The sequence below is a fragment of the Lithobates pipiens genome, unplaced genomic scaffold (genome assembly GCF_037356315.1).
Source record: "Lithobates pipiens isolate NorthernLeopardFrog02 unplaced genomic scaffold, aLitPip1_a1.2 Scaffold_25, whole genome shotgun sequence".
NCBI classification, from domain to species: domain Eukaryota; kingdom Metazoa; phylum Chordata; class Amphibia; order Anura; family Ranidae; genus Lithobates; species Lithobates pipiens.
Window position 1 is genome coordinate 169,032,601 of NW_027507787.1, and position 72,089 is coordinate 169,104,689.

The 72,089-nt window shown below is 44.6% G+C and overlaps 2 protein-coding genes across 2 annotated transcripts; both read right to left on the reverse strand.

The window, feature by feature from the left end:
- Positions 1-21,581: 21,581 nt before the first annotated feature.
- On the reverse strand, positions 21,582-29,549 carry LOC143930651 (olfactory receptor 5AP2-like). The gene is made up of 2 exons (XM_077455147.1): positions 29,517-29,549; positions 21,582-24,551 (listed from the first exon to the last, which is right to left on the reverse strand). The coding sequence occupies exon 2, from the start codon at positions 24,523-24,525 to the stop codon at positions 23,620-23,622; it is 906 nt and encodes a 301-aa protein (XP_077311273.1). The 5' UTR covers positions 24,526-24,551; positions 29,517-29,549; the 3' UTR covers positions 21,582-23,619.
- A 29,275-nt stretch (positions 29,550-58,824) lies between these two features.
- Positions 58,825-65,067, reverse strand: LOC143930652 (olfactory receptor 5AP2-like). The gene is made up of 2 exons (XM_077455148.1): positions 65,003-65,067; positions 58,825-59,768 (listed from the first exon to the last, which is right to left on the reverse strand). Exon 2 carries the CDS (start codon positions 59,740-59,742, stop codon positions 58,825-58,827), a length of 918 nt encoding a protein of 305 aa, XP_077311274.1. The 5' UTR covers positions 59,743-59,768; positions 65,003-65,067.
- Positions 65,068-72,089: the final 7,022 nt, after the last annotated feature.

Consider the following 72,089-nt stretch of genomic DNA (forward strand, 5'->3'; position numbering starts at 1 on the left):
ATTTAATGTTGTACAGTTTAAAATGGCCACTTTCAAGTTCATGTGTTCAATCGTTCGTAAGAAACATCGTTCGTTAGCCCCCTCCCAAAACAATGTTTTCCCAAATTACACTTCACTACATTTCTTCACACTGCAGGTAAGTATTCCAGCTTTAGAAAGTGTCCAAAATAATGTTCTCACCTTTGAACTCGGCCAAAAAACACAATTGGACCACACTTCCAAGCAATGTTTCATATTCCTATTTCTGCCCTCTGTGTGCTAAGTATTCCTTTTTTACATTCTCATAGGGGAGAGAAGACTCGGGAAGTCTGAGGACACCAGGGACCCCACACCTCCCAATGAAGGTGAAATTCCAGCAACAGAAGCAGAGGAGGAGGAGGAAGGAGAGATCGTTGAAGTTGGACAAATTGTCACCACAACAGGTGAGTGTCGGAGACCACAGCTTCCGGTAAGCTAATCAATGTATGTCGTCATATTTATAATACATAGTGTTTTTTTTTTTTGCTTTTTTTTAGGTGATGTGGAAGAAGAATCACATTTTACCAGTGAAAGTGCCCAGATCCTGATTGGGGAGATAATGGGGTGCAATCACGATTTAGAAAATATACAGAAAAACATCAATGATGTTCAAAATAAAATGAAGAACATCATTGATGTTTTGGGGAGAGTCTGAAACACCCCAAACTAGCTAGGGTTTTATTTTTGTGTTTTTAAAAAACAACTTTTGTATTTTACAAAAAGCCAAAATTGGAAGATGCACACAGTATGTCAACATGCCCTATCTTCCATCATGTGGGATCAATGTACGTGTTTTGTGGAAAGTGGCTGAGATGAAGGGGTTGCACCCCCAAAACATGTACATTGATCCCCCATGATGGGAGATTGCACATGTTGACACACTGTGTACATCTTCCAATTTTGGCTTTTCCAGGGGTGACACCCCATCTGATGAAGGCAATATCAGCCCAGTTTGTACATACTCATGTCTGATATTGTCTTCACTTTTCAAAGTTGAACTTTGTAAGTTCCTGTGTTCTGTATGTTACACTTTGATGCATGCCTGTTTACACAAAAACGCCAAGTTACAAAAAAGTTACCTAAAATAATGTTTTTGATACACCCAATATGTTGGTTTGTTGTAAAACCCTTTTCTAAACGCACATGTGAATGTGCTTTGATTAAAAAGTTAAATTATCAACAATGTGTGGCTTCCCTTTTCAATGTGCAAAAGCAGTATTTGGAGTAAAATTGTTGTTTTTGGTGACAATGGGTGTTATTTACTAAAGGCAACTCCACTTTGCACTCCAAGTGCAGTTTCAGGTGCACTTTTGCAGTGCACTTGTAGTGCATAGTGGATGTGCCTTTAGTAAATAACACCCACAGTGATGTGTACATTTTCCCAATCACGCCATTTTCCTGACCCCACATATTTCTGCCATGGTGCTGAAAATGAGCAAGATTTTTGTCAGTAATGCACTACATACATTAGTAACAAAAACAAGGTGTGTGTGTAGCAGACCCACAACATAATAAGATTATCTGAAGAAGAGACTGTCCCCTCATCTTGCTCAGAACTTGGGTTTGCACTGTTTGTAAAAATATACTTGTAATGAATAAATATTTCAAAGTCTTAAGTATATATGTTGAGATCGATTAATCTTGTGAGACGAATTTCCTTAATTAGTTCTGAGTCAGCGTAATTCAAAAATGTGTATTTATTTGTACACATTTAAATAGAAAAGAATACTTACAAAAAATAGTACAATAATATCTTTAAAAATTGTCTTATGAAAAATATGAGGTTATGCCATGTGGCTAAAATGGCGGAATAACCCTTTGTATGCTGTGTAAAAGAGATGTGTCTGCTAGCCTGCTGGGTCTTCAAGAGCACATCTGCCTAGTTGTGTGTGTAGGATTCAACAGCCAGACTCCCATTACAGTCTTACCATTATATTAACCAGGCTCTAATCTCCCGCCCGAAAGATAACTCCTCCTTTACAAAAGTGTGGGCTAATGAGTGGTTACTTATAATCAATGTAACATGTGTTACCACTTAAAACAGTTAAAACACAGCTCCACAGCCTAAAATGACCGGACGTAAGGATAAAATTTCAGACTCTAATCAAAATATCTTCTCCATTACATAGGAAAGACCTTCTAAAAACATATATATAATGAACTGGAGAAATTAACATAAACAACATTTATCAAAATCCTGACAGGTTTTAAATATTTACTTTTCCAGCTATGCAAGTCATAACATAGAATTTATTGTCTCAAAGTCTCTTTCACACAATATGGAGAATTATATTCTGAATAAATTATAATAAAGCCAATTAAAATTTAGATATTAAGAATATAACACTGTTGTAGAAAAAGGCCCAACAAAAAAAAGCAAAAATACCTAGGAGACACCTAAAACCAAGCCAAGCAGTAAATGAAAACAAAGATTATTGTAGTTTCCAAGAAAAATGTATTACAAAAATGCCTCTCAGACATTGTTTGGCATATCAATGGCCCCCTACCCACAAAGTACTCCATGTATTGGGTTCTGACCTTGTGGCACTTTGGGGGGGCAAGCTAGGATGAGCAGCTTCAAGGGCCATGAGATTGTAATTTTCAGCCAAGTCTGCATCTGGGCCAACTGAGACCACATAGTTAGCTGAATGTCTTTTCAAGAAATTGTGCAGAACACAGCAGGCAAGCACTATGTGATTGAGTTTATATTCAGCCATGTGGATTGGCGTTACAAAAAGACGGAACCAACTGGCCAGTATTCCAAAAGTGTTCTCCACGACTCTTTTGGCTCTGGCCAGCCGGAAATTAAAGATCCTCTGATCTGGGGTGAGGGTCCTCATCGGGAAAAAGGCCGCATCAGATGGTTTGCCAGGGCAAACGCCTCATCCACGACAAATACAAACGGGAGTCCCAATGGCTAGCAAAGTGGGAGGCCACAGTCTGCCATTCCTGTGGCGTTGAAGGAAACTGTGGAGTGAAACAAGACAAAAAATTTGTAATTTTGCACATCAACATTGCAAGCAGATTAGACATCAACATTTTTGGCCAAGATCAGTATAACATTTTGTGAAATGAATATTTAAAGCCTAAAGTATAAGGTCCCCTTATCAGAGTCATCACCCCCCCATCACCCCCATCTGATGGGCCCTTGCAAAAAATGAGGGGGGGATGTTTTGGACAGGTAACCCTCTCCACTTGATTGAGAGCTGAATGCCTAAATAATGTGTGATACTTTGGGCAGCCCCTCCTTACTTACACTATTGGCAGCCCACCGGACAGGTTAGAAGTGTCATAATACCAAAAAAAAAAAAATGGAAGCACATTTTGATATTCTGCTATTACCTATTAAGATAATAATAGGAGAAAAAAAATATAGCATTTGAAAGTATTGAGGCAGGCCCTTGCACTACATGCTTTGGTGAAATTGTCCATAAATGTGACCAGAAAAAAGGTAGGTAGAGCGTGTATTGGGTTTGGTAAAGTCAGCAGATAGAGGATTGCTATCAGCTGACCTAGCAGTTGGGGGGAGGGGGGTTCCTAATGAGTTTGGCCCAACCAAAAAAAAAAATGTCACTCTGCATGAATTGAAGCACACACATAACATTTGTAGACATTTTAGGGGGTGTTTAGGGGAAAGCAATACTATGGAGCTGACAAATAGTGATGGACAAACTTCCGACGGGACGTTTCGCGAACGCGGACCGCGAACGCGGCCGATAGTTCGCGAACCGTAACGTTCGCGGCGGGCCCCATTGACTTCAATGGGAGGCGTACTTTGCAAACCTACAAGTCAAATTTGCAGCCACAAAATAATTACTAGCTGTGCAAACATAGTCCCACCACATGGCCAATGACATAACACATGTATGACGTGAATCTGGGATCGACAACTACAAGCATTCTTTTTTTATATGTGAAAATGTTGTGACAATTCAGGACTGTGGAGCGCATGAAGGCAATGGAGGAGAGGGAAGGTCAGGGTAGGCAAAGAAGAGGGTGCAGGAGATGATCACCAGCAGCATGACATACAGCAATGACACCTGCACCGTGATAGAGTGATCTGACACCAGCACCGTGATAGAGAGCACTGACATCAGCAGCGTGACATACAGCAATGACACCTGCACCGTGATAGAGTGATCTGACACCAGCACCGTGATAGAGAGCGCTGACATCAGCAGCGTGACATAAAGCACTGACACCAGCACCGTGATATACAGCACTGACACCAGCACTGTGATAGAGAGCACTGACATCAGCAGCGTGACATACAGTAATGACAACTGCACCGTGATAGAGTGATCTGACACCAGCACCGTGAGAGAGAGCACTGACATCAGCAGCGTGACATAAAGCACTGACACCAGCACCGTGATATACAGCACTGACACCAGCACCGTGATAGAGAGCACTGACATCAGCAGCGTGACATACAGCAATGACACCTGCACTGTGATAGAGTGATCTGACACCAGCACCATGATAGAGAGCACTGACATCAGCAGCGTGACATAAAGCACTGACACCAGCACCGTGATATACAGCACTGACACCAGCACCGTGATAGAGAGCACTGACATCAGCAGCGTGACATACAGCAATGACACCTGCACCGTGATAGAGTCATCTGACACCAGCACCGTGATAGAGAGCACTGACATCAGCAGCATGATATACAGCAATGACACCTCCACCGTGATAGAGTGATCTGACACCAGCACCGTGATAGAGAGCACTGACACCAGCACCGTGATATACAGCACTGACACCAGCACCGTGATATACAGCACTGACACCTGCCCCATAAGCAACCCCAGGAGGAAGTCAGCATAGCACAGGGATGGTGGGAGCCCCTCATAATGAGCATAGCACAGGTATGGTGGGAGCCCCTCATAATATGCACAGCAGAGGTACATTCCCAGGAGGAAGTCAGCACAGCACAGGGATGGTGGGAGCCCCTCACAATAAGCAGCCACAGGAGGATGTCAGCATAGCACAGGGATGGTGGGAGCCCCTCATAATAAGCAGCCCCAGGAGGAAGTCAGCACAGCACAGGGATGGTGGGAGCCCCTCATAATAAGCAGCCCCAGGAGGAAGTCAGCACAGCACAGGGATGGTGGGAGCCCCTCATAATAAGCAGCCCCAGGAGGATGTCAGCATAGCACAGGGATGGTGGGAGCCCCTCATAATAAGCAGCCCCAGGAGGAAGTCAGCAAAGCACAGGGATGGTGGGAGCCCCTCATAATGAGCATAGCACAGGGATGGTGGGAGCCCCTTATAATATGCACAGCAGAGGTACAGCCCCAGGAGGAAGTCAGCACAGCACAGGGATGGTGGGAGCTCCTCATAATAAGCAGCCCCAGGAGGATGTCAGCACAGCACAGGGATGGTGGGAGCCCCTCATAATAAGCAGCCCCAGTAGAAATATGACACAGCTCAACCTCTTCAAACAGGAGGGTACGGGCATATAGTACGGTGTGCTTTTTATGGACAAGGAAGTGAGCCAAATGAAGAAAGAAGGTCTGTGTGCTCGAATAAAAAAATTTTTTATAGACATATACATGGTCTACTGGTCACATGTGTTGAATTCCTCCGAGATCCATGCCTCATTCATTTTTAGAAATGTGAGGTAGTTAACACTGTCGTGAGCTAGGCGAGTACGCTTATTGGTCACGATCCCCCCTGCTGCGCTGAACGTCCTTTTGGACAGGACACTGGACGAGGGGCAAGCCAACAGTTCGATTGCAAATTGGGCAAGCTCTGCTCAGAGGTCAAGCCTGCCCACCCAGTAGTCCAGGGGTTCATCACTCCTCAGAGCGTCCACATCGGCCGTTAACCCGATGTAGTCGGACACCTGACGGTCTAGGCGTTCCCTGATGCTGGATCCGGATGACACCTGTCGATGGGTCGGCTGAAAGAATGACCTCATATCAGAAGTCACCAACACATCTTCAAACCGGCCTCTTCTTGCAGGCGCTGTTGGATTGGTACCCACAACTCCTTCTCTGGGAGTGGGAATTGCTCCTCTGCCAGCGCACGCAAAAGCAGAATGCAGCATTTCTGGAAGCAAGGCCTGGAAGTGCTCCATTCTGACAGCCCTCTGTGACGGCGGTAACATTTCCACCATTTTGTGTTTGTACCGGGGGTCTAAGTACGTTGCCACCCAGTACTGGTCCTTGACCCTTATGCTTTTTATACGGGGGTCCCTATTAAAACACTGGAGCATGAAGGCCCCCATTTGCACTAAAGTGGAAGCGGTGTGGTGGCCTGGCTCCTGCTCATCATCCAGGATAATATTGTCCTCTTCATTCTCCTCTCCCCATCCATGCACAACAACAGGGATCCCAGAAAGGTTTAAAGCATGCTCTTCTTGCTCCTCCTCATCCGCCCCGGCACCATCCTCCTCTGACTCCTCTTCAGACTCCTTTTGTTGACTTGTCTCAGATAGAGTAGCCCCCCCTGGGAATTCATCCAGCATTGCGACTTCTTCATCTTCCCGCTCCTGCTCCTCCACAGCTTGATCAATGACACGACGCAATGCATGCTCAATAAAGAAGGCATAAGGTACCATGTCACTGATGGCGCCATGGCTGCGACTGACCAGTTTGGTGATCTCCTCAAATGGGCGCAGAAGTCTGCATGCGTCGCGCATGAGCAGCCACTGGCGCGGTGAAAAAACCCCCAGCTCCCCAGAACCTGTTCTACCGCAGAGTTCATACAGGTAGACGTTAACTGCACGTTTCTGCTGGAGCAGTCTATCAAGCATATAGAAGGTTGAGTTCCATCGCGTCTGGCAATCGCAAATAAGATGTCAGCAAGGCGAGCCATGGCCGTGTAAGATCTTCTGAAATGGGCCGAGATTTTCCTTGCCTGCCGCAAGATGTCCTGGACCCCAGGGTATTTGACAAGGAATCGCTGCACGACCAAGTTTAAGACGTGTGCCATGCATGGCACGTGCGTAATTTTGCCCAGTTTCAATGCGCTAAGCAGATTGGCACCGTTTTCACACACCACTTTACCAACTGTCAAATTGAGCGGTGTTAGCCACTGATCTGCCTGTGAACGCAAAGCTGAAAGGAGTGCCGGGCCAGTGTGGCTCTTGGCTTCCAGGCACAACAGACGCAGTACGGCATGGCAATGTCTCACCTGGCATGTCGAATAGGTTCTGGGGAGCTTGGGCGGCACAGCGGAAGAGACGCTAGCAGCGGAAAAGGAGGAGTCAGCCGAGGAGGAGAGGGAGGAGGATGGAGTAGGAGGAGGAGGAGGAGGAGAAGAAGAGCCAGGCCTGCATGCAATCCGTGGCGGTAAAACCAAATCTACACGAGTGCCACGGGTTACATGCTTGACGGCCGTCAGAAGGTTCACCCAGTGGGCAGTAAAAGTGATATACCTTCCCTGCCCGTGTTTGCTAGACCACGTGTCTGTGGTCAGATGTATCTTGGCACCGACACTGTGTGCCAGAGATACATTCACTGGCCGCTGAACATGGCCATATAGCTCTGGGATGCCCTTCTGTGAGAAATACTTCCTTCCTGGGACCTTCCATTGTGATGTTCCAATGGCCACAAATTTTCTAAAGGCCTCCGGGTCCACCAGTTTATATGGCAGTAGTTGGCGGGCTATCAGTTCTGACAAGCCAGCCATCAACCATTGGGCAAGAGGGTTATCCGGCGCCATCATTTTTTTATGCTCGAACATTAGGCCCACGGAAGCCTGCCTTTTTGCAGAAAAACGTGAGCTTGGCGTGATGGAAGGTGGAGTGGAGGACAATTGTGAGAAGAGAGGAGAAGGAGAAGAAGAAGACGAGGCTGGACGGTGAGAGCCTGGAGTGTGGCTTTGTGTGTTCCGTTGCTCCCACTGGGCTCGGTGATGCTGCTCATGTGCCTTCTTAAGGCGGTCGTCCCTAGGTGAGTGTTGGGCTTACCGCGACTAATGCGTTGACTGCAAAGATTGCAGATGGCAATGCTATTGTCAGCAGCGGACGCGTTAAAAAAAGCCCACACTGCGGAGCCATGTGCCGGTGTCCTGGGAGCGCCAGATGTGACCGTACATGGTCGATGACTCCCTCCTGATACATTAGCAGTCTGCTTTGTCCCTCCTGTGCAATGTAAGTTATTCCTGCTTCTCCTCCCTATCTGCTGGTCCATATCTCCCTCTGAACTCCTCTCCTCTTCCTCTCTTGTGGGCACCCACGTGACATCACTAGACACGTCATCATCGACGTCACCTTCTCCACCGCTATAAGTAGAGATCTTGGAGTAGGCAGCAACACCGGGGACCAACCTCCTCCTTGGGCTGATCTGGGTACTGTCGTCAGACTGCTGAGTGGCGGTTGTTGCTACCTCCTCTTCCTGATCCAATGCCAAGAGTGGCTGCGCATCAGAAATGTCTTGATATGGATCGGAAAATAATTCCTGTGACTCAAGCGGAAGGTATGTGGTGGGTGGTGGTGGTGGTGTTGTTAGTGGTAGTGTCTTTGGGGGTGCACATAGCAGAGAGTGAAGAAGAGGGTGCAGATCGAGAGGATGAGGAGGGTGCAGAAGAGTAAGGCTGAGTGAGCCACTCAACCAAGTCTGGTGCGTCCTTTAAAGTAATTGAACGCACCTTCTGCAACTTCCCACTTTGGCTCAAGCCTGTTGCTCCTGCCCTACCCCTACCACCCCTGCGGAAGGGCCTGCCTCTTCCTCTGCCTGTCATTTTTTAAATGATCCTGTGACAAAACTCTCAGTCCCTATACGGATAAAGGACTGCTGCAGAATAGGACTGGTAAGGTATAGGGTACTACAGTACATAGGGTTGAGTGAGGTACAGTCTGCTATTCCTTAAGGACTGGTATAGGTCCACAATATATAGGGTTGAGGTGCACTACTGCTGACTGCTGCCTGCCCTTCTGCTGCAGCAGTCCTTTATCAGTATAGGGACTGAGGTACAGTCTGCTAATCATTCACAACCTACTAGTTCCACAAAGGTCCTTATAAGGACTGGTAAGGTATAGGGTACTACAGTACATAGGGTTGAGTGAGGTACAGTCTGCTAATCCTTTTTTTTGTAATTCTTTTATTTAATGCCGGAAGAAATAACAGGCACATGGACAACAACAATAGAACATACAGAATTTCAAAACATACAGCTTACAGTATCACCCAGGTGGGATGTACATAGAGACCACCTCCAATATAGGCTTAAACTAAACAAGATAATATTCCCGAACCGGGGGCTAGAGTCCCTTCTCAAGACCTCCAACACCAAGTAGGCAAACCAATCCCACCCAGGTGGGCAGTAATCATGGCATGGCCATGCATTACAGCGAGATGCCCAAATTTTTGTTGTTTTATAAAGAAAGGGAAAATGAGGGAATTGGGCGATGAGCCGGGCCCCAGGCGGCAGTCTGCTAATCCTTAAGGACTGGTAAAGGGTCCACAATTTATATAGGGTTGAGGTGCACTACTGCTGACTGCTGCCCTTCTGCTGCAGCAGTCAATGCTCTGTCTAATTGGGCGACTATGTGGCAAATGAGGTTTAATGTTGAGGAATGTAAAGTTATGCACTTGGGGGCTAAGAATATAAATGCATCATACATTTTAGGGGGAGTACAACTGGGGGAATCCATAGTGCAAAAAGGATCTGGGGTTTTTTTTTAGATCAGGGATCCTCAAACTACGGCCCTCCAGCTGTTGTGAAACTACACATCCCATGAGGCATTGTAAAACTCTGACATTCACAGACATGACTAGGCATGATGGGAATTGTAGTTCCTGAACAACTGGGGGGCCATAGTTTGAAGACCCATGTTTTAGATCATAAGCTCAATAATAGCATGCAATGCCAAGCTGCGGTTTCCAAAGCGAGCAAAGTCCTTTCCTGTATTAAGAGAGGTATGGACCCCAGAGAGAGAGATATCATTGTGCCCCTGTTCAAATCATTAGTAAGACCTCATCTGGAATATGCAGTTCAGTTTTGGGCACCAGCTCTCAAAAAGGATATTGGGGAACTGGAGAAAGTGCAGAGAAGGGCAACCAAACTGATAAGAGGCACGGAGGAACTCAGCTATGAGGAAAGATTAGAGGAACTGAATTTATTCACTCTTGATAAGAGAAGATTAAGGGGGGATATGATCAACATGTACAAATATATAAGGGGTCCATATAGTGAACTTGGTGTTGAGTTATTCACTTTACAGTCAACAAAGAGGACAAGGTGGCACTCTTTACATCTAGAGGAAAAGATACGGAAAAATACGGAAAGGTTTCTTCACAGTAAGAGCTGTGAAAATGTGGAATAGACTCCCTGCAAAGGAAATTCTGGCCAGCTCAGTAGATTGCTTTAAGAAAGGCCTGGATTTTTTCCTAAGTGTACATAATATAACTGGGTACTAACATTTATAGGTAAAGTTGATCCGGGGAAAATCCGATTACCTCTTCGGAGATCAGGAAGGAATTTTTTCCCCTGCTTTAGCAAATTGGATCATGCTTTGCTGGGGGTTTTTGCCTTCCTCTGGATCAACTGTGGGTATAGAATTGGGTATATGGGATTGTATGATTTTTTTTTTGTGGTTGAACTAGATGGACTTGTGTCTTTTTTAAACCTGACTAACTATGTAACTATGTAACTTAGGGTCGGATTTGTCTGCCGCAATGTCGCAGTCCCGATAAAAATCACAGATCGCCGCCATTATCAGTAAAAACAATAAAAAATAATTAAAAGTTCCTAAATCTATCCTGTATTTTGTAGACGCTTTAACTTTTATGCAAACCAATCAATATATGTTTATTGGGATTTTTGTTACAAAAATACGTAGAAGGATACATATTGGCCTAAACTGGTGAATACAATTTTTTTTTACATTTTTGGGGGGGGTATTTATTAAAATTTTTTAAATGACATTTTTTTAAATGTCCCTCTATTTATGTTTATAGAGCAAAAAAAATGCAGAGGTGATCAAATATCACCAAAAGAAAGCTTTATTTGTGGGGGGAAAAAAGGACATCCACCTTGTTTGGGTACAGCGCCGCACGATCACACAATTAACAGTTAATTTGACGCAGTGCTGTATCTCAGAAAATTGCCTGGTCATTAAGGGGGTAAAACCTTCTGGGGCTGAAGTGGTTCAAAGAATCATTCCCCACTGAAAGGAAATGAAAAAAAAAAATGTGTGAGTACTTGTTACCCTGGACATAGCTCAGCATTGCCTGCCCTTTATTTGATAATCTCTTGCCTATTACCCTTGAAGATGTCACTGGCAGGGATGGAGTTAACACTAGGGGGCGATCAAGGGGTTAAATGTGTGTTCCCTCATCATGTTCTAACTGTATGGGGATATAACTGACTAGGGGAGGAGACCGATCATGAGACCGATCAAGGAACACACAATGCCATTACTCAAAATGAAGCCTATATATTACCTTCTGTAGATCTGCTCTTTCATTAGGATAGAATAGGCTGGCTAGAGTACATCTTTCTAAAAGTATCAACATAAGTAGATAACTAAAACATCCGCTAGGATGTGACTTTGGATCTAAATATAGAGTACATGTATATGTATATAATATTGTTCGCTGCTAAACCATTGTTTGTTTCATTGGGAGGAATTTGTTTGCTGAGTTGGCACTATTATCCCAGCTCAGCAGGTTTATTACCTCTTTCTGTGAAATAACTTTCTCCTATTCGGTTCAAGTAAACTATTTCAAAACCTAATATTACTGAGTTGTTTGATTCTTGCTGCATAGTGTTACAAGGATGTCTGAACCCAGAGTATCAGGTGGGTTGGAAGGTTCACTTGGTTATGGCCGTGCAGATGAGCAGGTAATTCTCAGCAATCCCCAAGGGGGCCGTGCTACACTTACATTTGACCAATCTTTCATCCCTCAACTGGTACTCAGTTTTACCCCTTAGTACAGACTTCTTCAGAAAGTCACTGTAGATAAGGGACACATACACTTTACTTCATGCTGAGGAACATTTACAGGAACTTTTCAACCACAGAGCATAACATCATCTTGGTCAGCAGATCAGGTACTCAGGAACAGAAACGGTGGGTTACTCAATTCAGATTGATGCCATTTAGCAGTTCCTTTCCATAAGAATCCCAAAGTTCAGGAAATCCAGAGGGGAGCATGATCCCACCCTGTGTTCCCTCCAGGATGAGAGTAACTCCATTAAGTGTATACTTATGTAGAGGATGACATTTTGGACAAAGTGTCATTCATGTGTAAATTTAGTTTTTGCCTCAGAACAGTAGTGGGATTCTGAGGGTTAATTATATAGGTTAACTTTGACATCAGTTTGGCTGGGCTGTGTTCGAGTTCTGCCTGGTCATGTGTACAGTGAGGTGCACATGACAAGCCAGAACCAGGCCTGGTTGGACGTTTTGGGTATCAGCTTTCTCTGAACCAATCAGTGGGTGTGACGAGACCCGCTGAGGAGTCTGGGAAAGGGTACTTAAGATGTTGAAGTCACGTGTTCAGTAGGAGTTTGTGAGGCCCGAGTGGTCTGTTCTTGTTTCCAGGACCGGGATAGCCCCGCGAGGGGTCCCGGTCACAGGGTGTTCGACATCCTGCAACATGCTTCTGTCGGTTACCCCCTATAGATCCGCCTGGTCTGGGTTAAGGATCCGTCTGTTCCAGAGTCTCGGAAGCGGCTGGTCCGAGGTGCAGTAACTGAGGGAGGATTCAAGGTGTCCGGGTGTGCTCTCGGCTTGGAGGGGCACCACAGCTCGTGAAAGTGACCGGGAGAAGACTCTTCGAAGGAGGGCCGACAAGTGGCCTCCTGAGAAGTGCCTGGTTACTGAGTTGGGAAGGACATTGACGAATCCATGTTTTTTCCAGTACTATCAAGGAGACAGAGAACATTTCAGGTACTGAGGAAAAAGGTTCCTGTTCACTTTCAGTTACAACTTGTCCATGTTCAGAGATTTTGCAAGTTCTGAATCAACATGCTGATTGCCATGATCTCTGACTAGAGATCTGTTCAGCCTTGAAGTGCCCAGTTGCGAGTGGCTACTCTCTGGGTGATAACTTTGTTATGTCTGCAGTTGAAGGTGCCTGAGTTCTTCACCCTTGCCCTCTGTTCCTATATGACACTGTCTTGTTGGATGTTACCCCCTGCAAAATAAAACCTTTCAAAAGGACTTTATTGGTGTCCACGTCCAAGTTGTTGGGTATCAACCCTGGGAACTCCTAGACGTGGAAGAACAAGCCAAGCAGAGGTAACCAGTAATAGTGATGGACGAACTTCCGACGGGACGTTTCGCGAACGCGAAACGCGAACGGACACAAACGTTCGCGAAAACGACCGTTCGCCGCGGGCTCCATTGACTTCAATGGGAGGCGAATTTCGCAAACCTTTAGGTCGAATTTGCGGCCACGGGGTAATTATTAGGGGGTAGCACGTAGTCCCACCACCTGGACAATAGCATAATACATGTATGAGGTGAATTTGGGATCGATAACTACAAGCATTTTTTTTTTATTTGGGAAATTGTTCTGACAATTCAGGACTATGGAGCTAATGAAGGCAATGGAGGAGAGGGAAGGTCAGGGACCAGGGTAGGCAAACAAGAGGGTGCAGGAGATACAGAGCACTGACAGCAGCACCGTAATACAGAGCACTGACATCAGCACCGTGACATACAGCGCTGACAGCAGCTCCGTGACATACAGCGCTGACAGCAGCTCCGTGACATACAGCGCTGACAGCAGCTCCGTGACATACAGCGCTGACAGCAGCTCCGTGACATACAGCGCTGACAGCAGCTCCGTGACATACAGCGCTGACAGCAGCACCGTGACATACAGCGCTGACAGCAGCTCCGTGACATACAGCGCTGACAGCAGCTCCGTGACATACAGCGCTGACAGCAGCTCCGTGACATACAGCACTGACAGCAGCTCCGTGACATACAGCGCTGACAGCAGCTCCGTGACATACAGCGCTGACAGCAGCACCGTGACATACAGCGCTGACAGCAGCTCCGTGACATACAGCGCTGACAGCAGCTCCGTGACATACAGCGCTGACAGCAGCTCCGTGACATACAGCGCTGACAGCAGCTCCGTGACATACAGCGCTGACAGCAGCTCCGTGACATACAGCGCTGACAGCAGCTCCGTGACATACAGCGCTGACAGCAGCTCCGTGACATACAGCGCTGACAGCAGCTCCGTGACATACAGCGCTGACAGCAGCTCCGTGACATACAGCGCTGACAGCAGCTCCGTGACATACAGCGCTGACAGCAGCACCGTAAGCAGCCCCAGGAGGAAGTCAGCACAGCACAGGGATGGTGTGATCCCCTCATAATAAGAACCCCCAGGAGGAAGTCAGCACAGCACAGGGATGGTGGGAGCCCCTCATAATAAGAACACCCAGGAGGAAGTCAGCACAGCACAGGGATGGTGGGAACCCCTCATAATAAGCAGCCCCAGTAGAAATATGACACCGCTCAACCTCTTCAAAGAGGAGGGTAGGGGCATATAGTACGGTGTGCTTTTTTGGGTCAGGGAAGTGAGCCAAATGAATTAAGAAGGTCTGTGTGCTTGATTCCAAAAATTGTTTATAGACATATACATGGTCTACTGATCACATGTGTTGAATTCCTCCGAGATCCATGCCTCATTCATTTTTAGAAATGTGAGGTAGTTAACACTGTGGTGAGCTAGGCGAGTACGCTTATCGGTCACAATCCCCCCTGCTGCGCTGAACGTCCTTTCGGACAGGACACTGGATGAGGGGCAAGCCAACAGTTCGATTGCAAATTGGGCAAGCTCTGGCCAGAGGTCAAGCCTGCCCACCCAGTAGTCTAGGGGTTCATCACTCCTCAGAGCGTCCACATCGGCCGTTAACCCAATGTAGTCGGACACCTGACGGTCTAGGCGTTCCCTGATGCTGGATCCGGATGACACCTGTCGATGGGTCGGCTGAAAGAATGACCTCATATCCGAAGTCACCAACACATCTTCAAACCGGCCTCTTCTTGCAGGCGCTGTTGGATTGGTACCCGCAAATCCTTCTCTGGGAGTGGGAATTGCTCCTCTGCCAGCGCACGCAAAAGCAGAATGCAGCATTTCTCGAAGCAAGGCCTGGAAGTGCTGCATTCTGACAGCCCTCTGCGACGGCGGTAACATTTCCGCCATTTTGTGTTTGTACCGGGGGTCTAAGTACGTTGCCACCCAGTACTGGTCCTTGACCCTCATGCTTTTTATACGGGGGTCCCTATTAAAACACTGGAGCATGAAGGCCCCCATTTGCACTAAAGTGGAAGCGGTGTGGTGGCCTGGCTCCTGCTCATCATCCAGGATAATGTCGTCCTCTTCATTCTCCTCTCCCCATCCTCGCACAACAGGGATCCCAGAAAGGTTTAAAGCATGCTCTTCTTGCTCCTGCTCATCCGCCCCGGCACCATCCTCCTCTGACTCCTCATCAGACTCCTGTTGTTGACTTGTCTCAGATAGAGTAGCCCCCCCTGGGAATTCATCCAGCATTGCGACTTCCTCATCTTCCCGCTCCTGCTCCTCCACAGCCTGATCAATGACACGACGCAATGCACGCTCCAGAAAGAAGGCATAAGGTACCATGTCACTGATGGCGCCATGGCTGCGACTGACCAGTTTGGTGATCTCCTCAAATGGCCGCAGAAGTCTGCATGTGTCGCGCATGAGCAGCCACTGGCGCGGTGAAAAAAAACCCAGCTCCCCAGAACCGTTTCTTTCGCAGAGTTCATACAGGTAGACGTTAACTGCACGTTTCTGCTGGAGCAGCCTATCAAGCATATAGAAGGTTGAGTTCCATCGCGTCGGGCAATCGCAAATAAGACGTCTGACCGGCAGATGGTGTCGCCGCTGAATGTCAGCAAGGCGAGCCATGGCCGTGTAAGATCTTCTGAAATGGGCCGAGATTTTCCTTGCCTGCCGCAAGATGTCCTGGACCCCAGGGTATTTGACAAGGAATCGCTGCACGACCAAGTTTAAGACGTGTGCCATGCACGGCACGTGCGTGATTTTGCCCTGTTTCAATGCGCTAAGCAGATTGGCACCGTTGTCACACACCACTTTACCAACTGTCAAATTGAGCGGTGTTAGCCACTCATCTGCCTGTGAACGCAAAGCTGAAAGGAGTGCCGGGCCAGTGTGGCTCTTTGCTTCCAGGCACAACAGACGCAGCACGGCATGGCAACGTCTCACCTGGCATGTGGAATAGGTTCTGGGGAGCTTGGGCGGTGCAGTGGAAGAGACGCTAGCAGCGGAAAAGGAGGAGGCAGCTGAGGAGGAGAGGGAGGAGGATGGAGTAGGAGGAGGAGAAGAAGAGTCAGGCCTGCATGCAATCCGTGGCGGTAAAACCAAATCTACACGGGTGCCACGGGTTACATGCTTGACGGCCGTCAGAAGGTTCACCCAGTGGGCAGTAAAACTGATATACCTTCCCTGCCCGTGTTTGCTAGACCACGTGTCTGTGGTCAGATGTATCTTGGCACCGACACTGTGTGCCAGAGATACATTCACTTGCCGCTGAACATGGCCATATAGCTCTGGGATGCCCTTCTCTGAGAAATACTTCCTTCCTGGGACCTTCCATTGTGGTGTTCCAATGGCCACAAATTTGCGAAAGGCCTCCGAGTCCACCAGTTTATATGGCAGTAGTTGGCGGGCTATGAGTTCTGACAAGCCAGCCGCCAACCGTTGGGCAAGAGGGTTATCCGGCGTCATCATTTTTTTACGCTCAAACATTAGGCCCACGGAAGCCTGCCTTTTTGCAGAAAAATGTGAGCTTGGCGTGATGGAAGGTGGAGTGGAGGACAATTGTGAGGAGAGAGGAGAAGGAGAAGTAGAAGACGAGGCTGGACGGTGAGAGCCTGCAGTGTGGCTTTGTGTGTTCCGTTGCTCCCACTGGGCTCGGTGATGGCTGCTCATGTGCCTTCTTAAGGCGGTCGTCCCTAGGTGAGTATTGGGCTTACCGCGACTAACGCGTTGACTGCAAAGATTGCAGATGGCAACGCTATTGTCAGCAGCGGACACGTTAAAAAAAGCCCACACTGCGGAGCCATGTGCCGGTGTCCTGGGAGCGCCAGATGTGACCGTACATGGTCGATGACTCGCTCCTGATACATTTGCAGTCTGCTTTGTCCCTGCTGTGCAATGTAAGTCATTGCTGCTTCTCCTCCCTATCTGCTGGTCCATATCTCCCTCTGAACTCCCCTCCTCTTCCTCTCTTGTGGGCACCCACGTGACATCACTAGACACGTCATCATCAACGTCACCTTCCCCACCGCTATAAGTAGAGTAGGCAGCAACACCGGGGACCAACCTCCTCCTTGGGCTGATCTGGGTACTGGCGTCAGACTGCTGAGTAGCGCTTGTTGCTACCTCCTCTTCCTGATCCAATACCAAGAGTGGCTGCGCATCAGAAATGTCCTCTTGATATGGATCGGAAAATAATTCCAGTGACTCAAGCGGAAGGTATGTGGTGGTGGTGGTGGTGGTCGTGTTGTTGGTGGTAGTGTCTTTGGGGGTGCACATAGCAGAGAGTGAAGAAGAGGGTGCAGATCGAGAGGATGAGGAGGGTGCAGAAGAGTAAGGCTGAGCGAGCCACTCAACCAAGTCTGGTGCATCCTTTAAAGTAATTGAACGCACCTTCTGCAACTTCCCACTTTGGCTCAAGCCTGTTGCTCCTGCCCTACCCCTACCACCCCTGCGGAAGGGCCTGCCTCTTCCTCTGCATGTCATTTTTTAAATGACCCTGTGACAAAACTCTTAGTCCCTATACCGCTGAAGGACTGCTGCAGTATAGGTGAGCGGTCAGCAGTGGTGCACGTCAACCCTATCTATTGTGGACCTATAGCGGTCCTTACAGAACAGCAGACTGTACCGCACTCAAGCCTATGTACCGTAGCACCCTATACCAAGTTACCAGTCCTTATAAGAACTTTTGTGGACCAAGCAGGTTGTGTATTAGTGTTTAGCAGACTGTACGTCAGTCCCTATACCGCTGAAGGACTGCTGCAGTATAGGGCAGCGGTCAGCAGTGGTGCACGTCAACCCTATCTATTGTGGACCGATAGCGGTCCTTACAGAACAGCAGACTGTACCGCACTCAAGCCTATGTACCGTAGCACCCTATACCAAGTTACCAGTCCTTATAAGAACTTTTGTGGACCAAGCAGGTTGTGTGTTAGTGTTTAGCAGACTGTGCGTCAGTCCCTATACCGCTGAAGGACTGCTGCAGTATAGGGCAGCGGTCAGCAGTAGTGCACGGCAACCCTATGTATTGTGGACCGATAGCGGTCCTTACAGAACAGCAGACTGTAACGCACTCAGGCCTATGTACCGTAGCACCCTATACCAAGTTACCAGTCCTTATAAGAACTTTTGTGGACCAAGCAGGTTGTGTGTTAGTGATTAGCAGACTGTACGTCAGTCCCTATACCAATGAAGGACTGCTGCAGTATAGGGCAGCGGTCAGCAGTAGTGCACGGCAACCCTATGTATTGTGGACCGATAGCGGTCCTTACAGAACAGCAGACTGTAACGCACTCAGGCCTATGTACCGTAGCACCCTATACCAAGTTACCAGTCCTTATAAAAACTTTTGTGGACCAAGCAGGTTGTGTGTTAGTGTTTAGCAGACTGTGCGTCAGTCCCTATACCGCTGAAGGACTGCTGCAGTATAGGGCAGCGGTCAGCAGTGGTGCACGTCAACCCTATCTATTGTGGACCGATAGCGGTCCTTACAGAACAGCAGACTGTACCGCACTCAAGCCTATGTACCGTAGCACCCTATACCAAGTTACCAGTCCTTATAAGAACTTTTGTGGAACAAGCAGGTTGTGTGTTAGTGATTAGCAGACTGTACGTCAGTCCCTATACCAATGAAGGACTGCTGCAGTATAGGGCAGCGGTCAGCAGTAGTGCACGGCAACCCTATGTATTGTGGACCGATAGCGGTCCTTACAGAACAGCAGACTGTACTGCACTCAGGCCTATGTACCGTAGCACCCTATACCAAGTTACCAGTCCTTATAAAAACTTTTGTGGACCAAGCAGGTTGTGTGTTAGTGTTTAGCAGACTGTGCGTCAGTCCCTATACCGCTGAAGGACTGCTGCAGTATAGGGCAGCGGTCAGCAGTAGTGCACGGCAACCCTATGTATTGTGGACCGATAGCGGTCCTTACAGAACAGCAGACTGTACTGCACTCAGGCCTATGTACCGTAGCACCCTATACCAAGTTACCAGTCCTTATAAGAACTTTTGTGGACCAAGCAGGTTGTGTGTTAGTGATTAGCAGACTGTACGTCAGTCCCTATACCAATGAAGGACTGCTGCAGTATAGGGCAGCGGTCAGCAGTAGTGCACGGCAACCCTATGTATTGTGGACCGATAGCGGTCCTTACAGAACAGCAGACTGTAACGCACTCAGGCCTATGTACCGTAGCACCCTATACCAAGTTACCAGTCCTTATAAAAACTTTTGTGGACCAAGCAGGTTGTGTGTTAGTGTTTAGCAGACTGTGCGTCAGTCCCTATACCGCTGAAGGACTGCTGCAGTATAGGGCAGCGGTCAGCAGTAGTGCACGGCAACCCTATGTATTGTGGACCGATAGCGGTCCTTACAGAACAGCAGACTGTAACGCACTCAGGCCTATGTACCGTAGCACCCTATACCAAGTTACCAGTCCTTATAAGAACTTTTGTGGACCAAGCAGGTTGTGTGTTAGTGATTAGCAGACTGTACGTCAGTCCCTATACCAATGAAGGACTGCTGCAGTATAGGGCAGCGGTCAGCAGTAGTGCACGGCAACCCTATGTATTGTGGACCGATAGCGGTCCTTACAGAACAGCAGACTGTAACGCACTCAGGCCTATGTACCGTAGCACCCTATACCAAGTTACCAGTCCTTATAAGAACTTTTGTGGAACAAGCAGGTTGTGTGTTAGTGATTAGCAGACTGTACGTCAGTCCCTATACCAATGAAGGACTGCTGCAGTATAGGGCAGCGGTCAGCAGTAGTGCACGGCAACCCTATGTATTGTGGACCGATAGCGGTCCTTACAGAACAGCAGACTGTAACGCACTCAGGCCTATGTACCGTAGCACCCTATACCAAGTTACCAGTCCTTATAAGAACTTTTGTGGACCAAGCAGGTTGTGTGTTAGTGATTAGCAGACTGTACGTCAGTCCCTATACCAATGAAGGACTGCTGCAGTATAGGGCAGCGGTCAGCAGTAGTGCACGGCAACCCTATGTATTGTGGACCGATAGCGGTCCTTACAGAACAGCAGACTGTACTGCACTCAGGCCTATGTACCGTAGCACCCTATACCAAGTTACCAGTCCTTATAAAAACTTTTGTGGACCAAGCAGGTTGTGTGTTAGTGTTTAGCAGACTGTGCGTCAGTCCCTATACCGCTGAAGGACTGCTGCAGTATAGGGCAGCGGTCAGCAGTAGTGCACGGCAACCCTATGTATTGTGGACCGATAGCGGTCCTTACAGAACAGCAGACTGTAACGCACTCAGGCCTATGTACCGTAGCACCCTATACCAAGTTACCAGTCCTTATAAGAACTTTTGTGGACCAAGCAGGTTGTGTGTTAGTGATTAGCAGACTGTACGTCAGTCCCTATACCAATGAAGGACTGCTGCAGTATAGGGCAGCGGTCAGCAGTAGTGCACGGCAACCCTATGTATTGTGGACCGATAGCGGTCCTTACAGAACAGCAGACTGTACCGCACCCAAGCCTATGTACCGTAGCACCCTAGACAGACCAAGTTACCAGTCCTGATAAAGAGCTTTGTGGAACAAGTGAGTTGTGAATGATTAGCAGACTGCAGCAGAAGGGCAGCAGTCAAGTATAATATTCTTTCTATATTTGGAAGAAAGAATATTATACGTGTACAAGCCTATTACCGTACCACTGATACCAGTCCTGAAAAGAACCTTTGTGGAACTAATAGTAACAGCAAGTCTTTAAAATTATCCTCACTGCCTGACACACTGCTTCCTGCCTGTCCCTATACAAATTGGCAAAAAAGAGTAGGCTGGAACGATTAGCTGGAACAGCTCTTTTGTGGACCTGATAGTAACAGCTAATGATGATGATGATGATGATGATGAAGAAAGACTAATCTGGCTGAGCTGTCCCTAAAATAGCAGCATACAGCGCTCTGTCCCTTTATCTAAACTGACAAAAGAAACTCAGGCTGCTGACCTAACACCTATACCAGTCCTGAAAAGAACTTTTGTGTACCAAATAGCTAGCGTTTTCTCTGTCCCTACTCCACACAGGATCCTTTCCCTACAGTGACAGAAGAAAGAATGTAAAATGGCCACCGGATCGGGTGTATTTATAGGTTAGGGGGAATGTCCAAGTGTCCATGAGCTGTCATGTCTCAATTGGTTGTCCTGTAACACATGATAAACGTGTCACGAAAGGTTAAAGTTCTTGTATACATTAAACACGTAAGTCCGCCGGGGCGAACGACGGAAAAAGGCGTTCGAACCCGCGGACGGCGAAAGTCGGAAATTCGCCGCGAAACGACCGCCGGGCGAACCGTTCGGCCATCACTAACCAGTAAGCCCAATCAGTCAAGGTTATGGCTGGTACACTTAATACTAATAATGAATACTAATATTTATACGTAAAGCTGATCCAGAGAATATCTAATTGCCTGTTGGAGGATCGGGAAGTGTTTGTTTCTCCCTGCTGGAGCAAATTGGATCATTCTTTATTGAGGTTTATTTTGCCTTCCTCTGGATCAACTGTGGGTTTAGGATAGAGTATATAGAGGTTTTCTATTTGTGTGAGTTGTGTGTGTTTTTTTTTTCTGTTGGTTGAATTGGATGGACTTTTGGAATCTTTTTTTTTCAACCAGATTAACCATGTAAGTGACTTTGCTTGTCTCACACATTGAAAGGTCTAATGCCCTGTACACACAGTTGGACATTCCGATGACAAAATCCGTCTGATTTTTTTCAGACGTATTTTGGCCCAAACTTGTCTTGCATACATACGGTCGCACAAAGTTATCAGAAAATCTGATCGTTCAGAATGAGGTGACGTGAACTACATATGACAGAACTATAAAGAGGCCAGTAGCCAATAGCTTTCGTCTCGTAATTTATTCTGAGCATGTGTGGCACTTTGTGCGTCGGAATTGTTTACATACGATTGGAATTTAAATGAGCTGATTTTGTTGTCGGAAAATTTTAGATCCAGATCTCAAACTTTGTGTGTCGGAAATTCCAGAATTAGGTGAATAGCCTCAGATGATACACAGGGATAAAACAAATCCTCCTACATAGGTTGTGCTTGGTTTACCAGCAGTCTTCTCTTCCCTACACCCCTTCAAAAGGGCAGAATTGTATTAAAATCTTTCTTCATCTGTCACAGTGTTTCTCAACTCCAGTCCTTAAGGCTCCCAAACAGGTCATGTTTTCAGACTTTACGTTACTTTGCACAGGTGATTTGATCAGTTTCACTGCCTTAGTAATAGTAATTACCACAGCTGTTTTATCTGAGGGAAATCCTGAAAACATGACCTGTTGGGGTGCCTTGAGGACTGGAGTTGAGAAATGCTGATCTGTCAGGAGGGGAGTGACTGCAGTTACAGTGTGAGAGCTGATTGGAGGATAGGAACACACCCCCTCCACACAGCAGAAGAACTGTGTTGTGAATAGATACGCTGTGTGCTGAGCTTTCCTTCTGATACAAATTTATCTCATGTGTCAGGAAAACTTCTCAGAAGTGACTCATGTTGATAACAGAAGAACGAAGCACCAGAGAGAAACGATACTTAGAGCTTTGGTGAGAGATAAGTAAACATTACATATATATGTGCTTTGCTCAGATTCCTGAGGTTTACAACTATTTTAAGTATAATGTCCAGCAATCGGCACACTTTCCACGATTGGAGGAAGCTTTCCTTCAATTATAAAAGAAAGTCTCTCTTGTTTTAATACAGTGGACAAAATGTGGCAAAAATTTAATTACCCCTTACAGATTTATAGCTTCATTATTATTTAAATCAGTCTGCGTCCATAGGCTTGCCTTTAGCCAGTCCTTGGGGCACTATTCCTCCCACCTATAAATGCCAATTGTTTGCCCCACTGATACCAAAAGTGGGACATTATTCTTCCCACTGACAATTATTGATGGGGCACTGTTCCACCCACTGACACCAACAATGGTGCATTATTCCTTCCGCTGACACCAATGATGGGGCAGTAGTCCTCTCACTGATACCAATTTTGTGGCACTATTGCTCCCACTAACACCAAGATAAAAATAGTGACATGGGAAGGACCTCCAACAGATTGACAGCCTCAGCTCTGTTCCTGTGTGCTGTGTGTGTGTGTGGGGAGAGTGTCCCTTCCCTCCAATCAGCACTCAGAGCTCTCCTCACCGATGTAACTTCAGCTCTCTGCCCCCTGCTTTTCAGAGCTGAAAGATCCTGTGTAAATTCTGCACTCTGAATGGCTGTAGGGGGACAGATGTATGTAGATAAACTGGTACAACTTATGTTGGAGCATTTGTTTCATCTCTGTGTATCATCTGAGGCCAGTCACTTCACTGGGTATATGTGAGGGTTTACAACCACTTTAAGTTAGTTTTAAACTTTTTTTAGAGCTTCTATAACCTCAGCATTCCTAAGACTATAGATCAAGGGGTTTAACATAGGAATAATTATACTGTAGAAGACGGAAGCCACCCGGTCTTGCTGGAGGGCATAGCTTGTAGATGGTCGAAAATACATAAAGAGACCGGTCCCATAGAAGATACTGACAGCTGTCATATGAGAAGCACAAGTGTTAAAAGCCTTGTATCTACCCTGGGCTGACCGGATCTTCATAATGGCCAGGACAATGTTGGTGTATGAGACAAAGATGAGTAGGAGGCAGCTCAGGGAGATTGCAGCACCACACACAAGTAGTACAGCTAGGTTTATGGATAAATCAGAACAAGAGAGCTTGTAGAGTGGTGGAATGTCACAAAAGAAATGATCTATAATGTTGGATCTGCAGAAGTTTAGATGGAACACAGAGGTTGTTTGCACAAGAGAGTTCCCAAATCCTCCAGAATAGACAGCAACCAACATGCGAAGACATAAGATGCTGCTCATGAGAACTCTGTACAACAATGGGTTACAGATGGCCACATAGCGATCGTAGGCCATGACTCCTAGAAGAAGACATTCACTGGATCCAAAACAAACAAAAACGTACATCTGTATGGCACAGCCAAGAAAAGAGATGGTCTTGGTTTTACTTAAAAAGTCCCTCAGCATTTTCGGAGTGACCGCTGAAGAATACGTGAGGTCCACAAAGGAAAGATGGCTCAGAAACCAGTACATTGGCTTGTGAAGATGTTTGTTGGTAACGCTTATAGCAATAATGCCAAGGTTACCCACCACTGTTATCATGTAAATGTGCATAAATAGGATAAACAGTGAAATATTAAGTTTAGGGTTGTCGGTGAGCCCCGCAAAGATAAATTCCACCACAGAACTCTTGTTCATCGTCAACAAATTCAAATGATTGCTATCTGTTAAAAATAGGAAGAAGATTGTAAATCAATATCAATGATCCAAGTACAGAAAAACACACATTGGCAGGCAGCTATAACCACTTGCCATATATACTGCGATAGGGCCAGTTTCAGGTTTTATGGCACGAGCATGCTCTCGCCCTCTCACGTCAGAAAATAACACAGGGCTCTGAACAGAGGGAACGATCACTTTGTTTCTTTTCCCTGCAAAGCAGGGAAAAGAAACAAATCGATTTGTAGTAAAAGTCAGCACACATTACACATTGTTAGGCACACAATTAACCCATTGATTACCCTTAGATGCTAACCCCTTCCCAGCCACTGTCATTAGTACAGTTACAGTGCCTATTATTAGCACTGATCACTGTATTAGTGCCACTGGAGATGTCAGTGGCAGTTAGTCAGTTCCCACAAAGTGTCAGTTAGAGTCAGATTGTCTGCCGTAAAATCACAGTCCCACTATAAATCACTGATCACCACCATTACTAGTATAGAAAAAAAAATTCCAGTATATACTGCATACCATAGTTTGTAGACCCAAACCAATTCATATACACATATTGGATTTTTTTTTTTGCAAAGACATTTTGGCCTTAATTTATGAAGACATTTTTTTTTTATTGTATCGTATGTTTTCTAGCCATTTTTTATATCAGTCTTTTTTGGTTTATGATATATATATATATATATATATATATATATATATATATATATATATATATATATATATACAGGTCCTTCTCAAAAAATTAGCATATTGTGATAAAGTTCATTATTTTCTGTAATGTACTGATAAACATTAGACTTTCATATATTTTAGATTCATTACACACAACTGAAGTAGTTCAAGCCTTTTCTTGTTTTAATATTGATGATTTTGGCATACAGCTCATGAAAACCCAAAATTCCTATCTCAAAAAATTAGCATATCATGAAAAGGTTCTCTAAGAAGCTATTAACCTAATCATCTGAATCAACTAATTAACTCGAAACACCTGCAAAAGATTCCTGAGGCTTTTAAAAACTCCCAGCCTGGTTCATTACTCAAAACCGCAATCATGGGTAAGACTGCCGACCTGACTGCTGTCCAGAAGGCAATCATTGACACCCTCAAGCAAGAGGGTAAGACACAGAAAGAAATTTCTGAACGAATAGGCTGTTCCCAGAGTGCTGTATCAAGGCACCTCAGTGGAAAGTCTGTGGGAAGGAAAAAGTGTGGCAGAAAACGCTGCACAACGAGAAGAGGTGACCGGACCCTGAAGAAGATTGTGGAGAAGGACCGATTCCAGACCTTGGAGGACCTGCGGAAGCAGTGGACTGAGTCTAGAGTAGAAACATCCAGAGCCACCGTGAACAGGCATGTGCAGGAAATGGGCTACAGGTGCCGCATTCCCCAGGTCAAGCCACTTTTGAACCAGAAACAGCAGCAGAAGCGCCTGACCTGGGCTACAGAGAAGCAGCACTGGACTGTTGCTCAGTGGTCCAAAGTACTTTTTTCGGATGAAAGCAAATTTTGCATGTCATTCGGAAATCAAGGTGCCAGAGTCTGGAGGAAGACTGGGGAGAGGGAAATGCCAAAATGCCTGAGGTCCAGTGTCAAGTACCCACAGTCAGTGATGGTCTGGGGTGCCATGTCAGCTGTTGGTGTTGGTCCTCTGTGTTTTATCAAGGGCAGGGTCAATGCAGCTAGCTATCAGGAGATTTTGGAGCACTTCATGCTTCCATCTGCTGAAAAGCTTTATGGAGATGAAGATTTCATTTTTCAGCACGACCTGGCACCTGCTCACAGTGCCAAAACCACTGGTAAATAGTTTACTGACCATGGTATTACTGTGCTCAATTGGCCTGCCAACTCTCCTGACCTAAACCCCATAGAGAATCTGTGGGATATTGGGAAGAGAAAGTTGAGAGACGCAAGACCCAACACTCTGGATGAGCTTAAGGCCGCTATCGAAGCATCCTGGGCCTCCATAACACCTCAGCAGTGCCACAGGCTGGTTGCCTCCATGCCACGCCGCATTGAAGCAGTCATTTCTGCAAAAGGATTCCCGACCAAGTATTGAGTGCATAACTGAACATAATTATTTGAAGGTTGACTTTTTTTGTATTAAAAACACTTTTCTTTTATTGGGCGGATGAAATATGCTAATTTTTTGAGATAGGATTTTTGGGTTTTCAGGAGCTGTATGCCAAAATCATCAATATTAAAACAAGAAAAGGCTTGAACTACTTCAGTTGTGTGTAATGAATCTAAAATATATGAAAGTCTAATGTTTATCAGTACATTACAGAAAATAATGAACTTTATCACAATATGCAAATTTTTTGAGAAGGACCTGTATACAGTGGTGTGAAAAAGTGTTTGCCCCCTTCCTCATTTCCTGTTCCTTTGCATGTTTGTCACACTTAAGTGTTTCGGAACATCAAACCAATTTAAACAATAGTCAAGGACAACACAAGTAAACACAAAATGCAATTTGTAAATAAAGGTGTTTATTATTAAAGGTGAAAAAAAATCCAAACCATCATGGCCCTGTGTGAAAAAGTGATTGCCCCCCTTGTTAAAACATACTATAACTGTGGTTGTCCACACCTGAGTTCAATTTCTCTAGCCACACCCAGGCCTGATTATTGCCACACCTGTTCACAATCAAGGCATCACTTAAATAGGAGCTGCTTGACACAGTAAGGTCCACCAGAAGATCCTTAAAAGCTACACATCATGCCGACACCCAAAGAAATTCAGGAACAATTGAGAAAGAAAGTAATTGAGATCTATCAGTCTGGAAAGGGTTATAAAGCCATTTCCAAAGCTTTGGGAATCCAGCGAACCACAGTGAGAGCCATTATCCACAAATGGCGAAGACATGGGACAGTGGTGAACCTTCCCAGGAGTGGCCGGCCGCCCAAAATTACCCCAAGAGCGCAGCGACGACTCATCCAAGAGGTCACAAAAGACCCCACAACAACGTCCAAGGAACTGCAGGCCTCACTTGCCTCAGTTAAGGTCAGCGTTCATGCCTCCACCATCAGGAAAAGACTGGGCAAAAATGGCCTGCATGGCAGAGTTCCAAGGAGAAAACCACTGCTGAGCAAAAAGAACATCAAAGCTCATCTCAATTTCTCCACAACACATCTTGATGATCCCCAAGACTTTTGGGACAACATTCTGTGGACCGATGAGACAAAAGTGGAACTCTTTGGAAGGTGTGTGTCCAAGTATATCTGGCGTAGAAGGAACACTGCATTTCATAAAAAGAACATTATACCAACAGTAAAATATGGTGGTGGTAGTGTGATGGTCTGGGGCTGTTTTGCTGCTTCAGGACCTGGAAGACTTGCCGTGATAAAAGGAACTATGAATTCTGCTGTCTACCAAGAGATCCTGAAGGAGAATGTCCGACCATCTGTTCGTGTACTCAAGCTGAAACGAACTTGGGTTCTGCAGCAGGACAATGATCCTAAACACACCAGCAAGTCCACCACCGAATGGCTGAAGAAAAACAAAATGAAGACTTTGGAGTGGCCTAGCCAAAGTCCTGACCTGAATCCTATTGAGATGTTGTGGTATGACCTTAAAAAGGCCGTTCATGCTCGAAAACCCTCTAATGTAACTGAATTAGGACAATTCTGCAAAGATGAGTGGGCCAAAATTCCTCCAGGACGCTGTAAAAGCCTCATTGCACGTTATCGCAAACGCTTGGTTGCAGTTGTTGCTGCTAAGGGTGGCCCAACCAGTTATTAGGTTTAGGGGGCAATCACTTTTTCACACAGGGCCATGATGGTTTGGATTTTTTTTCACCTTTAATAATGAACACCTTCATTTACAAATTGCATTTTGTGTTTACTTGTGTTGTCCTTGACTATTGTTTAAATTGGTTTGATGTTCCGAAACACTTAAGTGTGACAAACATGCAAAGGAACAGGAAATGAGGAAGGGGGCAAACACTTTTTCACACCACTGTATATAGATATAGATATAGATATATAAAGATAACACAGCCCAATGATGATCAAACACCACCAAAAGAACCCTCTATTTGTGTAAAAAAAAAAAAAATTATTAAATTTAATTTGTGTACAACGTTGCATGACCGCGCAATTGCGAGCCACAATGACATCACTCCCATGCTGTTCATGGCACAGGGCTCTAGAGGAACAGCACAGGTGCCTTTCCTTCAGAGAATATGCACCTGTAATGCCACCAGCACCTTCACAAGCAAATATTAGACATGTGCACTGCCGAAAAATTCATTTATTTTCATTTTGGTTTTATTCATTTTTCGGATCATTCGGTATAATCAAAATTCATTAATTCAAATTTGGTATCTTCCATTCATATAGACACGGTATTCATTATTTTGAAAATTCATAAATTCGGATAAATTCTTATTCGTTACGTTCACTGACAGGCAGCCAAATTTGAAAAGAAAAATCCAATAACTATAATTTAATAGTTTATAGTTTATAACTATTATTATAGTTTTTATTATTATTAATAAATAATAATAATAATCTTTTTTTTTTTAAATATAATAATGGTTAACAATTTATTACGTTCACTAACAGCCACATTTGAAAGGAAATTCCAATACCTAACATTTAATAGTTTATAACTATTATATTCAATTATATAACTATTATACACAATTGGTGTGAACCCAGCCTGAGAAGCAGAATATACTAGTTAACTGTAGATCTTACTGCCTTCATTTTTACAGTATTGCAAAAAAAATAATGTAAAGAAACAAAAAATAATAAAATAAAAAATAAATCTTATGGATTGGATGGATGGAAAAATGGAAGCTAAAAATTTGGAAGCAAGCACAGCAAAGAGCACACAGCATCGGACCTCTCTGACTTGTTGCTCAGCATTTGTTTTCCTTAAAAACTTGATATAGGATAATATTCACTTTTTATATTACATTATATCTTCTTCAACAGATACAGGAATAAACCTACTGTCATAAATCACAATCCATCAGAAATTCTTGGCGGAAAGCCCTGTGTGCAGGCTGTGGATCATTTTTGTATACTTATTCCCCTCTGGGGGCCATGGGTTGTTTTTCACGTTCGTTGTACAGTCACATCTGGTCTCTGAGGTTTTCTTGAGACTTAACAAGCATTAATTAAATGATAGATTCAGTAATTACCAAACATGCTGCAATAGCACAAAGGAAAATCAGTAAATATATACTTTCATTAAACTAGGAAAGAAAAAGAGAATGGACATTTAGCGATGACCTCCTGGGATATCCAGTCTTATCAAAATGTACACAACTTATTTATATGTTAAAAGGAGATTTTTAGCCCAAAAATTTAAAAAAGACATATTACATCAGGTGGACAATCACAGGCCCCCTGAAGGAAATAAGCTGGGGATTCGGACCCTCGGGAGACCCAGGCACATGCCCGGACACCTGTAACCTCTTGGACTATATGGAAGGGAGGCTCTGTGGGTTATATGGACCTATCATGCTGGAATTCTACTCCACCTGTTGTTTTTTGATTCATACACAGCTCTTGCTTGAATTAGACATACCGTCTCCCCCAGTGGTTAAAGGATACTCTTAAAATGACCATTCCTGTATATTTTAGAATCAAAGTCATCTACACTTACTTACTGCCAGTGTTTCAGGTTTTAATTACTGTGTCTTCTCTTGCTACAGTGTATGTGACTATTGGTTAACCCTTTCATGACTAATGCCTTGTACACATGGTCCGATCAGATTTTTTCCGATCGTTTGTAGAGAATTCCGATCAGACAAAGTGCCACGCATGCTCAGATCAAACTACGAGACCAAAGCTATTGGCTACTAGCCTCAACGTAGTCCCGTCGTAACAAACGAACGTCATCACGTTCCGAATGATCAGATTTTCCGACAACTTTGTCCGACTGTGTGTATGCAACACCAGTTTAGGACAAAATCCGTCGGAAAAAATCCAATGGATTTTGTGGTCAGAATGTCCAACCGTGTGTACAAGGCATAAGACTATTTCTGACATTTGGTGTTTACAAGTTAAAATCCCTATTTTTTGCTAGAAAATTACTTAGAACCCCCAAACATTTATATATATATATATATATATATATATATATATATATTTATTTATTTATTTATTTAGCAGAGAATCTAGAGAATAAAATGGTGATTGTTGCAATATTTCCGGGCCCCCTCCGCCCCCCCAGGGTTACTGTGCACTTAAACCCCCCTCCTGTCCAGACCAATTTTCAGCTATCAGCGCTGATGCACATTGAATGACAATTGCGCGGCCATACAACACTGTACCCAAATGAAATTTTTATCATTTTTTCCCCAACAAATAGAGCTTTCTTTTGGTGGTATTTAGTTACAGCTGGGAGTTTTATTTTTTGCTAAACAAACAAAAAAAGATGCAAAATAAAAAAAAATAAAAAAATCATGTTTCATAGTTTGTTATAAAATTTTGCAAACAGGTCATTTTTCTCCTTCATTGAAATGGGCTGATGAGGCGGCACTGGTGGGCACTGATAGGCGGCACTGGTGGGCACTGATAGGCTGCACTGCTGGGCACTGATAGGCACAGATAAGGTGGCACCGATAGGCACAGATAAGGCAGTACTGATGGGCACAGATAAGGCGGCACTGATGGGCAAAGATGGGCACAGATAAGATGGCACTGATGGGTGGCACGGATGGGTGGCACGGATGGGTGGCACTAAGGGGCACTGATAGGTACCACTGATAGATGGGACTGATGGGCACTGATAGGTGGCACTGATAGGTGGCTCTAATAGGTGCCACTGCTGGGCACTTATGGGCGGCACTGATGGGCACTGGTAGATGGCACTGATGGGCACGGATATGTGGCACTGGGGTGCAGCACTGTTGTTGAGGCAGATTGTGGGCACTGATAGGTGGCACTGTGGGCACTGATAGGTGGCACTGTGGGTACTGATGGGTGGCACTGTGGGCACTGATGGGTGGCACTGATGGGGGACGCTTTTTTATTAAATAGGTGACACTGTCAGGGGGCAGGTGGGCACTGATACGCTGGCCGTGATTAGTACTGATGTCCCGATCACGGCCGCAGGTGATCTGCTTTTTTTTTCTCCTCGCGCTGACAGCGCGAGGAGGAAAAATAGCCGATTGCCGACTCTGTTGTCTCACATGATCAGCTGTCATTGGCTGACAGCTGATCACGGGGTAAGGGGTCGGGATCGACCCCTTGCTCCGATCCAGATCTCATAGACTCACTGATCACAGAGAGTGGCGTGCATGCCTCTCAGCAGGTGCGCAGGCCGCTCGTGCACGGGACGACGTCAATAGACGTAGTCCCGGCAAAGCAGGTCCATGCTGTAGCCGTCATTCGGCTATAGCGCGGATCTCTAGAGGTTAAACGCCATTTTGGGGAAAAGGGACATTTTCATTAATTAAAAAAAAAAAAACAGTATAGTTATCCCAATTTTTTTGTATAATGTGAAAGATGATGTTACGCCGAGTAAATAGATACCAAACATGTCACTCTTTATAATTGCATGCATTTGGCGACAATCTTTGGTACCTAAAGATCTCCATAGTCGACGCTTTAATTTATTTTTATTTTTTTACGGTTACCAGGTTAGAGTTACAGAGGAGATCTAATGCTATAATTATTGCTCTCGCTCTGACGATCATGGTGATACCTCACATGTGGGATTTGAACACCATTTACATATGCGGGCGCGACTTCCGTATGTGTTTTCTTTGCTGCGCGAGCTCGCGGTGACGGGGTGGTTTAAGCTTTTTTTTTCTTATTTATTTTATTTATTTTTTATATTATTAAATTGTGTTTTTTTTTTGTTTTGTTTTTAATTTGATCACTTTTATTGCTTCCCTTGTGCCATCCCCCTGCCCGTCCCAATGTGGAATTCAGGGCCAAAGTAAGCAATTATTTTTCTTTAAAAAAAAAAAAAAAAAAAAAGTTTTATTTTGAAATCACCTTTGCAGAACTTGGGGGGGGGGGGGGTTCAAGAGAACACCTTCCATTTTCATACAAGTGCCACTTTAAATGTTGACAACATGTGACGTGGTGATTTACAGGCAGGAGACTCTGGTAAACAGGGGCAGAATATGGTCACCCCATATCACAAAGTGCCTAAACAAGGATCTTTATATCAGTGTCACCAGTTGTGATTTTCATGAAAACTAGCGATTAAAATAAAAATAGGCTTGTCAAATGACATTGTCATGTAAAAGCTTATAGCAGATGTTAGTGGTTGGATTTACATCTACAGTACTTTAACAAACTATTATTATTATTATTATACAGGATTTATATAGCACCAACAGTTTATGCAGCGCTTTACACTATAAAAAGGAGGCAATACAATTACAATACAATAAAATACAAGAGGATTAAGAGTGCCCTGAGAGCAAGAGAAGAGCTTACAATCGAATAGGGTGGGGCAGGTGGTAGAAAAGGTTGTAACTGTGGGGAATGAGCTGATGGAAGTGGTAGAAGTTTAGTTGGAGATGTGATAGGCTTTCCTGAAGAGATGAGTTTTCAGGGATCGCCTGAAGGTAGCAAGCGTAGGGGATAGCCGGACCAGTGGAGGTAGTGAGTTTCAGAGGATAGGAGAGGCTCTGGAGAAATCCTTCGAGACGAGCATGGGAAGAGGAGGCAAGAGTGCTTGAGAGTAGGGGGTCTTAAGAAAAGCGGAGAGGATGATTTTGGTGATATTTGGAGACAAGATTGGTGATGTAGCTCGGGGCAGAGTTGTGAATGGCTTTGTATGTTGTGGCTAGTATTTTGAATTTTATTCGCTGGGTGATTGGGAGCCAGTGTAGGGATTGAAGGAGAGGGTTTCGCAGACACTGAGCGATTGGTAAGGTAGATAAGTCTGGCAGCAGCATTCATAATAGACTGTAGAGGGTATAGCCTATGGAGAGGCAGCCCAACGAGAAGGGAGTTGCAATAGTCAAGGCGAGAGATAACAAGGGAGTAGGGTTGAGCTGAAAACCCCCCCGTTCGGTTTGCATCAGAACATTCAAACGGACCAAAAGTTTGCACGAACTTTCAAACCCTGTTAAAGTCTATGGGACTCGAACGTGAGAAATCAAAGGTGTGAATTTTAAAGGCTAATATGCCTTGTCCTTAATAGGGTTTGGAGACCCGGGTCCTGCCCCAGGGTACATGTATCAATGCAAAAAAAGTTTTAAAAACTGGTGTTTTTTCGGTAGCAGTGATTTTAATGATGCTTAAAGTGAAAAAATAAAAGTGAAATATCCCTTTCTTATCATGCCTGGGGGGGTCTATAGTATGCCTGTAATGTGGCGTGTGTTTCCCCTGTTTAGAACAGTCCCTGCTCAAAATGAAATTTCTAAAGGAAAAAAAAGTAATTTAAAACTGATCGTGGCTTTAATGTCATGGCAGAGCTCAAGCGCTGCATAGCATCTTTTTTCCTGCGTTCTTGCGTAGCCCCTTGAATGCCTACGGAGAAGAAGAGAGGGTGGAGGAGAGAGGTGTGGCAGAATCACCACTAGTAGAATTTTGGAGGCGTGGTGGCGGAACAACCTCCAATGCTATTGCACCCTGTCCTGCATCCTTCCCAGCTGCCAGCAGAGTCACCCAGTGCAGTGAAAGATAGGTAATGTCCCTGTCCATGCCTGCTGGACCATGAGTCAGCGGTAATATGCACCTTACCGCTGACCACCCTGTCCAGCGAGGCATGGACATTGCCTTCCACCTTCCGTGAAAAAAAGTGGTGTTTGGGAACCTGCCACTGAGGTACCGCACATTCCACAAACTCACGAATGGGGGCAGAGTCTACCAACTGAAAAGGCAACAGTTGAAGTGCTAGCAATTTGGCCAAGCTAGCATTTAACTGCTGGGCATGTGGATGGCTGGGAGCGAACTTCTTTCGCCGGTGGAGCAACTGGGGTAGGGAAATCTGCCTGCTAGAATCGGACATTGGTGTACCGATAGCAGATTTCCTGCAAGTACTTGGCAGTGGCACACCTAATTTTACACCTTCATTCCTCTCAGTGCAGGTTTCTGAGAGGACTGAAGGTATAGTGGGGTTGGAGATCCCAGCTGATGAGGAGGAGCAAGGAGAGGTCCGCCTTGTTCTTTGGTGTGGATCTTTTAGGTAGTGTTGCCAACGGGTTGCATGGGAGCTAGGCATATGTGTGATTAAGCATGTGGTGCCCAAGCGCTTGTTGTCTAGTCCACACTTGATACACTTCAGATATATGTTGCAAATAGCAACAGTGTGATTTACTGCACACGTCTCAAAAAAGGCTCACACCGAAGAACTTTTGGAATAACGCGTGGAGTCAAAAGCGCCCTGCACTTGCGGAGCTCTGCGGTGTGATGCAGTCAGTTGGCTGCCCTTAAGCTGGCCCCTGGAGGGCATCCTGTCTTGTTGGAGATGTGCCTCCTTCTCCCTCCTATCAGACACCCACGTAGAGTCAGTGAGCTCATCATTCCCTCCCTCCTCATCACTGGAGCAAACCTGGCAGTATGCTGCAGCTGGGGGAACATGACTGCCAGTTTGTTGTCCTTCTTGGGCAACCCCCTTCTCTGGGCTCACGTTACTGCCTTCCTCAAGCTGGGTACCATCATCGGAGCCTTCAAAACGCTGCGCATCCTCCTGCAGCATGTACCCGACACTGTGGTCGAACAGTCCAGGGGACTTCTCCAGTGGGCCTAGGGAAGGAGTAACTGATGATGACCTCGAGTCCAAGGAATAGGCTGCTTTGGCACCTGCATTGGCAGTCAAGGTAGTCTGGGTGACAGAGGATGAGGAGGATAAGAAAGGCTTGTACTCTATCAACTCTTCGGCATGTTGTGGCTCAACACGGCCAGCTGCCGAGAAAAAGGACAAGCGTGCCTCATGGCCACATGCTGAGGAGGATGCACCGTGTCCATGACCAGCACTGTTGCCTCTAGACAGAGAGCCTACTTGCTCTCTTTTATTGGCCTGTGACTGTCTGCCTCTCCTTATTGGTGTCACAAGTACTTACCGAGGCCGAGATGCCGAGAGCGGTTAACCCTTGCAACTACACGCACCCCGTCCCCCGGAGGTGGTACAGGGAGCGGGTGGCACGCAGAAGCTCTGGCCACCAGCAGGTGTAAGTTCCTGAAGAGGGTTGAGGGGCTCAGCAGAGGGTTACTGAAGTTCAGGAACTAGCTGAGGGTCTCGTGTGAAGTAGTAAACAATCCAGGAAGTAGCAAGAGATCAGGCACAAGATGGGTAGCAAGTCTGTAAGCCAGGCCAAGGGTCAAATCCGTAAAGGCAGATCAGGAGAGGTCTGTTTAAACAAGCCAAGGGTCGAATCGAAAGAGAAGAACATTGTCAGGAACGGTCCCGGTCAGGAACGGTCACGGTCAGGAACAGTCCCGGTCCCGGTCAAAACAGGCAATCAGGTATAATAGCAGGAAACAGGCACAAACGGGAAGCTGACAACAAACCAGCAACCCATTTGGATGACAGAGCCGTCCGAAATAGCCACGCCATAGTGTGTGCACTGCGGCACAGGCACATCCGTGTGCTATTGCACACACTCGCGAGCCACTGCGCGCACACGTGTGCGCCGCACAATTGGGCCATGCACGTCCGTGCGCAGGAGCGCAAATCCGCTGAGCATGTGCACAATAGCATGGTGGGCATGGGTGGTAAAAGTCCTTCTCTGACAGTTGGCCTTTCAGACATACTGTCTTTGATGTATTGGAATAGGTACACAAGGAATGGCCTGCGGTGAGATATAGCTGCACAAAGCTGGGATGTATATATATATATATATATATATATATATATATATATATATATATATATATATAGTGCCTTGCGAAAGTATTCGGCCCCCTTGAACTTTTCAACCTTTTGCCACATTTCAGGCTTCAAACATAAAGATATGAAATTTTAATTTATTGTGAAGAATCACCAACAAGTGGGACACAATTGTGAAGTGGAACGAAATCTATTGGATTTTTGAAACTTTTTTAACTAATAAAAAAATGAAAAGTCGGGCGTGCAAAATTATTCGGCCCCCTTGCGTTAATACTTTGTAGAGCCACCTTTTGCTGCGATTACAGCTGCAAGTCGCTTGGGGTATGTCTCTATCAGTTTTGCACATCGAGAGACTTAAATTCTTGCCCATTCTTCCTTGCAAAACAGCTCGAGCTCAGTGAGGTTAGATGGAGAGCGTTTGTGAACAGCAGTTTTCAGCTCTTTCCACAGATTTTCGATTGGATTCAGGTCTGGACTTTGAGTTGGCCATTCTAACACCTGGATACGTTTATTTGTGAACCATTCCTTTGTAGATTTTGCTGTATGTTTGGGATCATTGTCTTGTTGGAAGATAAATCTGCATCCCAGTTTCAGGTCTTTTGCAGACTCCAACGGGTTTTCATCCAGAATGGTCCTGTATTTGGCTGAATCCATCTTCCCCTCAATTTTAACCATCTTCCCTGTCCCTGCTGAAGAAAAGCAGGCCCAAACCATGATGCTGCCACCACCATGTTTGACAGTGGGGATGGTGTGTTGAGGGTGATGAGCTGTGTTGCTTTTACGCCAAACATATCGTTTTGCATTGTGGGCAAAAAGTTCAATTTTGGTTTCATCTGACCAGAGCACCTTCTTCCACATGTTTGGTGTGCCTCCCAGGTGGCTTGTGGCAAACTTTAGACGAGACTTTTTATGGATATCTTTGAGAAATGGCTTTCTTCTTGCCACTCTTCCATAAAGGCCAGATTTGTGCAGTGTACGACTGATTGTTGTCCTATGGACAGACTCTCCCACCTCAGCTGTAGTTCTCTGCAGTTCATCCAGAGTGATCATGGGCCTCTTGGCTGCATCTTTGATCAGTCTTCTCCTTGTCTGAGCTGTAAATTTAGAGGGACGGCCAGGTCTTGTTAGATTTGCAGTGGTCTGATACTCCTTCCATTTCAAAATGATCGCTTGCACAGTGCTCCTTGGGATGTTTAAAGCTTGGGAAATCTTTTTGTATCCAAATCTGGCTTTAAACTTCTCCACAACAATATTACGGACCTGCCTGGTGTGTTCCTTGGTCTTCATGATGCTCTCTGCGCTTTCAACAGAACCCTGAGACTATCACAGAGCAGGTGCATTTATACAGAGACTTGATTACACACAGGTGGATTCTAGTTATCACCATCAGTCATTTAGGACAACATTGGGTCATTCAGAGATCCTCGCTGAACTTCTGGAGTGAGTTTGCTGCACTGAAAGTAAAGGGGCCGAATAATTTTGCACGCACCACTTTTCAGTTTTTTATTTGCTAAAAATGTTTAAAATATCCAATAGATTTCGTTCCACTTCACAATTGTGTCACACTTGTTGGTGATTCTTCACAAAAAATAAAAATGTTATATCTTTATGTTTGAAGCCCGAAGTGTGGCAAAAGGTTGAAAAGTTCTAGGGGGCCGAATATATATATATATATATATATTAGACATGTGCATTCGTTTTCGTCCGAATGCATTTTCGTCCGAATTTCAGCTATTTTCGTTTTCGTTTTGACAAACGATAACGAAAGCACAAAATCCGAAAAACGAAAGATCCGACATAAATAAATGCTTTATTTTCGTTTTCATTGTTACAACAGTTCGATATAGAATAGGAGATTCGACGACTCTGACAATAACAATCTGTCTATAGAACCTGTGGTCGAATGTGCCTAACCTTACCTCTATTAGTCCAAGATTATATAGAGAAAATATTTGACAGAAAGAAAAGATTCTGCAAGTTACTGTCCTAAAAAGTGTTTGGGGACCCGGGTCCTGCCCCAGGGGACATGGATCAATGCAAAAAAAAGTTTTAAAAACTGCCGTTTTTTCGGGAGCAGTGATTTTAATAATGATTAAAGTGAAACAATAAAAGTGTAATATTCCTTTAAATTTCGTAGGGGGGGGGGGGGGTGTCTATAGTATGCCTGTGAAGGGGCTCATGTTTCTGGTGCTTAGAACTGTCCCTGCACAAAGTGTCATTTATGCAGGAAAAAAAAGTCCTTTAAAATCACTCGCAGCTATTATGAATTGTCGGCTCCCGTAATACAGAGAACATTCATTGAAAGTCATTGATAAAAAAATAAATAAATAAAAAAGCGTGGGGGTCCCCCAAATTCAATTACCAGGCCCTTCAGGTCTGGTATGGATATTAAGGGGAACCCTGCCTCAAATTTAAGAAACAATTTGACGTGGGGTTCCCCCTAAATATCCATAAGGTCTGGTATGGATATTAAGGGGAACCCCGCGTCAAATTTAAAAAAAAATTGACGTGGGGGTCCCCCTAAAAATCCATACCAGACCCTTTATCCGAGCATGCAACCTGGCAGGCCGCAGGAAAAGAGGGGGGGACGAGAGAGCGGCCCCCCCTCCCTCCTGAACCGTACCAGGTCACATGCCCTCAACATTGGGAGGATGCTTTGGGGGTCTGTGACCCCTCAAAGCACCTTGTCCCCATGTTGATGAGGACAAGGGCCTCATCCCCACAACCGTGGCCGGTGGATGTGGAGGTCTGCGGGCGGGGGGCTTATCAGAATCTGGAAGCCCCCTTTAACAAGGGGTCCCCCAGATCCCGGCCCCCCCCTGTTTGAAATGGTAAGGGGGTACAAAAGTACCCCTACCATTTCACAAAGAAAGTGTAAAAAATAGTTAAATAAAACAAACACACTTGATGTAACGGAAACAGGCAGGTTTCCGTTACATCAGAGGGGGGCGGGGTCACCCATACGTCACAGGGAACCCTGGGTTTCCCCTTGCGTCAGAGGGGGCGGGGTCAGGTGACGGGTGGCCCCACCCTCCGTATATAAGAAACGTCAGGCCGCCGGAATCCTTGCAGTGTCTCCTCTGCGGAGACAGAAGAAGGATGTATTCGCTGCGCTGGATGAGATGAGCCATCGCTGGAGAGATGACCGTCCGTCGCTGGATAGCAAGAGTGGATTACCACCGCTGGAATCTTTTTTTTATTTTTAATAAAGGAATTTTTCAAAAGTGTGTTTGTTTTATTTAAATATTTTTTACACTTTCTTTGTGAAATGGTATTGGTACTTTTGTACCCCCTTACCATTTCAAACAGGGGGGGGCCGGGATCTGGGGGTCCTCTTGTTAAAGGGGGCTTCCAGATTCTGATAAGCCCCCCGCCCGCAGACCTCCACAACCACCGGCCACGGTTGTGGGGATGAGGCCCTTGTCCTCATCAACATGGGGACAAGGTGCTTTGAGGGGTCACAGACCCCCAAAGCATCCTCCCAATGTTGAGGGCATGTGGCCTGGTACGGTTCAGGAGGGAGGGGGGGGCGCTCTCTCATGCCCCCCACTTTTCCTGCGGCCTGCCAGGTTGCGTGCTCGGATAAAGGGTCTGGTATGGATTTTTAGGGGGACCCCCACGTCAATTTTTTTTTACATTTGATGCGGGGTTCCCCTTAATATCCATACCAGACCTGAAGGGTCTGGTTATGGATATTTAGGGGGAACCCCACGTTAAATTTTTTCTTAAATTTGAGGCAGGGTTCCCCTTAATATCCATACCAGACCTGAAGGGCCTGGTAATTGAATTTGGGGGACCCCCACGCTTTTTTATTTATTTTTTTTTTTTTTTTTTTATCAATGACTTTCAATGAGTGTTCTCTGTATTACGGGAGCCGACAATTCATAATAGCTGCGAGTGATTTTAAAGGACTTTTTTTCCTGCATAAATGACACTTTGTGCAGGGACAGTTCTAAGCACCAGAAACATGAGCCCCTTCACAGGCATACTATAGACACCCCCCCCCCCCCCCCCCCCTACGAAATTTAAAGGAATATTACACTTTTATTGTTTCACTTTAATCATTATTAAAATCACTGCTCCTGAAAAAACGTCCGTTTTTAAAACTTTTTTTTGCATTGATACATGTCCCCTGGGGCAGGACCCGGGTCCCCAAACACTTTTTAGGACAGTAACTTGCAAATTAGTCTTTAAAATTAGCACTTTAGATTTTTAATGTTGGAGTCCCATAGACTTTAACAGGGGTTCTAAAGTATGCTATATACTAGCTCCGTCAAATCTTCTTTATACATTCGACAGACACCATAAGCCTTCAAAGACAGATTCGACCGTAATTCATGCGGATTTGCGGACGAATGCAATTTTTGAATGAAAAACGAAATAAATAAAAACGAATTTCGGGAGTAACTAAATAAATTAAGTTTTCGGACGAAAACGAAATTCCGAAACGAAATATTTTACTCTGCACATGTCTAATGTATATATATATATATATATATATATATATATATATATATATATATATATATATATATATATATATATATATATATACACTGATTATACTGCAGCTAGCTGAATCGCCTGACTGCCTGTAGTATTATTAGGAAGAAAAACAACAGCAATTGTCTGCAGTTAGCTTTAGCTGCACACTGTGCACAGGATACAGTACAATGACTGAAAATACTGCAGCTGCCTGCGTGTGTTATTATTAGGAAGAGAACACCAGCAATTGTCTGCAGTTAGCTTTAGTTGCACACTGTGCACAGGATACAGTACACTGACTGAAAATACTGCAGCTGCCTGCCTGTAAGTATATTAGGAAGAGAATAACAGGAACGGATCTAGCTAAACTGAATACAGTGTGTGTGTATATTATATATATATATATATATATATATATATATATATATATATATTGTGTTAGTGTGGTACCCCACCAGTGTATGGACCCAGCATTTTCAACCAGGCGGGTTGAGGGGCTCCAGGGAGCTTGCAACATTGGGAGGAAACTGACTTTTCAGTTTCCTCATTATTTACTAAATTCTGTTTTGGGATCTGGAGCCCGGGGATTTCGTAGTGATCCGAGTGGGATGAAATCCCCAGTCCTGGGTCTAGATTTTGGGATTCACCAGCACACTGACTGGTCAGGTGTGTGTTGGTCTATTTCTAGACACCTGACCATGGTTCTGGGCTCCACCCTCCCAAGGAGTCCAGCCAAGCAAGGGAGAAGCATGCATGTCTGCATGGTGTAGTCAGAGGGCCCAAAGCTGTGGGATGAGCAGTGAGGAAGAGTAAAAGAGGTACAGTCCGTGATCTCTGTTATAGGGCCAAGAGGGCTGAAGGGTAAAGCCCAAACGGCAGTACTGCTGACCATAAAGCCAGGTGGCTTGGTATTTTTCATTTACTACTGCTGTGAAATTGAAACCCCTGCGTGGGAATTATTGATGGACATTTTTCTTTTCTTTTTTTTTTATAAAAGTGGGTCAAAAAGCCCTGAAATTGAGTTTCTGGTGTGGATTGGTCTCGCTAGCCGGTACTACACTTCAGTTAAACAACCCCCAATATTACAATATATATACACACACATAACACCCGGAATTTATATATACACTAAATACACTGACTGCAGCTGACTCGCCTGCCTACTCTAATTCAAATGAAATGACTCTCTCTATCTCTCAGCACGCCGGAACACACTACACAAGGCCGACTTCCAGACGGCCTTATATAGTGTGGGGCCACCTTCGGCCAATTATGGCTCTCCGTTCTTACCGCGCTGTAATTAGCCAAAGCATGCAGGTCATAGTGCATGTTTGGCCAATCATCAGCCAGCAATGGACTATGATGCCCCAGTGAATTATGGGCCGTGATAAACCACTCGAATTTGGTGCAAAGGGCCCATAATGTTCGTAATTCGACGAACGGTCGAGCGGCCGGTGTTCAAGTCAAACTTATATTCAACTCGAAGCTCATCCCTACAAGGGAGTGAATGAGGAGCTTGGTGGTTTGATTTGTTAAAAAGGGGCGAATTTTAGAGATGTTACAGAGGGGAATTCTACAAACTTTTGACCATGATTGGAGAGTCTAGGATTACACCTAGTACCCTGATGGGACTGATAGTTGCATTGTTGATTTTGATGGAAAAGTCATGGAGGGGGGCACGGGCGGGGGGGAATATTAATAGCTCAGTTTTAGAGAGATTTTGTTTAAGAAAGTGGTGCGACATCCATGCTGATATGTCAGTTAGTAAGTTAGTAATACGAGAGGAGACGGAAGGAGTGAGGTGAGGAGTAGACAGATAGATTTGGGTGTCATTGGTGTACAGAGGCGGCTCTCGAATTAGGCAAATTAGACGATGGCCTAAGGCCTCGCCCTCTCAATGGCCTCGTCCTCTCAGGGTCCTCGCCACTGCCTAGTTTGCCTAAAGAGCTGCCTCTACTATCATCCTGCATCAATTCTAGTACAGTCAGCGCAGGGGAGCTTTGTGCCCGCCTCGTTCAGTTTACGAACAGTCCTCCTCCTCTCTGCTCTGTTACACCATGCCCCATGAAATGACTGCCCAGTCTCCATTGGAACAGCCGGGAGAGACTGACAACTGCCCCGCCCCTCACAGACCCGCCAGCAAATGCTGTCCGTCCCTTGAGCTGATACCTTGTGCAAAGGCTGGGCACAGCTAGCACCTCAGCAGGATTGCGAGTCCACCCTCCTTCCAGGGCGGGGCTTCTGTGGTGGAGGCGGGGCCAATTCCAGTTCTCCCGCTGTAGCCTGTCTGTGTGCAGCCGACTGACTACTGAGCTCAGTGAGCTGAGGATGGGCTGACTGAGCTGCGAGGGGACAGAGCATCTATGTGTGAGGTACATGTGACTGGGGGATGTGCATGTGAGGGGGGTGCCCATGTGATTGGGGGGGTGTGCATGTCACTAGGGGGGTGACCATGTGATTGGGGGTGTGTGCATGTCAATAGGGGGGTGACCATGTGATTGGGGGTGTGTGCATGTCACTAGGGGGTGAACATGTGACTGGGGGGTACATGCATGTAACTGGGGGGTACATGCATGTAACTGGGGGGTGTGCCTGTCATTGGGGGTGTGTGCATGTCACTAGGGGGTGTGTGCATGTGATTGGGGGGCTGGGCATGTGACTGGGCAGGTGTGTGCATGTGACTGGGGGGTGTGTGCATGTCACTGGGGGGGTGTGCATGTCACTAGGGGGGTGTGCATGTCACTAGGGGGGTGTGCATGTGATTGGGGGGCTGGGCGTGTGTGTGCATGTGACTGGGGGGGTGTGTGCATGTCACTAGGGGGGTGTGTGCATGTCACTAGGGGGGGTGTGCACGTCACTAGGGGGGTGTGTGCATGTCACTAGGGGGGTGAACATGTGATTGGGGGTGTGTGCATGTGACTGGGGGGGTGTGCATGTCACTAGAGGGGGGTGAACATAGGATTGGGGGTGTATGCATGTGACTGGAGGGTGTGTGAATGTGACTGGGGGGGGGTGTGCATCCCACTGGGGGGGGGGGGGGCGTACATGCGACGGGGGGGTGAGCATGCAACGGGAGGTGCGTATGTGTTTGGGAGGGTACATGTGACTGGGGTTTACCGTCAGGTCTGCTCAATCCTCTGTCCAACCCACCCTCATCCCCAGCCATCCAGGGCTCCACTGCGGTGGTCGGGAGGTCCCAGCTCAGTCCAGTGTGATCCTCAGCCATGGTGGGCAAGGCGCTCTTCATTCTGCTCTGGCACTGCTCATGATCGACTTCTCTGTGGCTATCTCCCACCAGGAGCTCTTCCACTATGAGGAGTCCGAGGGGACCTACTGCTTCCCAACAGGGATGACAAGAGAGACAGAACACTGACACCAGCACTAGCAGAGTGTACACTGACACCAGCACTGAGAGAGACAGAGCACTGACACCAGCACTGAGAGACACTGACACCAACACTAGCAGAGTGTACACTGACACCAGCACTGAGAGAGACAGAGAGCTAACACCAGCACTGGGAGAGACAGAGTACTGAGACCAGCACTGAGAGAGACAGAGCACTGACTCTCTCTCAGTGCTGGTGTCAGTGCTCTGTCTCAGTGCTGGTGTCAGTGCTCGGTCTCAGTGCTGGTGTCAGTGTTCTGTCGCTCTCAGTGCTGGTGTTAGTGTTCTGTCTCTCTCAGTGTTGGTGTCAATGCTGTCTCTCTCAGTGCTGGTGTCAGTGTTCTGTCTCTCTCAGTGCTGGTGTCAGTGTATACTCTGCTAGTGCTGGTGTCAGTGCTGTCTCTCTCAGTGCTGGTGTCAGTGCTGTGTCTCTCTTGGTGCTGGTGTTAGTGTGCACTCTGCTAGTGCTGGTGTCGTTGTTCTGTCTCTCTCAGTGTTGGTGTCAGTGTTCTGTCTCTCTCAGTGCTGGTGTCAGTGCTCTGTCTCTCTCAGTGCTGGTGTCAGTGTTCTGTCTCTCTCAGTGTTGGTGTCAATGCTCTGTCTCTCTCAGTGCTGGTGCCATTGTTCTGTCTCTCTCAGTGCTGGTGTCAGTGTATACTCTGTTAGTGCTGGTGTCAGTGCTGTCTCTCTCAGTGCTGTCTCTCTCAGTGTTGTCTCTCTCAGTGCTGGTGTCAGTGATGACTCTCTCAGTGCTGGTGTCAGTGCTGTCTCTCTCAGTGCTGGTGTCAGTGCTGTGTCTCTCTCAGTGCTGATGTCAGTGCTATGTCTCTCTTGGTGCTGGTGTTAGTGTGCACTCTGCTAGTGCTGGTGTCAGTGTTCTGTCTCTCTCAGTGCTGGTGTCAGTGCTCTGTCTCTCTCAGTTCTGGTGTCAGTGTTCTGTCTCTCTCAGTGTTGGTGTCAGTGCTCTGTCTCTCTCAGTGCGGTTGTCAGTGCTCTATCTCTGTCAGTGCTGGTGTCAGTGTTCTGTCTCTCTCAGTGTTGGTGTCAGTTTTCTGTCTCTCTCAGTGCTGGTGTCAGTGCTCTGTCTCTCTCAGTGCTGGTGTCAGTGCTCTGTCTCTCTCAGTGCTGTGTCAATACTCCGTCTCTCTCAGTGCTGGTGTCAGTGCTCTGTCTCAGTGCTGGTGTCAGTGCTCTGTCTCTCTTAGTGCTGGTGTCAGTGTTCTGTCTCTCTCAGTGCTGGTGTCAGTGTTCTGTCTCTCTCAGTGCTGGTGTCAATGTATACTCTGCTAGTGCTGGTGGCAGTGCTGTCTCTCTCAGTGCTGGTGTCAGTGCTGTCTCTCTCAGTGCTGGTGTCAGTGCTGTGTCTCTCTCAGTGTTGGTATCAGTGTACTGTCTCTCTCAGTGCTGGTGTCAGTGCTCTGTCTCTCTCAGTGCTGGTGTCAGTGTTCTGTCTCTCTCAGTGCTGGTGTCAGTGTTCTGTCTCTCTCAGTGCTGGTGTCAATGTATACTCTGCTAGTGCTGGTGTCAGTGCTATCTCTCTCAGTGCTGTCTCTCTCAGTGCTGGTGTCAGTGCTGTCTCTCTCAGTGCTGGTGTCAGTGCTGTGTCTCTCTCGGTGCTGATGTCAGTGCTATGTCTCTCTTGGTGCTGGTGTTAGTGTGCACTCTGCTAGTGCTGGTGTCAGTGCTGTCTCTCTCAGTGCTGGTGTCAGTGCTGGTGTCAGTGCTGTCTCTCTCAGTGCTGGTGTCAGTACTGTGTCTCTCTCAGTGCTGATGTCAGTGCTCTGTCTCTCTTGGTGCTGGTGTTAGTGTGCACTCTGCTAGTGTTGGTGTCAGTGTTCTGTCTCTCTCAGTGCTGGTGTCAGTGTTCTGTCTCTCTCAGTGCTGGTGTCAGTGTATACTCTGCTAGTGCTGGTGTCAGTGTATACTCTGCTAGTGCTGGTGTCAGTGCTGTCTCTCTCAGTGCTGGTGTCAGTGCTAGTGTCAGTGCTGTCTCTCTCAGTGCTGGTGTCAGTGCCGTGTCTCTCTCAGTGCTGATGTCAGTGCTATGTCTCTCTTGGTGCTGGTGTTAGTGTGCTCTCTGCTAGTGCTGGTGTCAGTGCTGTCTCTCTCAGTGCTGTCTCTCTTAGTGCTGGTGTCAGTGCTGTGTCTCTCTCAGTGCTGATGTCAGTGCTCTGTCTCTCTTGGTGCTGGTGTTAGTGTGCACTCTGCTAGTGCTGCACTGAGAGAGACAGAGCACTGACACCAGCACTAGCAGAGAGTAAGAGCACTGACACCAGCACTGAGAGAGACCGAACACTGACACCAGCACTGAGAGAGACCGAACACTGACACCAGCACTAGGAGAGAGACAGAGCACTGACACCAGCACTAGCAGGGAGACACAGAGCACTGACACCAGCACTAGCAGAGAGACAGAGCACTGACACCAGAACTAGCAGAGAGACAGAGCACTGACACCAGCACTGAGAGAGACAGAGCACTGACACCAACACTGAGAGAGACACAGCACTGACACCAGCACTGAGAGAGAGAGAGCATACTGCACTGAGATGGAGTGCCCTGACACCAGTACTGAGAGCATGCCAGCCCTGACACCAGCTTTGAAATAGAGGACACAGACACCAGTACTCTTAATATGCAATTCAATTTTATTGCTTGAATTATCTTTTCCCTTATGGACGTGAGTGGGGCCTCATGTCTAAGTTATGCCTAAGGCCTCACAAAGCCTAGAGCCGCCTCTGTTGGTGTATGAGTGGTATTGGAAGCCATGGACGGTTATCAAGTGACCAAGGGAGGGGGTATAGATAGAGAAGAGAAGGGGTCCAAGAACTGAGCCTTGGGGAACCCCCGCAGAAAGGAGAAGAGGAGAGTTGTATGTGACACTGAAAGAGTGCTGTGATAGATAGACTGAGAACCAGGATAGAGCAGAATTTTAGAGGCCAAGGGAATGTAGTTTATTGAGAAGGAGCGGGTGGTCAAGAGTATCAAAGACCACAGAGAGGTCCAGTAGTAGGAGTATGGAGTACTGGCTGTTGGTTTTATCAGTTAGTAAATCGTTAGTGAGTTTTAGTAAGGCAGTTTCCGTGGAGTGCTGCGAGCGAAAGCCAGACTGCAATGGGCCAAGAAGGTTATTTTCACTGAGGTAGGAAGTAAGACAGTTGTAGACTAAGCGTTCTAGAAGTTTAGAGGTGAATGGGAGCAACGAGATGGGTCTTAAGTTGTTTAGATTGGTGGGGTCCAGTGAGGGCTTTTTAAATATGGGAGTGATCTGCGCATGTTTTAGAGGGGAGGGGAAGGTGCCACTAGAGAGGGAGAGATTGAAGATGTGAGTGAGGAAGCATAGGATAGAAGAAGAGGGTGACTGTAGTAGTTGTGAGGGAACAGGATCCAAGGGACAATTGGTTAGGTGGGCATCTGAGTAAAGTTTTGTAACCTCTTCAGTAGTAGCCAATTCAAAAGAAGAGAGTGTTGAATGTGCTGTTAGGCAAGGTATGTTGGGTGGGGAAGATGTATGCACAGTGGAGGTGTCCTCACAAATTGCATCAATCTTGTTTTTGAAGTGATTGGCAATCTATTGGGCAATGAGTGAGTTAGTGGGTAGAGGGGTTAAGGGGGACAAAGCAGAGCGTTAAAGGTTGAGAAGAGGCGATGGGGGCTGGATGGCAAAGTATTAATAAGAGTGACAAAGTAGGCTTGTTTGACAGCATGGAGGCAGAAATTACATTTTAGAAGGGCGAATTTATATAGGGTGAAGTCTTGCAGGCATTTGGTTTTACGCCACAGTCATTCAAGAGTAGGGATGTGCTTTATGTTCCAGTCGAACATGAGTTCGCTGCAAATTTTTGGTGTTCGCTGCAAATTCGAAAGCTTCGGAACACCCTTTAAAAGTCTATGGGAGAAATAAAAAGTGCTAATTTTAAAGGCTTATATGCATGGTATTGTCATAAAAAGTGTTTGGGGACCTGGGTCCTGCCCCAGGGGACATGCATCAATGCAAAAAAAAAGTTTTAAAAATGGCCGTTTTTTTGGGAGCAGTGATTTTAATAGTGTTTAAAGTGAAACAATAAAAGTTTAATCCTTTAATTCCTTTAAATTTCGTACCTGGGGGGTGTCTATAGTATGCCTGTAAAGGAGCGCATGTTTCCATTGTTTAGAACAGTCTGACAGCAAAATTACATTTCTAAAGGAAAAAAAGTAATTTAAAATTAATGGCAGCTACAATGAATTGTCGATCCGCAATACACATAAAAGTTCATTGATAAAAACAGCATTGGGGATTTCCCCACAGGGAAACCCCAAACCAAAATCTGGGGGTCAAAAGGGGGCTTCCAGATTCCGATAAGCCCCCCGCCCTCAGACCCCCACAACCACCAGGCAAGGGTTGCGGGGATGAGGCCCTTCTCCCCATCAACATGGGGGCAAGGTGCTTTGGGGCTACCCCAAAGCACCCTCCCAATTTTGAGGGCATGTGGCCTAGTACGGTTCAGGAGGGGGGGCGCTCTCTCGTCCCCCCTCTTTTCCTGCGGCCTGCCAGGTTGCGTGCTCGGATAAGGGTCTGGTATGGGTTTTTGGGGGGACTCTACGCCATTTTTTGTACATTTTGGTGCCTTAACCACTTTCAGACCGGACCATTTTGCTGGTCAATGACCAGAGGTCTTTTTACAATTTGGCACTGCGCTGCTTTAACTGGTAATTGCGCGGTCATGCAATGTTGTATCCAAACGAAATTTGCGTCCTTTTTTTCCCAAATAGAGCTTTCTTTTAAAGGTATTTGACTGACTCTGCGATTTTTATTTTTTGCGATATAAACGTAAAAAGTATATATTTATATTTTGCAGGGGTATACACTCAATAGCTGATATGTCTACCTCTGCCCCCAGCGCTCATAGGATGCAGTCAACTCCCTCCCACCTGGGATTAGTTCTCAATATTTAGCTGCCGTTATAAAAAACTAACCTTATCATGTAAATACAAAAAAGTGATTAACCTGAAAATTCAAATCCAACCACTAACAGCGCTAATACCACATCTCCATGTAATTAATAGTTATCTATACTGAACATGTAGTATCTTTAGATCCAAATGTCTTTTGTCAGAGCTTATATCCACTTAACACACAAAAAAAGGTTTAAAGATGAGAGCACACACTGTTCCACGTTAATCAGTCCAGCATTAAAACATACAGTCCTTCATATTCGTTTTTATGCTTATCATTAACACATATATTCATCCAAACTGTCTGGATGTACGTGGTTGTGGTCCTACACCTTCACCATAAGCTTTTCCACCTCCGTGAATATGTATTCAGATGGCCGCTTACCAGACACTAGTCTCTTTAGAGCCTATCTCCACTGTGTGGAACTCCTCTGTGTGATTCTGTGTGTTCCGCTGGTTACTCTCACATTGGTTGTGGACATGAAAAAGATTCAAGGGGTCTAATATAGTGTAGTACATTTTATTAAGATTCAGAAAATTCCCTACCCCCCTTACATAATATGCTTACATTAAAACAATTTAAAACAGAGCGCTCTCTGAAGACGTAAATACGAAACGCGTCAGAGCGTTGGTCACGCGAGCAAAAGAGGGGAGTGAGAGCCGACAAGGACCCGGGTCTTCACACGGAGACTGCGTCGGATGAGACCTGCAGCCTACCGGTGAGGCGCTTGTATGGCACCACTGACACCCCAAACGTTATAGGCTGTTTTAAATTGTTTTAATGTAAGCATATTATGTAAGGGGGGTAGGGAATTTTCTGAATCTTAATAAAAGGTACTACACTATATTAGACCCCTTGAATCTTTTTCATGTCCACAACCGAGAGTAACCAGCGGAACACACAGAATCACACAGAGGAGTTCCACACAGTGGAGATAGGCTCTAAAGAGACTAGTGTCTGGTAAGCGGCCATCTGAATACATATTCACGGAGGTGGAAAAGCTTATGGTGAAGGTGTAGGACCACAACCACGTACATCCAGACAGTTTGGAAGAATATATGTGTTAATGATAAGCATAAAAACGAATATGAAGGACTGTATGTTTTAATGCTGGACTGATTAACGTGGAACAGTGTGTGCTCTCATCTTTAAACCTTTTTTTGTGTGTTAAGTGGATATAAGCTCTGACAAAAGACATTTGGATCTAAAGATACTACATGTTCAGTATAGATAACTATTAATTACATGGAGATGTGGTATTAGCGCTGTTAGTGGTTGGATTTGAATTTTCAGGTTAATCACTTTTTTGTATAAACGTAAAAAGACCGCAAATTTTGAAAAAAAATGATATTTTCTACTTTTTGTTATTAGAAAAATCCAATAAACTCAATTTTAGTCATACATTTAGGCCAAAATGTATTCAGCCACATGTCTTTGGTAAAAAAAAAGTCAATAACTGTATATTTATTGGTTTGCGCAAAAGTTGTCACATCTACAAACTAAGGTACATTTTCTGGAATTTACACAGCTTTTAGTTTATGACTGCCTATCTCATTTCTTGAGGTGCTAAAATGGCAGGGCAGTACAAAACCCCCCCAAATGACCCCATTTTGGAAAGTAGACACCCCAAGGAGATTGATAAGAGGCATGTTACACAAAGTTGTCACTAAATGATATATTGCTCACACATGCCATGGTTATATGTGGAATTGTACCCCAAAATACATTCTGTTGCTTCTCCTGAGTATGGGGATACCACATGTGGTCGACTTTTTGGAAGCCTAGCCGCGTACGGGGCCCCGAAAGCCAAGCACCGCCTTCAGGATTTCTAAGGGCATACATTTGTAATTTTACTCCTCACTACCTATCACAGTTTTGAAGGCCATAAAATGCCAAGATGGCACAAAACCCCCACAAATGACCCCATTTTAGAAAGTAGACACCCCAAGCTATTTGCTGAGAGGCATGTTGAGTCCATGGAATATTTTATATTTTGCCACAAGTTGCGGGAAAATTACAAACTTTATACATTTTTCACAAAGTTGTCACTAAATGATATATTGCTCACACATGCTATGGGCATATGTGAAATTACACCCCAAAATAAATTTTGCTGCTTCTCCTGAGTACGGGGATAACACATGTGTGGGACTTTTTGGGAGCCTAGCCGTGTACGGGGCCCCGAAAACCAAGCACCGCCTTCAGGCTTTCTAAGGGCGTAAATTTTTCATTTCACTCCTCACTACCTATTACAGTTTTGAAGGCCATAAAATGCCAAGATGGCACAAACCCCCCCCCAAATTACCCCATTTTAGAAAGTAGACACCCCAAGCTATTTGCTGAGAGGCATGTTGAGTCCATGGAATATTTTATATTTTGCCACAAGTTGCAGGAAAATTACAAACTTTTATTTTTTTTTTATTTTTTTTCACAAAGTTGTCACTAAATGATATATTGCTCACGCATGCCATGGGCATATGTGAAATGACACCCCAAAATAAATTCTGCTGCTTCTCCTGAGTACGGGGATATCACATGTGTGGGATTTTTTGGGAGCCTAGCTGCGTACGGGGCCCCGAAAGCCAAGAACCGCCTTCAGGCTTTCTAAGGGCGTACATTTTTGATTTCACGCCTCACTACCTATTACAGTTTTGAAGGCCATAAAATGCCAAGATGGCACAAAACCCCCACAAATGACCCCATTTTGGAAAGTAGACACCCCAAGCTATTTGCCGAGAGGCATGGTGAGTATTTTGCAGCTCTCATTTGTTTTTGAAAATGAAGAAAAAAAAAAAAGAATGTATATTTTTTCTCTTTTTTTCAATTTTCAAAACTTTGTGACAAAAATGAAGCTCTGCAAAATACTCACCATACCTCTCGGCAAATAGCTTGGGGTGTCTCCTTTCCAAAATGGGTTCACTTGGGGGGATTTTGTGCTATCTGGGCATTCCATGGCCTCCGAAACTGTGATAGGCAGTGAGGAATGAAATCAAAAATTTACACCCTTAGAAAGCCTGAAGGTGGTGCTTGGATTTTGGGGTACCGTACGCGGTTAGGCTCCCAAAAGGTCTCACACTTGTGGTATCCCCGTACTCAGGAGAAGCAACAGAATGTATTTTGGGGTGTAATTTTACATATAACCATGGCATGTTTGAGCAATATATCATTTAATGACAACTTTGTGCAAAAAAGAAAAAAAAAATAATAATAATGTCTTTTTTCCACAACTTTTGTCAAAATATATAATATTCCATGGACTCGACATGCCTCTCAGCAAATAGCTTGGGGTGTCTACTTTCTAAAATGGGGTCATTTGGGAGGTTTTGAACTGTCCTGGCATTTTATGCACAACATTTAGAAGCTTATGTCACACATCACCCACTCTTCTAACCACTTGAAGAAAAAGCCCTTTCTGACACTTTTTGTTTACATGAAAAAATATTTTTTTTTGCAACAAAATTACTTTGAACCCCCAAACATGAAGTGTTTTTTTAAAGCAAAAGCCCTACCGATTAAAATGGTGGGTGTTTCATTTTTTTTTCACACGGTATTTGCGCAGCGATTTTTCAAACGCATTTTTTGGGGAAAAAACACACTTTTTTTTATTTTAATGCACTAAAAATCACTATATTGCCCAAATGTTTGATGAAATAAAAAATATGATCTTAGGCCGAGTACATGGATACCAAACACGACATGCTTTAAAATTGCGCAGAAACGTGCAGCGGCGACAAACTATGTACATTTTTAAAAGCCTTTAAATGCCTTTACAGGTGACCACTTTAGATTTACGGAGGAGGTCTACTGCTAAAATTAGTACCCTCGATCTGACCTTCGTGGTGATACCTCACGTGCATGGTGCAATTGCTGTTTACATATGACACCAGACCAACGCTTGCGTTCGACGTTGCGCCTTAGCAGGGGGGGACAGGGGTGTTTTTTTGTTTTTTTTTATTATTATTTATTTTGCTTTTTTATTTTATTTTTAAACTGTTCCTTTCATTTATATATTTTTTTTTAATGATTTTTATTGTTATCTCAGGGAATGAAAATATCCCCTATGATTGCAATAGGTAGTGACAGGTACTCTTTTTTGAAAAAATTAGGGTCTATCAGACCCTAGATCTCTCCTCTGTCCTCAAAGCATCTGACCACACCAAGATCGGTGTGATAAAATGCTTTCCCAATTTCCCAATGGCGCTGTGTACATCCCGCAAAATCTAAGTCATGAAATGCTCGTAGCTTCCGGTGTCTTAGGCCATAGAGATGATTGGAGCCATTCTGGTCTCTGATCAGCTCTATGGTCAGCTGGCGGAACCACCGGCTGCATTCTCAGGTTCCCTGTTGGGACAGGAGAGCCTGAGAAAACCATGGAAGATGGTGCAGGGGGGGGGACATTCCCTCCCACTGCTTGTAAAAGTAGTCTAGAGGCTAATTAGCCGCTAGGATTGCTTTTACATAAAAGCCGACCGCTGGCTGAAAAGAATGATACCAAGATGATACCTAAACCTGCAGGCATCATTCTGGTATAAGCACTCAAAGTCCAGCAACATACCAGTATGTTGCTGGAACTGGTTGGGCATATATTGTAATTTTTTTTTCATGCAGCCTGTGGGCTGAACGAAAAAAAAATATTGATCGGTGGGTATGCCCACCATTAGATACCTCCCTTCATCCACCCACTTCTAACGGTGGGCATACATGCACCATTTATATATGCCGAAGCATGGGGGCATCCTCCAGCAAAAGGTAGGAGCAGATCGCTCCTCCACCCCTTATGCCCCCATGCTTCGGCATATATGCTCTTTTTTAACTGTGGTGGTGAAATCACCTCCGACAGTGCTGGAGTCGTGGCTTTACATATCGTGGGAGCAAACGCTGTTGCTGTCAAGATAAATAAATCCACGCTACAGCTGAATGGCGTACCTGAAAACAAAAAATGGTTAACAATAAAACATTGCAGAATAGAATACAGTACAAAGGAGCAGAACAATAGAGAGAGAATAGAGAGAGAGAACAATAAAACGACAACTATTTTTGTTTTTTTTATTTTATTTTTTTTTGTTTTTTTTGTTTTTTACTTTTTTTTTTTTTTAAACACTTTTTTATGTAACTTTAACACTTCTGTTGTAATGGTTCCAGCGGTTTGGGTCTCTCAAAATGCGATGGCATCTTGGGAGACCCTGTGAACGTGTGCCTAGCCTGTGCAATGCTGTACCCTACGCTAATACTCAACTAGTGAATGGTAGCGTTCAAAACATTCACCAATGCAAAGACCAGGATTGTCAGGACAGCGGGGACAATAATAACGGGAGTCACGCCTATATCCGCGCTTTCTGCAGACACGACATTTTCTTTGGGGGGCTCGTTGGGTAGGGGTACTCTGGAGGACATAAGGATAATGCCTCTCATGCAGCCAGCTTACTGCATCTGGTTGGGGAACGTGAGGTGGAGCACCGCCTGGATACAGAAGGGCTCTGACGATATCCTCCTGGAATTTAAGGAAGGATCCAGTCCGTCCTGAAGCTTTGTGTAGCACATAAGCATTCAGCATAGCCAATTGGAATAAATAAACAGACACTTTTTTGTACCAGCGTCTGGCCTTACGGGCAACTAGATACGGCGCCAACAACTGGTCATTGAGGTCCACCCCTCCCATGTTAAGGTTATATTTGTGGACACAGAGGGGTTTCTCCATAATACCAGTCGCCGTAGGAATTTGGACCGTCGTGTCTGCATGAAGGGAGGTAAGAACGAAAACATTCTTATTATCCCTCCACTTCATAGCGAGCAAATTATTACTGCGCAAGCAGGCTCTCTCCCCCAGCCTAAGACAGGACTCTACAAGCCGCTGGGGAAAGCCCCGGCGATTAGGTCGCACGGTGCCACATGCTCCAATCTGCTGATCAAACAAGTGACTAAACAGTGGCACGCTTGTGTAATAATTGTCCACGTACAAGTGGTACCCCTTTCCGAATAAGGGTGACACCATGTCCCACACTATCTTGCCAGCGCTTCCTATGTAGTCAGGGCAGTTCTCCGGCTCTACGTGACTATCTTTACCCTCATAAACCATAAAACTACGTGTATAGCCTGTGGCCCTGTCACAGAGCTTATACATCTTGACCCCGTATCTGGAACGCTTGTTGGGGACGTATTGTTTGAATGACAAGCGACCAGAAAACTTAATCAGGGACTCATCAACGCAGACAACTTGATGGGGAGTAAACAAGTCTGCAAAACGTTGGTTGAAGTGGTTTATGAGGGGCCGAATTTTGTAGAGCCGATCGTATTCAGGGTCTCCACGAGGACGACAGAGTTCATTGTCGCTGAAGTGCATGAACCGCAAAATCAGCTCGTATCGTGCCCTGGACATGGAAGCAGAGAACACGCGCATATGGTGAATTGGGTCAGTGGACCAATATGACCGCAACTCACTCTTTTTGGTTATGCCCATGTTGAGGGAGAGGCCCAGAAAGATTTTAAATTCGGAAACCGTAACTGGTTTCCATTGTCTGGCAAGGGCGGACTGGGGAATAGTGGCGATGTGTTGACCAGCGTACAAATTGGTTTGGTCCACAATAGATCTATAGAGATCTTCGGTGAAAAACAGTGAGTAAAAGTCAAGTGTCGTAAAATCAACTGTTTCCACGTTAATGCCAGGTTGGCCAGTGAATGGGGGAAGTACGGGTTCTGCAGAAGTGGTGGGCACCCAATTAGGATTGGCGAATTCTGCAGGAAGGGCACTATGGGTACGACGGGCCTGTCTTTGTCTTGGTGGCAGCGGGACACTACTTGTGCTTGCCACCTCACCAGCTTGAACTGCACTTATGGGACTCGCCACGTCACCACGTGCTACTGCAGTGCTGGATGTATGTCCAGGGTGTACTAGGCCGCCGGTGCTTGCCAGTTCACCAGAAGGATGAGCGGCTCTAGTACGTCTCTGCTCCATACGAGTGACCTGCGGTTCCTCCACCCGAACAACAGAATACATTCGGGATCGGGTACACCTGTCCTTAAGAGGGACCTCATCTCCGTCGCCAGAGCTATCTGTCATGGAGCCGCTGTCCTCTACAGGATCGTATTCTGAGCCTGAATCTGACAGATGAGTGACGTCCTCTTCACTATCTGTCATGCTCAGAAACGTGTAGGCCTCTTCACTAGTGTACCTTCGCTTTGCCATTTTGGGCTCTAAATTTAGGGGTACACTAGTGAGACTCACAGGTAAAAAAGCACCTAGCCTGTCAGCGACTGTTTCAAAACGCTACAAAAAAAACTGTTAGCGATCGCAGGGATCAAGCCTGACTCTGTGAACGCTGCAGTTATGTGTGTTGTGTTTTGTAAGTGACAGTGATCGATCGATACTGCACTTGGGTGGGCTGGGCTGGGCTTGGCGGAGGGGCTAAACGCAGGTGCTAGCAGGTATCTGGGCTGATCCCGCTAACAATGCGTTTTGGGAAACCTAAAATGCTGGCAATGCTAATATAGATCTGATCAGATACTATATTACGAGGTGTATGCTTTGCGCGTGGGTGTTAGCGGTACTGGCACTAACCTGACGCTGCCTGGGGCGACGCAGACCTTATCTGACCCTCAAACTTATATCACCCGCCGGGTGATCAGGGGGTTAAACCTTTATTAGGTAATAAATGGCGGGTGCCCTGAAACTATAAAAAAATAACTAACCAACCAGCGTCACCTGTAACAGTTATATGGTGATCACTGGTGAAAGGGTTAACTAGGGGGCAATCAGGGGGCTTTATGCGGTAGTATATGGGGGTCCCTGACGCTATAAAAAGCTGCGGCGAACCTAAATACTTACCTGCCTAACTAGCGTCACCTGTGACACTAATACATCGATCAGAAAAACGATCGCTTATTAGTGACACTGGCGACAGGGGGTGATCACGAGGTTAAACCTTTATTGGGGGGGGTTAGGGGGTAGCCTAGAGCTAAAGGGGGCTAACCCTAACTGCCCTAACAGTTATTACAGTCACAAATGACACCAATGCAAAAAAAATAAAAAATGCAATTGGTGTCACTGTGACTGGGGGTGCAGGGGTGATTGGGGGGGTGATCGGGGGGGGGGTGAATGTGTGCCTGGCATGTTCTACTGTACGTGTGGTGTGTTGGTGCAACTCACCGACCCTCTCTCCTCGGTGCCGGAACGAAAAAGACCGACACGAGGAGAGATTACATCACTTCCTCTGCCTGTGTTTACATTACAGGAGAGGAAGTGATGTCACACTGAATTTCCATTCGTCAGGAGCGATCGCGAGGGGGTGGCCATGAATGAATGGCCGCCCCCTCATCCTGGATCGCTCCTGAACGGATACCGACCGCCACTGGCACCGGGGGGGGGGCCCGATCGGGCCCCCCACCCGCGGGAAGGCAGGGACGTACAGGTACGCCCATATGCCTGCCCGTGCCATTCTGTCGACGTACATCGTCGTGCGGCGGTCGGCAACTGGTTAATATCCATACCAGACATTCTGTTCTAAACATTGGAAACATGCGCTATGGATACAGGCATACTATAGATAACCCCCAGGTACAAAATTTAAAGGAATATTGCACTTTTATTGTTTCACTTTAAGCATTATTAAAATCACTGCTCCCGAAAAAAGTCTGTTCTTAAAACTTTTTTTTTCATTGATACGTGTCCCCTGGGGCAGGACTCTTTTTATGACAATACCATACATATAAGCCTTTAAAATTATCACTTTTGATTATTCATGTTCGTGTCCCATAGACTTTAATAGTGTTCACGTTTTCAAACTAATTTTTTACTTGTTTGCATGTTCTGGATGCGAACCAAACAGGGGGTGTTTAGCTCATCCCTATTTAAGAGATATGCTTCAGTTCTTTGAATTGTAGTACCCTACCTGTGTGCACAGATTTGTACTTCCAAACATCCTTTATGGACCAATTTCAGTCCTTAACAAAATGCTTAAGAGGGCTTTCACACCAAGCCACCCATAGCGTCTGCGGTAAAACGCTGCTATATTTAGCGGCACTTTACCATCGGATTTGCAGCGCATTTTAGCCACTAGCGGGGGTGCTTTTGCCTCTCCCTCGCCTGCCTGGCCTGGGTACCTCTCCCACCCCCGATAAAAGTGATCTTGCTGCGAATCTGCTGCAGAGATCACTTTTATCTTGTAGCCGACAGCTGGCCAAATACGGGGATACCAGGGTTATGGATCTGAAATGACAGATGCTCTTTAAATGTAAGGACTTATTCTTGCTGGTAGTTATAATCTTTAATAAGCTGTCAGGTTAGTAACAGTGACATCAGAACCGATTCAATCATACAGTTTGTAGTGTACATAGATTTGCAAAACAATGAGATAAAGGAATATTCCTGAACTTTGGTTAATGTGACAATGTGTGAATGCATTCAGTGCATGTTATCTTAGCTTGCAGAGCTTGTATTCATTGAATGAGTTTACCAAAAATGTAAATATTGCAGAATATACAGCATCATGCTACATAACTAAGCTCCATTTCATGCCTAATAAACTAAATTATTAATGTATCTTAAATAGATAACTATATTTAACTATATTTATATTTAACTATATTTATATTTCCAAAAGCATTTTATAAAAATAAATTTGATAAGAATCAAAAAAAAAAATCGATTAAAATCCAAAAAACCTGACTTAAATTTAAAAAATTTGATTTTTGTTTTAAAAAATATATATATATACTATTTAAAACATTTCCAATAACTCTTTAAAGCTTCTATGACCTCAGCATTCTTAAAGCTATATATCATAGGATTTAACATTGGTATACCAATACTGTAGAAGACAGAAGCTACCCAGTCCTGATCTAAAATGCTGGAGGATGGACGAAAATACATAAAGAAGATAGTCACATAGAAGACACTGACAGCAGTGATATGAGAAGTACATGTGTTAAAAGCCTTGTATCTACCCTGGGCTGATCGTATCTTTAGAACGGCCTGGATAATATTGGTGTATGACACAAAGATGAGTATGATACTGCTTACACTGACCAAACTACCTAAAATAATCAAAGCAACAAAGTTCATGGACGTATCAGAACAGGACAGCTTGTAGAGTGGTGGAAGGTCACAGAAGAAATGATCAATAATATTGGATCTGCAAAAATTCAGATGGAATGCGGCCACTGTGTGCACAAGAGAATTGAAAAACCCTCCAAAATAGGCGGCTATTAACATCTGGAGACACAAGACACTGCTCATGTGGACCTGGTATAACAATGGGCTACAAATGGCTACATAACGATCATATGCCATGACTCCTAGAAGAAGACTTTCAGTGCTTCCAAAAGACCCAAAGAAGAAAAACTGCATGGCACAGCCAGCAAAAGAAATGGCTTTAGTTTCACTTAGAAGGTCCCTCAACATTTTAGGCAAGACAGTGGAGGAACATGTGAAGTCAACAAAAGAAAGATTGCTCAAGAACAAGTACATTGGCTTGTGAAGACGTTTGTCTACTATGTTTAGGGACATAAAGCCAACATTACCAACCACAGTTGTGATGTAAACATGCAGAAATATGACAAACAATGGAATTTTCAGTTTGGTGTTGTCAGAGAGCCCCGTGAGTATAAATTCTGTTACAGAAGTCTTATTCATCTCCAATAAATCTATATGTTCTCCACCTGTTTAATACACAAGATACATGTTGTAAATACCTGATCAAAAGTATGTCCTTGTAAAAGATGTTTATGTTATTCAAAGTTTACAGTGCTTTTTAGCATTGAAGCTTGGCCCACAGGAACCTACAGTGTAATGATGACCCAACCCCAGTCTTTATATATATATATATAAATATATATATATATATATATATATATATATATATATATATATATATCTATAAGATCAGTTGTATACCCTTGGACCAGTTTATAGATTGAAGCCGATGAGCCTCGAACATATTTTGGAGTTGTGGAATAAATTGAAAGCACTTACAAAAATACATATATAGTTCCTTGAAGGAAAATAAACCAAACAATTTAGGACAGCGAACCATGTGTTGCTTGCCATACTGCCAAAAACTGATTTGTATACTGTTTCAAGGTGCATAGCCATTCTGCCGAGTGACACCATTTCTTTAAAGTTGCTATCTAAAAAATATGTAGTGCCACCCTGTAGGTGCCTCTAGAATTCTCTCTTGCTTCAACTCTTCAGTCAGGCACACAGTATTTTCCACAGCCAGGCACACACACTTATATCTTGAATAATCAGTCTAGGGGTTTTGGTTGTTTTTGATGTTTTATTGAGAACTTGGATAGGGAAGGGAATGTAGTGAGATACTCCAGATTCAACTGATTACATGGAGGACAACTTCTTTAACTTGACTGTGAAATTCCTACTTGATGCAACATGCACTCTTAAAAAAGTCCTCTGTGGGAAGAATAGACTGTTGCTCTTCAGGACACTAATCAGTATCCCCTTTCTGCTGCACCCAGTAGCTGACTCTCCTAGAACAAAGGGGTAGTTTAACTGCTTGTCGACCGGCGGTTGTCAAATGATGGGCAGGCGGCGTGGCTCTTGTGGCGGGAGGCCGTCATATGACGGCCTCCCATTTAAACAGGGAATGCGTGCGATCATACGCGCGCATCCCTGTTCCTTCAGTGGTGTACCCGAGTACCTGTCACAGTCCATCTGAGTACCCGAGTACCTGTCACAGTCCATCTGAGTACCCGAGTACCTGTCACAGTCCATCTGAGTACCTGAGTACCTGTCAGTCCATCTGAGTACCTGAGTACCTGTCACAATCCATATGAGTACCTGAGTACCTGTCACAGTTTATCTGAGTACCCGAGTACCCGTCACAGTCCATATGAGTACCTGAGTACCTATCACCGCCCTTCAGAATACCAGATTACCAGTCACCAGGCCATCAGAGAACCTGTCATCAGGTCATCAGCGTACACGATGGCCTGTCACCAGGCCATCAGAGTACCCAAGTACCTGTCACCTGGCCGTCAGAGTACCCGAGTACCTGTCAACAGGCCATCAGAGTACCCGAGTACCTATCTGCAGCCCATCAGAGTACCCGAGTACCTATTTGCAGCCCATGCCTCATAGAATATACGTTGGGGTGTTTTCTTTCCAAAATGGGGTCAATTTGTGGGTAATTCCACTGTCCTTGTGCTCCTGGACCTTCAAAAGTGTGATGGGTAGAAATGAAATGAGTGTCATTTATGTTCCTAGAACGCCTGAAGGTACTACTTCAATGTTTGGCCTCTCTATGTGACCAGGCTGTGTAAAAGTCCTACACATGTGGTATCGCCATACTCGGGAGGAGTAGCAGAATGTGTTTTAGGGTGTAATTTTTGCCATATACATGCTATATGTTAGAAATATCTTATAAATTGGCAACTTTGTGTAAAAAAAAAAAAGCGTTTTCATTTTTTTCCACATTTTCCAAAAACTTCTAGAAAAAAATTAACCGTTCAAAAGACTCATTATGCCTCATAGATTATATGTTGGGGTGTTTGCTTTCCAAAATGGGGTAATTTTGTGGGAAGTTCCATTGTCCTGGTACTCCAGGGCCTTCAAAAGTGTTATAGGTGGTTGGTGCTCTGTATGTGGCCAGGCTGTGTAAAAGTCTCACACATGTGGTATCGCCATACTTGGGAAGAGTAGCAGAATGTATTTTGGGGTGTAATTTGTTTTATGCATATGCTGTGTGAGAAATAACCTGATAATATGACAATTTTGTAAAAAAAAAAAAAAAAAAACTTAATTTAGCAAAGAATTGTGGGAAAAATTACAACTTAAAAAAACTCACCATGCTACTTACTTAATACCTTGGAATGTCTACTTTCTTAAAAGGGGTCATTTTGGGGGTATTTGTATTTTCCTGACTTGCTAGTGTCTCAAGAAATGAGATACACCTGATGCACTGAAGGCCTGATCAGATGTGATAAATTTTCAGGGATTGGCACCATAGTTTGTAGACTCTATAACTTTCACAATAACTCACATTAATTTGGGTTATTTTTTACCAAAGATATGTAGCAGTATAAATTTTGGCCAAACTTTATGAAGAAAAATTACTAATTAGCAACATTTTATGACAGAAACAAAGAAAAGGGCATTTTTTTTCACAAAATTTAATTTTTTTTTAATTTATAGCACAAAATATAAAAAAAACCCTAGTGATTAAATACCACTAAAATAAATTTCTATTTGTGTGGAAAATCGCAAGTTACATATGGTTACAGTGTTGCATGACTGAATAATTGTCATTCAAACTGTGAGAGCGCTGAAAGCTGAAAATTGGTCTGGTCAGGAAGGGGGTGTAAGTGCACTGTATTGAGGTGGTTAAAGAACCAGGCCCCAATATCTGCAGTCTGTACTCACAGGAGTCTCAACAGATTCTCTTCAGCACAGCTCCCCTCAGACAGCTCTCCAGAACACTTGGATTATCCCTCCAACTACCAGGCCTCCAGCCTGAGACCCCATGGCTATAAAAAGTCCTGCAAGCAGCATCTTTCGGGTGGTGGATGAGCGGTGTATACAGAGCTCCTCCGCTGCTCCTGACCATTGAAATCAATATAACCTCTCCCTCCTACTTCCTTAAATATTTATTCCTCTCTTCCTGTATTTTCAAAAAAAAAAGGGAACCCCCCCAATTTCCCCTCACCAGAGGCATCCCCAGACTATCGAATTAATAGCACAACACCACTCCCTATAGGATTTAATCCACCCCTATTTTTGAGGAGTAGTACAGCCATCTTGCCCATGTGTCTTTAAATGTATTCTGTTAGTGCAGCAGTAAAATAAACAAAATTGTATTAATCAAAGCAATAGTCTTTCCCAAATAAGCATTTTGATAATCTGTGTGTTTGGTTTTTATATCTCTAGGTTTATACACGCAAATCCTCCATTTTCATCAATGGTTTCAGTAGATTCAGAACTGAAGTTTAAGAATTGCAAATCAGAAAACTGAAACCTGTTAGACCAGGGGTGTCCAAACTTTTGACCTTTCACGGACAACATTGGAAGAAGAAGAATTGTCTTGGGCCACACATATATTACACTAAGAATAAGGAGAGCTAATAAGCAGAAAAAAGGGAAGGTACACAAGGCAATGATCACTGATATAGATAATGTACCTATCTGAGTAATAATACTTATTAATTTCTTTAAATATTTTTTATTATAAAGGTAAAAAAGTACAACATAAATCTAGAGTGATATATGACAGGTTTTTGATCAACTAACGCATCAATATCTGGTTAGATGCATGTAGTAGTAATTCTCAATGAATTTTCAAGGTGCTCATCATTTTGGTTCTAAATTTGCTGTTCGTGTGTTTCATCCTTGAAAATAGTCACTCACAAATATAGATGCTGCCGAAAACTGATGATATGAATAAGGCATGATTGTAAAGAATGGGAAGATAAAACACATAAAATTCCAAAAGAGAGATACTGTCAACTTTTTCTTTGGCCGTGTGTATTCGCTAAGTGTAAATGCAATTTTACAAAAACATTTTTTTTTAAATCAACTGTTTGATTCTTCCTCTCTGCGGCCAGACAGTTAATATCTAGACACTGGAAGGATACATCTCCCCCTCTTTATCTTTGTGGGTGAACTAAATTAATGATATAATGCTCATGGAGGAGATGCAGGCTTGGGAACTTGACAAATGTGAAAAATTGAAGCCCTATGGAGCATCTGAATGCATTACACCTCATCGGAGAAATTGAGCCTAATGCTATTGTGCCAGCGAACTCTGATCTTTAAAACAGGAACACAAAAAAACAAGACAACAAAAACAAAGAGGACTCGTCTCAACTTCTCTTTTCTCTCTTTCCCTTTTCCTCTTGCTTTTAGCTATGCTTCTATCTTTCTCCTCAATATTACTCTACATTGGCCCTTTCCAGGCCTACTGATTTTGCAATAACTACGTGCATTTTGGGGAACGCTCGAGAAATCACTGCTGTCCATTCCATCACAGTTTTGCTTAATGATATAACAGCTATCCCCATTTTTTTTTTTTTCTATCACGAATAGTCCCTTGTTACTTTTGTTGACCCGTTTATTGCAAATTTCCTTATTGCACTCTACTTACTGTTTTACTACTAATCTACATTTGTAGTAGTATCAACTCGTTTTAAATAACTATTTCTGTACTTATCTGAAAACCTATTCATAAAAATGATATTCAACCTAAAAAAAATCAACATTTTTAAAAAAGCTTATGATTTTGTGTTGGGCTGCATTCATGGCCGTCTTGGGCCGCATGTGGCCTGTGGGCTGCAGGTTGGACACTCTTAGATATGTTAGATATTTCCTTTTGCTGTATTGGGCTCTTACCTTGTGAGGCTTTCCTCAATCAATTGGCAGTAAGTAACTTATTTCTGGTTTGTATTTTGTCGTTTAATTTACAGCAATCTTAATTTTAAAACAACACACCTGAGCATTTTGTAGCTTGAAGCTCAACAAAGCTCCAAACCATTCAACGTCCAAAATCCCATGGTTTACAATTGTGCCTATTCATACCTGAACATAGCGTCACTTGAAGCTTGTAGCTCAAATACATGAGCTTCTTTTGAGCTAAAACTTTCAAGCGTTTTTTGGCCTCAGCAGAGATCAATGAAAACACCCGGGGAAAAAAATTTGCAAAAAATTTGTATATCAAATATTTTTCCCCTAATAACTACCATTATATTGGCTAGAAATATTTAAAAAAAAATGCTCAAACAAAAATGCCTGCAAAAGCACTCAAAAGTCAAAACCACCTGTACAAATGCTAAAAAAAGCTTATAAAACCATCAAAGGCTCTCAAGTGCAAATGCAGACTATAAGGGGTAGATTTGTCATTTCATTATTTGAAAATAATATAGAATAAGGTAGAAGTCTAAGACTGCACCATATCCTCCAGCTACAGGGATACAATTGATAAGAATAACGCTCTCAAATAATGTGGCAGGAATTCTTGTCTGAAAGCCGTGTGTGCAGGCAGAGGATCATTTTTATATGTTTATTTACCTCTTGGGACTTAGCCCTTGTGATTTTACAGATTTAATGTAGCTTTATTTTAATTGAATTAGCTTTGATTTTAATTTGATTTAACAAACATTCATTAAATGATTGATAATTACAGCAGCACCTATTGAAGAAACTCTGAAAAAAAAATATATAAAATATCTATCTATCTACAGTGCCTGGCGAAAGTATTCAGCCCCCTTGAACTTTTCAACCTTTTGCCACATTTCAGGCTTCAAACATAAAGATATAAAATTTAAATTTTTTGTGAAGAATCACCAACAAGTGGGACACAATTGTGAAGTGGAACGAAATCTATTGGATATTTTAAACTTTTTTAGCAAATTAAAAACTGAAAAGTGCTGCGTGCAAAATTATTCGGCCCCTTTACTTTCAGTGCAGCAAACTCACTCCAGAAGTTCAGCGAGGATCTCTGAATGATCCAATGTTGTCCTAAATGACTGATGGTGATAAATAGAATCCACCTGTGTGTAATCAAGTCTTTGTATAAATGCACCTGCTCTGTGATAGTCTCAGGGTTCTGTTGAAAGCGCAGAGAGCATCATGAAGACCAAGGAACACACCAGGCAGGTCTGTAATACTGTTGTGGAGAATTTTAAAGCCGGATTTGGATACAAAAAGATTTCCCAAGCTTTAAACATCCTAAGGAGCACTGTGCAAGCGATCATTTTGAAATGGAAGGAGTATCAGACCACTGCAAATCTACCAAGACCTGGCCGTCCCTCTAAACTTTCAGCTCAGACAAGGAGAAGACTGATCAGAGATGCAGCCAAGAGGCCCATGATCACTCTGGATGAACTGCAGAGAACTACAGCTGAGGTGGGAGAGTCTGTCCATAGGACAACAATCAGTCGTACACTGCACAAATCTTTATGGAAGAGTGGCAAGAAGAAAGCCATTTCTCAAAGATATCCATAAAAAGTCTCGTCTAAAGTTTGCCACAAGCCACCTGGGAGACACACCAAACATGTGCAAGAAGGTGCTCTGGTCAGATGAAACCAAAATCAAACTTTTTGCCCACAATGCAAAACGATATGTTTGGCGTAAAAGCAACACAGCTCATCACCCTCAACACACCATCCCCACTGTCAAACATGGTGGTGGCAGCATCATGGTTTGGGCCTGCTTTTCTTCAGCAGGGACAGGGAAGATGGTTAAAATTGAGGGGAAGATGGATTCAGCCAAATACAGGACCATTCTGGTTGAAAACCTGTTGGAGTCTGCAAAAGACCTGAAACTGGGACAGAGATTTATCTTCCAACAAGACAATGATCCCAAACATACAGCAAAATCTACAAAGGAATGGTTCACAAATAAACGTATCCAGGTGTTAGAATGGCCAAGTTAAAGTCCAGACCTGAATCCAATCGAGAATCTGTGGAAAGAGCTGAAAACTGCTGTTCACAAACGCTCTCCATCCAACCTCACTGAGCTGTTTTGCAAGGAAGAATGGGCAAGAATTTCAGTCTCTCGATGTGCAAAACTGATAGAGACTTATCCCAAGCGACTTGCAGCTGTAATCGCAGCAAAAGGTGGCTCTACAAAGTATTAAAGCAAGGGGGCCGAATAATTTTGCACGCCCCACTTTTCATTTTTTTATTAGTTAAAAAAGTTTAAAAAATAGATTAGATTTCGTTCCACTTCACAATTGAGTCCCACTTGTTGGTGATTCTTCACAAAAAATTAAAATTTTAGATCTTTATGTTTGAAGCCTGAAATGTGGCAAAAGGTTGAAAAGTTCAAGGGGGCCGAATACTTTCGCAAGGCACTGTATATATCTATATCTGTATCTATATCTATCTATCTATATATATATATATATATATATATATATATATATATATATATATATCTATCTATCTATCTATATATATATATATATATATATATATATATATATATATATATATATATATATATATATATATATATATATATACACATTATATATATATATATATATATATATATAATCATATAGCAAAATACACTGGTGTTCATTAGCTTCCCTCTTGCCAGAACATAGAAAACTAATAGAATCCCCCAGAACCTTAGATGAACTTATGACAGAAGTAGAATCCTTCCCTAGAAAAAAAAGCACCAGACCCTGAAAAATTTTTTATTTTTTTTTGCAAGTCAGGTAAGCTGGTAGCTTACCTGACTCACAATATCAGGCCATTATAGCTCTGCTACTAAAACCTGGTAAAAATCCTTTAATGCCTAATTCTTTCCACCAAATTTCATTATTAAATACTTATAGGCAGGTGCCTACAAGGGGTTAATGTGTCTACTTGTGTAAGCACTTTTTCCCCTGGCTGTGAGCATTTCCTCATGTTAGCTGAGCCAGCCCGTACCAAATGCTTACGGTAACCAGGCTGTACGGTTTAGCATTTTTCAGTTTTCAGACAGGTCACCCAACATAAAAGGGACAGCCTACAATCCCCTAGAGTCCTACATGGATAAATACTGCCAAAATGTAGTGTGATAATCTGCTGGAAAGATCACCCCCTTTGGGGGGGGGGGGTGATAGGTAGGAGCCGAATCAGGATTCCTGGAAAGGGTGTCAAGCTTGGGGACCTTATGTACTTGCAAGTGTTAATTATGGACTTCTGACTTTGTGAATGATTGCTGGTCATGAGTTCTAAGGGACTTGTAGTGACTCCTGTGGATTATTGCCTTAATGGACTCTTGTCTTAAAGATTTCTTTCTGGACTTGCCTTCTGAATGCACACTCTATGGATTGTTAGAAGAGTTCTGTACATGAACTGTGTTAAAACTACTTTTTGAGAACTATACTGTATTCAGTAATTACCTTAGTAAAGGATCTTGCTTATTTACTTGCTTTGCCTGGTCTGAAGTCTCTCAAAGGGGTGCAAGAACAGTGTATCTAAAGAACAAGGCTTGCAATACAACAAAGGGACTGAGCTAGAGGAATATGCAACACATGAGTCTAACACACAGACTACTGTCCAGAGGAAGTTAATGTGGTGTTGCTAAATACTACAGTGTTTTTGTCACTAGCAAAGCAGCCAATCAGCCAGGAGATAGGTGACCGGCAGAGGTAACGGTTCTTCTGGTAGTGGAGGGAGTTAAGCGCTAGTGGCCAGTTCCCCACTTATTACAAAATAGAATGTGGCCTAGTGCACACAGTGATGTGTCTCCATCCCTTCATATATCTCCATACAATCAATTTATTTGTCTTGGGGCTTTAAATGGAGCACAGCACATATGACCAATGAATAACTAGTTTCCAACATTGTTGTTTAATACCACAGCTAAAAGCACATAATGCTTTCCTATGGCCCCATTCACACACAGTGTTTAGCTGCGATTTATTTACGTGCGGTTCAGTGCGAATAGAAAAAATAGAATCAAATGCGTCCAGGTGCGATGTAGCGTAGCTATATGCACATAACCGCATGTAATCGCAGTCTATTTTGTCAACTGCAGATAGCAGCGTGAGAAGGGGATTCAAGGGACCAAAAAATATACAGTATATAAAAAAAGGGGTTGCTATGGGAATGACTAACTGCACCTGAACGCAACTGCAAAGAAACGCATGTAAACGCAGGTAATCGCACTGTACAAATGCAGCTGATCTCTGTGCCTGGAGTCTTGAATTTCACAGAAAAAAATAAGCATGCTAAACTGTGGCAGAACAGCCGTCTGTGTGAAAGGGGCCTTACAAGCTGATTTGTAGTGAATTCATATTATTACATTTCACACATTGAATCCATATTGTTGCATTTCATACATAATTAAATACAGTGCATCTGAAAAGTATTCACATCGCTTTACTTTTACTACATTTACATTACAGCCTTATTCCAAAATGTATTCAATGCATTATTTTCCTCAAAATTCTACAAACAATGCCCCATAATGACAATGTAAAAAAAGTTTGTTTGAAATCTTTGTAAATTTATTAAAAAATAAAAAATAAAAGAAATCCCATGTACATAAGTATTCACAGATTTTGCTTAATACTTTGTGAAGGACCGTTGGCACCAATTACAGCCTCAAGTCTTTTTGAGTATGATGCTACAAGCTTGGCAGACCTATTTTTGGGCATTTTCTCCCATTTTTCTTTGCAGGACCTCTCAAGCTCCATCAGGATCGATGGGGAGCGTCGCTGCACAGCTGATTTCAGATCTCTCCAGTGAAATTCAATCTGGTTCAAGTCTGGGCTCTGGCTGGGCTACTCAAGGACATTCACAGAGTTGTCCCATAGCCACTCCTTTTTTATCTTGGCTGTGTGCTTAGGGTCTTTGTCCTGTTGGAAGATGAATCTTCGCCCCAGTCTGAAGTCCAGAGTGCCCTGGAGCAGTTTTTCATAAAGGACATCTCTGTACATTGCTGCATTCATCTTTTCCACAATCCTGACTAATCTCCCAGTTCCTGCTACTGTAAAACATACCCACAGCATGATGCTGCCACCACCATGCTTCACTGTAGGGATGGTATTGGCCAGATGAGGAGTGCCAGGTTTCCTTCAGACATGGCGCTTGCCATTCAGGCGAAAGAGTTTAATCTTTGTTTCATCAGGCCAGATGGCCTGAGAGTCCTTCAGCTGACTTTTGGCAAACTCCTTGTGGGCTGTCTGTGCCTCGAAACAATCCTGTCTCATAGGTCTACAGACAATACCTTGAACTTCATGGCTTGGTTTGTGCAATGACATGAACTGTTAACTATGGGACCTTATATAGACAGGTGTGTGTCTTTTCAAATTTTGCCCAATCAATTGAATTTAGCAAAGGTGGGCTCCAATCAAGTTGTAGAAAAATCTCAAGGATGATCAATGGCAACAGGATGCACCTGAGCTCAACATTGAGTGTCACAAAAAAGGCTCTAAATAGTTATGTACATGGGATTTTTCCCTTTTTTCCTTATAATAAATGTGCATAGATTTCAAACAAACTTCTTTCACATTGCCATTATGGGGTATTGTTTATTTGTATCGTTCGATATACGTTGGCAGAATGGCACGGGTGGGCAAATGGGCATACCTGTGAGCGGGGGGGGTGCGATCGCTCCCCCCTGTGCCTGTCGAAATCATTAGAGGACCGATCAGTCCTCAGGGCCAGACCAATGATTTATGGTCTGCACCTGCTGATCGGTCCTAACAAATTAAATCTTTCCCCTGTCTGTGTAAGTGTAAACAAAGACAGGACAAATTGATGTCATCTCTCCTAATGGAGTCTTTTCAATTCCAGTGAGAGGAGAGAAGACATCTTACCGTGAGTTGCACAACACTACACTAACACCAGTACACACAGGTACACTTGCCACCCCCAATTAACCCCATTCACTCCCTGTCACTGTGTCACCAATTGCAGTTTTCAGATTTTTCACTGATCGCTGCATTGGTGTGATATGTGACTGTAATAAGTGTTAGAGCAGTTAGTAGTAGGCCCCGTTAGGTCTAGGGTACCCCCTAAACATCCCGAATACAGGTTTAACACCTTGATTGCCCCCCAGTTAACCCTTTAACTCCCTGCTGCCAGTGTCACTAATAGATCTTTTTTCTGATCGCTGTATTTGTGTCACAGGTGACGCTAGTTACTCAGTTAGTTGATTTGTTTCACCGTCGGGTTTTTATAGCATTGGGTACCCCCATATCTTACCTAATAAAGGTTTTAACCCCTTGATTGCCCCCTAGTTAACCCTTTTACCCCCTGTCACCAGTGATCACCGTATTATGCCACGTACACACGATCGGACTATCCGGCGGACTTTCCAAGCGAACGGACTTGCACACACACGGCCATACACAAACTGACTTTCCGGCGGACTTTTGGCGGAGGTCCGCCGGACTTTCTAAATGAATGGATTTGCCCACACACGGTCTAAAGTCCGTTCATTTTGAACGTGACTTGAGGTACAACGGGACTAGAGAAGGAAGTCAATGTCACCGCCTCCATCTGCGAGATTGACACCTTGCGAGCCCCGTTGTCTGGTATGGATTTTAAGGGTAACCCCTACGCCGAAAAACAGTGTGGGGGTCCCCCCAAAGTCCATACCAGACCCTTATCCGAGCATGAAGCCCGGCTGGTCAGGAAAGGGGGTGGAGACGAGCGAGCGTCCCCCCTCCTGAACTGTACCAGGCCGCATGCCCTCAACATGGGGGGGTGCTTTGGGGAAGGGGGGCGCCCTGCGCCCCCCCACCCCAAAGCACCTTGTTCCCATGTTGATGAGGACAAGGGCCGCTTCCCAACAACCCTGGCCGTTGGTTGTCAGGGTCTGCAGGCGGGGGGCTTATGGGAATCCAGGAGCCCCCTACCCATTCATCTGAGGGGAAAAGTGTCAATAAAAAAAAAACACACTACACAGGTTTTTAAAATAGTTTATTAGGCAGCTCCGGGGGTCTTCTTCCGACTTCAGGAGTCTTCTCGCCGGGCTCCTCCGCTATTATTTGCTCTTTTGCCGCTCTTTTGCTAACGGAGGAGCCCGGCTTTCTCCTTCGTCGTCCCTGCCCCTTATGCCTATATAAGTCGCCGTGCACCATGTCCATGGCATTACAGCGGGAGAGAGCGTCGTGTCAACATCGGAAGAAAAGAAGAAGGAAGAAGAAGACGGCGACGACGGAGAAAGCCGGGCTCCTCCGCTAGCAAAAGAGCGACAAAAGAGCAGAGGATATCTGAGGAGCCCGGCGAGAAGAACCGGAAAGCACAGAGAAGTCGGAAGAAGACCCCCGAAGTTGGAAGAAGACCCCCGGACAGCGACGGCGATGAAGGAGAAAGCCGGGCTCCTCCGCTAGCAAAAGAGCGGCAAAAGAGCAGAAGATAGCAGAGGAGCCCGGCGAGAAGACCCCCGAAGTCGGAAGAAGACCCCTGGAGCTGCCTAATAAACTACTTTAAAAACCTGTTTAGTTTTTTTTTATTGACACTTTTTCCCTCAGGTTAATGGGTAGGGGTACAATGTAACCCATAATCATTCACATAGGGTGGGGG

Bases quoted from the DNA above. Each gene is read 5' to 3' on its own strand.
- LOC143930652 (XM_077455148.1), bottom strand. From the start codon at position 59,742: ATGAATAAGACTTCTGTAACAGAATTTATACTCACGGGGCTCTCTGAC.
- LOC143930651 (XM_077455147.1), bottom strand. From the start codon at position 24,525: ATGAACAAGAGTTCTGTGGTGGAATTTATCTTTGCGGGGCTCACCGAC.